Source organism: Musca vetustissima, unplaced genomic scaffold (assembly GCF_032173495.1).
Source record: "Musca vetustissima isolate MV318-11 ecotype Yass unplaced genomic scaffold, APGP_CSIRO_Mvet_v1 utg16045, whole genome shotgun sequence".
Classification (NCBI taxonomy): Eukaryota; Metazoa; Arthropoda; class Insecta; order Diptera; family Muscidae; genus Musca; species Musca vetustissima.
In genome coordinates, this window is record NW_026882574.1 from 101776 (window position 1) to 173864 (window position 72089).

Here is a 72089-nt window from a genome sequence, read left to right on the forward strand (position 1 = left end):
AAGTGTCAATATTTACATAATCGTCGGTCTTCATTGGCTGGCAAATGCAGCAGGCGGCGACGGTTATGAATACTAATTACAATTTATTTGTTTACCCACCTCTTAGACCGAACGAACGAAAAAGAAAGTGATGTGACGAAACATACAAACAGAGTGACATTGAGGGAGGGCGATCGATCGAATGCAGGTACGGACGGAGAGTTTTAGGCTAGGCGACATTGTTGAATCAAGCATGACCACTGACGTTGAGCCAACAGTTAAGTAGTTCACCCTCAAGCCTTTTCTTTCGTACCAACGCTTATGGGTGAGCCGAAGATGAAGGTGATAAACAGCTCTAATTTTAGCATGTCTTCAGCATTATTATTATTTTTTTAATGACAGATTATATGGCATAACTCATTTACATAATCATATCGTTCACATTTTTTGTTTGTTTTCAATATTCTCTCCAAAATAACGGAATTCGTTTTATTACAAACTATATTAACACAATAAAATTATAAATAAATAAATAAATTAATAGTTGAATAAGTTACTTAAATAATATTGCAGCTAAACTAAAAAATAAATTAGAAAAACACTTCGATTTCCTCAATCCGATGGAAATGTTCTATTCGAGCGTCCGGAATAAGGATATCGACTTGTAGAATTTATTTGAATCTGCGTTACAGGCCACCGTCATCGAATAAATTGTCGCCTTCCACGATGCCTTCCAGATCGACGAGGTTAAATAAACCACCGAGGCCACCCTCGTCACCACCGCCGCCGCCCAAACCTCCAAAACCGAAGAAATCACTGTCTGCATTTGGAGGCACAAAGGCACCATTAAACAAACCCTCCAAACGTTCTTCCACACCCATGGTCGTGGCCAGGCCATAGATTAAACGCATCACCACCAATCGGATAAAGTCGGGGGCTGTGGTCTCCTTGCCAGATCCCAAAATCAGCTGCCTTGGTGCGTTATATTCACTCTTAGGAGGCGAGATTAGCGGTAAACTGTTGGGTTTAGCAATGACCTTGGCATTAGCAACAAAAACCGCCAAGCACATCAGCAATGTGGTTGTAACCGTTAGTCGATGCAGCATGATGGGAAATGTGTGCTTTCAACGCTTACGACTGTCGGTATGCACGATGTGAGTTCAAGAGTATGAAGTGATTGATCGATCAATGGATTTGAATCGAAGTAATCCCAATGTTTGATGACTGCTTGCAGAATACTGACAGTTGCTTCGGGCTATTCGAATGGCGTATGCGTAACGCAGTATTTCTTTCTTCTTTAATTTTTACTAGTTCCGTCCGCAGTGCTCTCTCAACTTTGAGTGTTACAATCCAACTGATCGTTGTCTTCGTTTGGGCCCCAACCTGTAGTCTTGTGTGTGCGTCTTAGCGGATTTTTGTCTGGATGGTTGGTTAGTGAGGTAGGTTTAGTTGGCAATTACAAACTGAGGTGCGTCACTCACTCACTCACTCACTCACCCATTCATTCATTCACATTGTGTGTTGGCCAGCTAACTGCTGGCTGCAATCGTTCAGCATGTACCCATTGCCAGCTACTCTTTGTTCCCTCTTGACCGACAGCTATTGTCGTTGTGTTTGTTATTGTTTTCGTTTCGACAAGTAGTTTAACGACTTTCGTATTGTCGAATGGGAATTTCTTCGATGGCTTACGCGTTGGGAGATGAGCAAGCTGGCGAGTCAGCAGCACCTTGAGATGAAAAGATCAACGCTTAAGAAAAAAATGTGTAATTTGTTTATGCAATCTCATCTGCCCGTGTTTGGCAAGCATTTAGTTGTCGTCGGTCATTTCCAGTCGAAAATAGCCGTCGACTTGTGTTGGCAGATTAGTGATTATAGTTAAGTTAATGTTGTAACTGGAGGCTAATTTGATTATGGATGTCAAATGCGTTCATATAATTATATAGGTATGCATCTATGGTCATTACTCATATCAGCTCAACAAATATTGAAATTGTTGAAGGAGTCATTTCAATCAATCACCAGGTACTTATTCTTTTTATCATTTGTTGATTTTACTGTTTTTTTTTTTTTTTGAGAATATTAATACAAAATCAATATATGTATGTAAAGTAAATATTAAATATAAAATTAAATTTACAGAATCGAACTACTAGAATAGTAAAGTAGTAATAAATGCATTAAATTTGGTCTGTCCGAATATGTCATACAGTATGTATAAAGAGACATAAATTTAGTGGTATCTAATTAGAACCATGGTACAATTATTCAATTTTTTTCATATTATTGGCTTGATATTCCACAGTCGTATATAAAATGTGGGACTGTGTGTGTGTAATATTTTGAAGAATTAAAAAAAAGTATTCTAAAATCAATTTCAGTAGTGTTGGCAGGTTATTTGGGATACCATTTGTATTTTGTTTTTGCAAAATAGTCAGGCTTAATCCCAGTTTGTTGTTTTTATAAAAAACTACTATTTATTAGTGGGGAATGTATGGCATTGTCCGCCGAGGGGTAAGGCAGGGAAGACTATAGTTTCGCATCTCGCCACTGATCCTCATCAGTTCCCTTAGTTTTTTGTTGGGATATTCTCCCCAGAAGCTATTAATAGCTTTTTTACAAAAAACCCTTTCAAACCCAAATGTCTCTTGTGACAATTCGAAGTTCTTACGTTACCAGAGATACGACCCCAATGAGAAGTTCGTTTCGTTGGCGCCTGACTTCGTGGTCAACAAGGCATTTACAGACAACTACAATACATTTCCCACTGCTATGTGTCGTCACTTTGTGACGATTGCACATAACGTTGTTGTTGGTATTGCTAGTTAAAGCAATAAACCAAACAGTATGACCGTGCCTCGTCTACAAATCAATTTATTTGCCTATGAAATGTACAACATTGGTAAGAGGAAATTTATGATTTGTGCATGAATCAATATCTAAATCATATTTCCAAATCGACTTTGAAAAGAAAACCTGACATTCCATTCATTCTTCGCGTTTTTACTAAAATTTTAAAATATATGTCAAATAAACAGAACAACTTGTTGCATTTGTTTTTATACCCTTCACCACACTGTGGTACAGGGTATTATGTCTATGTGCATATGTTTGTAACAGGCAAAAGGATTTGAGATAGACACATGGTTCCTTTCGAGAATGTGCATAGAATCAGAATGATGTGTGCCGAGTTTCGTGTAAATCGGTTCAGATTTAGACATAGCTCCCATATATATTTTCGTCCGATTTTATGTAAATTGTGCACTAAAGACACAAAGTTTGACCGACTGACACATAAAAGTTACTACAACCTTTCGTGTGTCAAGTTTTCTTGAAATCGGTTCTGAGTTACGTATAGCTCCAATATATACTTTCGTACGATTCTATGTAAATGGGACACTAAAGACCAAACAGCGCGTGTAAAGTTTGCTTTAAATCTATTTATAAATGTTACCAAAGGTTGCATAATGGCATGCGTAGAGATTGATGGTAGTCTGTTTGCATATATATATATATATATGCATATATATATGTTTGCATATATATATATATATAGAGATCTCATATTAAGTTCGTTCAATTTCACGTCTATGTTCCTTCGAAAAGAATACAAATGCGTAATACACCCATATGTATTACGTACATATGCGTAATACACCCAAAGTGGTGAAGAGTACCCCTAAGTCGGCCCAGTCTGACTTTACTACTTCCCTTACTGGTTTCATTCTAACATTATAGCCCACAACGTAGAGGTGTATTTTTGTCTTTTTTGACAAAAGATACGCTACCTTGTATAATTTACCATAACTGGAACTACAGTTATGTCGGATATGTGAATGTCGGGGTAGCTCGTATTTTCGAATTTGTTAACATTTTCGATTCGACCAGCTTATTTACCTCTAATTCCCTGAACTGAACATTTGAACATTTTTTCTTTAGTTTGGCTACAATATGTAGAGAAGATTTTCTTTTAGGGGGTATTTTGCAAGGATTAAACAAGTACGATATTACGGACACATATGTTAAAAAAATTAGGTTAGACCTTCAAAATACAAAAAAATGGATGATACCTTTATATGATGCCAAGAGGTGTTTTTAAATCCGATATGCCTACTTACATTGACATAGTTTTAAAAATACGACTAGATACACCGATAAATGGGACCATTATCTGAAAGATCAGAAATGTGAAACTAAAAACCTGTGTTCAATGCCAAAAATCCTCGGACTATTAGCAGCGTATGTGCAATATTTTAATGCTTCATCTTTGATATTGCGATCACTATCGTGATTTAAACAAAACCGACATAGCATTTTGCTGTGATATTGCAAATAAAAAACGGATGTTTTCGAAAAACATTTTGACCTTCGAATCGGGATGATAATCATTTATTTCATGATTTGGTTTTAAAAAGAACATAAGGAGCAATACTGAAATACTGCTAGGTAATCATGGCGAAAGGATAAAGACTTCGCGAATCTTCATCGTTTCCATCCAGATTTGGGACTGAGTGTAAATTAACGTTAAAACATTTAAACTAATAGGAATTAATACATTTTAAACATACACAACTTTATTTTAACAAAGTACTATCTTTATCTTAAAAAAATAAATCAATATTGTCAACCCTTTTTAATATGGAATTCATATATCAATTTCAAATAAAATGGAAAATAAATTCCATAAAATTTTATGTACGTCGATGGGCATATTTTCAATAAATTAAACAAAATTTATTTTCAAAAGCTGAACGTAGTCTCTAAATTTAACCATGGTTGTTACTTCAAAATATTAATAAATATAAATGATTTAGCCATTTTTGCCACTGAACACATGATATGCGTACATTTTAAAGGAAGTAATTTCCTTTTAAATTTTGAAAGTTGAATCCTGTCAAAGCCAAATTTATGAAAAAATTGGAAACATATGACTGTATAATTATGCAATGCAAACAAATCCTAAAAAGAACAAAAACTTGCTAATAAGGTCGACATACATTTTCTCAAACCTCTTTAGAAAGTAAATCTACTTGTGTTATTCCTACTATTGTCTTGTCATTGTACTGAATTGCAAATAATATTCTCAAAAAAAAAACTTAATTGGATTTCTTAAGACGGAATAATGAAACGAAATATGAAAACAAAAAAACTGATAGCGTTGCCGATGCTAATGACGTCCGCTCATTTTATTTAGTATTATCAATGAAATTTAGAAGCAATTTATGGATTTTATTTTTTGTATTTTCTACCCAAAATAATATAATTTCTGAGTCAACGGCATTTATTAAAAATTGACCTCTTTGAATATTTTTGCCCTGAGAAAGATTATTTATATACTTTGTTATTGTATGGCTACTTCTTAGATGGTTCTAATTGAAAAAATATACAATTAATATTTAAATCATGTTACAATAATTAAACGTGTCATATAAATTTGTATGATGGTGTAGGATTCCATTCATTGGTGGCTTCTTATTATGCTTTGTCCGAAAACAAAGAATAATATATTAGTCAATATATTGGACATTAATTTTTTGTATTCTCAATACGGTCAAACACTGCATTTTATTGGTCCAAATATATTAACGTTGATTTAAAAAAACCGAACCTTGCATATGTGCAGGAAGTTAAATACATGTATAAGTGCTACCCAAACACGCTTTGCGTATTAAAATATATAGTTGTAATTTTTCAACATTGACGTTTTCGTTTTTTTTTTCATTTGACCACTATTAAATATAGAAACAACGGCTCTGAATGGCTTTAACATGGCGAATCCCAGGCTTATCTTGGTCCCTCTTTCATCTCAATTGTGGACACTGACCTCCCCGCGGTGCCACCTGGGGAGCTATTCCCATCACCCGATGAAATAGTGAGCTAACATGTGCCGCGAGTTCACCCATAAGAACTATAAAAAAATGGGTTGAGGCGTCGGGTTAGTTGCCCACTCTAAAACCCAACCTACTATGAAAAAGCAAAGAAAAAGAAAACCATACCCCCCTAATGTTGACGACCCCCGCAAACGTATAAAGGACCACGATCTGCGAATCTGCACTTGGAATGTGACCACGTTGTACAGAACAGGGGCAGTGTTCGCTTTGGCGGATATACTCAAGAAGTACAAAGCCGATATTATTGCCTTACAGGAAATGCGATGGAAAGGGACAGGCGTAAGTAAATCAGACGATTACGCCCTGTATTATAGCTGCCATGAAACGAGACATGAATTTGGCTGCGGATTTATGGTTAACAGGAGAATAAAAGACCTTGTCTCCAGATTCACTCCAGTAGATGAGCGAATTGCTATAATTCGTATAAAAGCAAAGTTCTTTTACATCAGTCTAATTTGCGCCCATGCTCCGACCGAAGAAAAAGATGAACAGACCAAAGACATATTTTACGAGCGCCTAGAAACAGCATATGACCGTTGCCCTGGCCACGACATTAAAATTCTGCTAGGAGATTTTAATGCAAAAATCGGAAGGGAAAATATCTTTGGCCCCACCGTCGGAAAATTCAGCCTTCATGAAGAAACATCCGACAACGGCATGAGGTTGATTGACTTCGCGGCAGCAAAAAACATGGTAGTTAGCAGCACCAGATTCAAGCATCTCGATATACACAAGGCCACCTGGCTTTCTCCTGATCAAGTAACGAGAAATCAAATTGATCATGTTGTGATAGACGGAAGGCATTCATCCAGTGTTTTAGACGTCCGATCGATCCGAGGAGCGAATATCGATTCGGACCATTACCTTGTGGCAGCCAAGGTACGCACCCGTCTTAATGTTGCAGCAAAGGTGCGATCTAATACAACACGGAAACTCGACGTCGAAAAGCTGCAAACACAACAGGTAGCCGAGGCCTACTCCGCTCAACTTACCCATCTGCTTGAAGAAAGCACTTCTTGTCCCGATAATAGTATAGAAGCACAATGGCAAAGAATTGCCCACTCCCTACAAACTGCAGCAAAAAGAACAATTGGGTACCAAAAACCACCACCAAGAAACCCATGGTACGATCAGGAGTGTCGTAATGCTACTGATGTGAAAAACGCAGCGTATAGGGCAACCCTGCAGACAGTAGCAACACGTAACGTGATGGAGAATTATCGGGAGAAAAGGAGAGAGGAGAAACGTGTTTTCAGAAAAAAGAAGAAAGAACAAGAAAAACGTGAGCGTGAGCAAATCGAGATGTACAGGAGTCAGAATGAAGTCCGGAAATTTTACCAACGAGTAAAACACCAAACCGAAGGCTTTGGTGCAGGCACATCCTCCTGTAGAGATGAAGAAGGAAACCTGGTGACAGATACAGACAGCGTGTTGAGGATCTGGAAGGAGCATTTCGAAAAGCTACTAGTATCAAATAGTGGCGATGAAGAAGATACCCCAGAACCAATAAGAGATGATGGTGTAGAGTGTATACCACCTAGCCAAGATGAGGTCATAAAAGTAATTAATCGGCTCAAGAACAACAAAGCAGCAGGAGCCGATGGGTTACCAGCCGAACTATTCAAGACTGGTGGCCAGATGCTGGTCAGGAGCATGCACCAGCTGATTAACACAATTTGGCTAGATGAATGCATGCCCAATGATTGGAACCTCAGCATCCTGTGTCCCGTGCACAAAAAAGGAGACAAGACGATATGTGCCAACTATAGAGGAATAAGTCTCCTTCCCATCGCATATAAAGTGCTATCCAGTGTGCTGTGTGAACGATTGAAGCCAATGGTCAATGACATCATCGGACCATACCAATGCGGCTTCAGACCTGGCAAATCCACCATTGACCAGATTTTCACTCTGCGCCAAATCCTGGAAAAGACCCACGAAAAACACATCGACACATACCACCTATTTGTCGACTATAAAGCCGCATTCGACAGCCCTATCCGTTCAGAGGTGTTTAAAGCCATGTCTGCGTTCGGCATTCCTGCAAAATTAATACGGCTATGCAGGATAACTTTAAGTGGCACAAGGTCAGCCGTTAAAGTAGGAAAGGACCTATCGGAGCCCTTCAATACCGAACGAGGATTCAGACAAGGTGACAGTTTGTCGTGTGATCTTTTTAATATCCTACTGGAAAAGGTCATACGAGACGCCAAGGTGAACAGAAATGGCACTCTGTACACCAAACAACATCAGTTACTCGCCTACGCCGATGACATCGATATAATAGGTCGAACATTGCGAGCGGTAACATCCACCTTTGAACAAATTGAAAAGGAGTCTGCCAAGGTAGGTCTGGCAGTAAACGGCGAGAAGACCAAGCTGATGGTATCAACGCGCAAGACGTCCAGTAGACTCGGACCAACTGTGGAACTTGAGAACTACAGCTTCGAGGTAGTTAAAGACTTTATATACCTTGGTACCGCCATAAATAAAACGAATAATATCAGTTTTGAAATTCGGAGAAGGATTGTGATGGCCAACAGATGCTACTATGGTCTAAGTAAGCAGTTTAGAAACAAGGCCACCTCTCGCCAGACCAAACTCACACTTTACAAATCGCTGATACTACCCGTGCTATTATATGGATCAGAAGCATGGGTACTTGCGCAAGCAGATGAGGCAGCGCTTGGGGTGTTTGAGAGAAAAATTCTCGGAAAGATCTACGGGCCGATCTGCGTCGACGGTGAATATCGGCGTCGAATGAACCACGAGCTCTACAATTTATACGCGGACATCGACATAGTCAGTCGTATTGAGCTGCAGCGACTACGGTGGCTAGGCCATGTTGTGCGGATGAATGAAGATGCCCCAGCTCAAAAGGCATATAAAAATGAGCCTACTGATGGTTCCCGTAGAAGGGGAAGGCCACGAATTAGATGGAAAGGCCAAGTAGAAAACAACATCTTGGAACGTGGTCTTCCAAATTGGTGGACTTGCGCACAAGACCGAAGCGCTTGGAAATCTTTTTTAAGCTCGGCTTATGGAACAACCGTTCTGTAACAAGCCAGCTAAGTAAAGTAAGTAAGAATGGCTATAAATATATAAATGGTACATGGTACAATTATACAAGGTAACTGCAAAACTACAACAAATAAAATTCAACAACAACCACATAGAAAATGGTTTTTTTTATGTAACACAACCCAATTTTTTTAAATTTTTTTTAGTTATATAGCTACTTACAAATCGACCTAGTTACTTCATATCCCAAAATGGTACAAAAAGTACACAGTTTGATTCATTTATCAATTGAAAAAAATGTTATAGGAATATCATTCCAATTCAATAGTTACTGGTAATGCTAAGAGAAATGAATCAACTACCGATGGATATAGAAAAAATCAATGTTTTTCCCTTACAAAAAAAAAACTATTGCAAAAAAAAAAAAAAAAAAAAAAAAAAAAAAAACAGCAAGTGTTGTTGTTCAACAAAAGATACAACAACCACATAGAAATTTGTTTTTGTAAGTTATACTAGTGTCGACGCCATTTGACAGAAAAATGTAAACAAACAAATTATCAACAAATTTGAAATTTTTGAAATTTATTTTGAAAATGTAATATTTTCGAATCCTCAAAATAAAATTGAAAAACATGAATGATAATTTATCAAATTTATATTTCTATCGCTTCCATATCTTTCGTATAATTGAGCCATTACCGCTAATATGTGTAACACATATGAAAATGCTGGAAATTTCGAGTTATTCCATGAGAAAAGATTTGCTTCCTTAATTCCCAATTTTCCTGTTTGGTGATTTTTAAAAACATAATTTGTCATATTCATATTGACACTAGTATTACGTTGGAATCAAATGAGCTGGGTTTTGCTGTTATCTTTTATTATTGTACCATGAAAAAAAATATATAACAATTGTTTTGTCAGTTTTGAAATTTTTTTTTTTGTAATTTTGTTAATTTTGAAACCAATTGTCGGTTTAAATTCGCTATTATTCAAAAATAACAGTCACATACAGTGAGTGTAATAAGTATTTTGCCTCAATACGAATTTGACAAAATTCCAATATATACGTCAAAAGCCAGCATACTAAAGATGTAAATTGAATTATGTGTGATGGAATATGTTTGTGGACATGTTTAGATCTTATTTCTGCAAGAATCACTGCGAAAGACCTATTGGTCTCGAAGATATTGGCTAAAATCTATTACAACCCAATAATGTTTATTACAAAAAAGTATTTTGCTTTTATTAGAAAAAATCATTAACCTCGCACGTTTGGTCTTTCTTTAACTACCATTAAGGATATCCATATATTATAAGCGATTCGGAGACGATTCCAACAAACCGCGTAATTTTTTCGAGAGTATTTTTTTACATTTAACTTCAATACATTCTCCAGCAATATTTTATGTCACATTTAGTCATTTCTCGTCCTAATATCGAAATAAGGGTGTAAAATATAGTCGTGGCGGCTTCAAAACATCCCAAAAATGTTTAGAGCTATAAAAAAGAAGGTTTTGCAAAATATAATGCGAGAACAGGACGTTCAGAACTATTAAATCTAAAACTCGACAAACAAATTATTTAAAAAAATATTGCGACCAAAAGTGTGAGGTGTAATGATTGTTTCTAATAAAATAATAAAAAGCAAAATACTTTTCTGTGATAAACATTTTTGGGTTGTTATAGATTTTAGCCGATATCATCGAGACCAATAGGTCTTTCGCAGTGATTCTTGCAGAAATAAGATCTAAACATGTCGTCAAACCTATTCCATCACACATAATTCAATTTACATCTTTAGAATGCTGGCTTTTGACATATATATTATAATTTTGTCAAATTCGTATTGAGGCAAAATACTTATTACACTCACTGTGTGTATTGAAGGAAATGCTGTCCAACTCGCTTTAATATCGTAATGATGTAACAGGCATCATAAGTTTTAAAATGGAGGTAAAATAAATATGAATCTTAGTCTTCTACGGAATTATATTATTTTACAGGTTTTTTTTTATAAATATACATCTTTTAGAAATCTCGTACATTCCGAAGGACTGTCTAGAGATATTCAATGGATAGATATAGCAGGCCCTCCAAACATGTACATCGATCTTCTATGTATGATAGCCTTCTCCAAATATCAAGGTGTATTTAATAAGGTGTAAGTGACAATCATATGGTTTCAAACCTTTTTTTATTGTTTGTAAAGTAAATTGTCAAAAATATTTGTCAACGTTTCATTTCGATTTAAAATATTGTCTTTTGTTTTCGATTATTATTTTTTATTAATAAAAGAGCAATAATAATGAATTTATAGGGACGGAATATTTGTTAATGCCCCAAGTGACGACAAGGAAGCGTAAGCTTAAATCAGTTCTAAATCCGGCCGCTGATTTGTTCCACATATTTGCCGCAAGTACAACGATTATGCTCGATTTAATACCAAAAGGAGATTGTTAAAGAAAAGGAAATAAGCCTCTGAATCCCCTGTTTCCCTCAAAATCAAGGAAATGGTGTTATATAGCTTGTATTAGAATTTGTCCATTAGTTTTCTACAAACGCCTGGCAAAATACAATTTTTTTACAATTTAAAATGAGATTCTGTTGCGTAGTCTATTGATAGATTGCATACGGGTTTGTGGTGTTTGACCGGGGATTTATGTCCTACCAAGAAGCCACTTCTTCAAAAATTATATTTTAATTTAAAATATAAGCAAAATCCCCAAGGAACCAAGGCTTACATGTGGGACACTTTTCAAAATTATTCGACCTGAAGAAATGTATAATTGTTTTTATTTACTTTTGTCAAAACCTATTTGTCAGCATGACAATTTAATTTCTATAACAACAATGTTGTTTTTGTAAAATGTTTGTTGTTGTATCTGATGCATACACCTTATTAAATACACCTTGCCAAATATATTATAGTAAAAATGTCAAATAAATATATGTATGTATACAGAATAACTTTCATACAAAAATATTTTCAAAACTGTTATAAAAGCTAATTTTATATATGTACATATGTAACTAGACATTTCACCTAACAAATGTATCTACCCACTTAGATGACTACTATTCACTACTCAAAGTACTATCATTATACCCTTCACCACAGTGTGGTACAGGGTATTATGCCTTTGTGCATATGTTTGTAACAGGCAAAAATAATCGAGATAGACCCATGGTTCCTTTTGAGAATATGCATTGAATCACTTTCTGAGCCGATTTATGCATGTCCGTCCGTCCATGTATTTTTGTAAACAAATTATAGGTCGCATTTATGATCCGATTTGGATGAAATTTCGCACAGGTCACTTAATTGGCTCAAGGACGAACCCTATTGAAAATGGGAAAAATCGGTTCAGATTTAGATATAGCTCCCATATATATTTTCGTCCGATTTAAGGTAAATGGTGTACCAAAGTCCCTATATATCTTTCGATTTGTACGAAATTCGGCATAGAGTACTGAATTAGGTCCAGAATGATGTGTGCCAAGTTTCGAGAAAATCGGGTCAGATTTAGATATAGCCCCCATATATAGTTTCGTCCGATTTAAGGTAAATGGTGCACCAAAGTCCCTATATATTTTTCGATTTGCACGAAATTTGGCATAGAGTACTGAATTAGGTCCAGAATGATGTGTGCCAAGTTTCGAGAAAATCGGGTCAGATTTAGATATAGCCCCCATATATAGTTTCGTCCGATTTAAGGTAAATGGTGCACCAAAGTCCCTATATATCTTTCGATTTGCACGAAATTTGGCACAGCGTAATGAATTAGGTCTAGAACGATGATTAGATATAGCTTCTATATCCAAATGAAAAATTTAGTGTCGGCTGCAGAATTACATGTTTATGTATCCAATTTCATTTTACTGGTCTTTTAAAAATGCGACGTCTGTTAGGATTCATCTGTTGAATATACCCAAAGTGGTGAAGGGTATCATATAGTCAGCCCCGTCCGATTTTACTACTTTCCTTACTGGTTTTTTGACTACCTAAATGGCTGGTTACTGGTAACGCAGGCAGGGGACAATTGACTTCTCCAATGACATCCCCATGTTAAATTCACCAGTCTAGGGCATGATGTGGTAACTAGTGGTAGTTACAGGTAAGTAGTAAAATTACTAGTTAATCACCAGTTCCTCGAACTACTGGGTAGTGTCAATTTGATATGTAGGAAAATGTTAACAAATAAACCTTGATACAAAATATAAATAAATTTGATTTATTTTAAAAATATAATATTTTTGAATTTTCAGAATAAAATAAAAACGTGAATGAGAATCTAGCAAATTTATAATTCTTCCAGATCTTTCCTTCAAATGAGTTTTGTCATACATATGTAGAGGTAACTTACACAAAAAATTGAATTTTTTCCTTTCAAAAGTATTTGCTGTTTAAATTTTTTCCATCAGGAAATTGAAGTAAATTGTAAACCAAATGGCAACGAACTTCTGTTGCGATTTCTTTGATTTGAAAATAATTGTTAATGGCCGATTAGTACTATTTAAAATTAATTTAATTCATTGTTGTAAAACGAATTCAGAACAAAATTAAATGCCGATACTATATTTTTCCATATTCTGCAGATTTGACAATATAGCAAAGATACATAAATCTGAAACATTTTACAAAATGGTGTTGTATTTTTTCCAGGTTCCTATATATTGTAAAGCTCAAATTACTTAATTCAAATATAATGTGAACAAAATTTTCCTGCTCAGTCGTTCTACATAAATCAGATATGTCATATCGAAATTGACAAGAGTATTACTATACAATCAAATCAGCTGGGTATTGCAGTTACCTTCTATAATTGTACCATGGTCTATAATATATAAATTATTAGAGCTGACATGGTTTTACTGGCCATTCACATAACGTTTCTAAATATTCGGTTTTTGGGTAGACACTTTTTCAACCAACTTGGATTTTGATTTATATTTTAGGTAAAAAATCTCTCTACCAAAAAGTATAAATATTGGATGCTCCCATATAAAGGCATGCTGCAGTACTAAAAAATTACCATGATATGGTATAGCCCCCATATGATGGAACCCCCTAATTTTTGTTATCAAAAGGGTTTTGGACTCGTTTTCAACCTAGTTGTCCCTCTTTCATGATTCCGTGGTGGATGCCCAAAAAACTCAAAACTGCGAATAAAAATAATTTGGCGGGTAATGTGGACCAGTATGTGTGGGTAATGTGGACCAGTAAGTTAAAAGGTACGTTGTGGATTGTTTGTGATAAATTTCAATTAATTGCAATCTTGGGTAACAATGAATGCAAAAATATATGGGTTCATATTTTGGGTACCCCATATTTGTGGGGGCTTCACTATCCAACCGAAGCAGCTGAATTTCGCATATCTAGTTTTCAGAGGATAGAATACCTCCTCGCAGAAATGTTTTTAATATGCGCCCACGTTGCACAGTGTCATGACCGCGGCCAAAAATGGTCAAAACCAAGTACCACGGAGGACAAATTTTTTGATGAGGATTGATAGAAAATACTCCAATTATAATAAATATGAAATTTTACATCGATATGTCGAGTAGTTTTGTCTCTACAAAGGTTCAAATCTGATAATTATTTATAAACTGATTTTTTACCATATTTTCGAAAAATGGGTGTGTTTTTCTGATGCTCAAATATTTGAATATTCAAATTAACGGTTATTATAAAAGTGTTTATTTTGGTTGCTGTGGATGTAAAAACTAGGATTCACTTTAGTTTGTATTTATATAGATATCATATGGTGTATACAGTCGTCCACACTTGTAGTACTTAGTTCATCAAATTTGTAAAACAAATTTTGAAATTAGTGGAGCAGAAAAAAAAAGTTTTAAAAAGGTTAGCTCTATTTTTTTTTTTAATTTGAGTGGTGAAAAGTGTGTTATTTAAGGAATAAAAAATTAGCTGCGGAGTCCTGCGGTCCTAAGAGTTATTTAACTTTTTTGGTGACCACCTCACGAAATGCTTAGAAGCGAATGGTCAAATATGTTATGTATACAATTAAATAAGTTGTTGAGGGTCAAATAGGAAGGAGAAAATGGATTCAGAACATAGTAATAATACAATATTTTACATAAAATATGCAATTAAGTGGTAAAAACGTTATTCGAAGCGGAGATATGGGAGAATTAGTTTTAAAATATAGATTTTAAATAAATTTTCAGTCAGTTTGAAGACTGATCATTTGAGACATAATCCTATAATATTAATTTAGAGGTCGCACATGAATTACCTTTGTGGAAAGTTCATACAGAAAAATATTTGTTCATGGCATGGGATACGCAATATGCAGTACAATACCTTTTGAGCGACTTTCACAAGATGCTAACAAGTCATGCCAACAAATAATTAGTAGCAGCCCGAACTTATGTTAAAGCCGAGTTAAATAAGGATTTTATTTAGTATTTTATATTACAAACCGACCTTGTAATATCCTTAAACAGCCATAAAGCAAAGGCCCGAGATTATAATGTGGATGATACTAAATCGTACATTTGGGAAGACAATATTTTATATATATATATATATATATATATATCTGATGCGTGTTTTGAAAATGTTGTGAATGATAAAAAAGTAATTTAATAGTTATTAAATGATATCAAATATTTTTTATCTCATATATATAAAAATTACGAGTTTGTTCGTGATCGCTAAACTTAAAAACTACTGCACCGATTTTTACCAAATTGTATATACAGCCTCTATGGGGCATGAAGAGTGTTTCTGTGTAGTTTGAAGTTCATCTGACAGATGGCGCAATATTTAGCATATACATAAAGTTTGGTCAAAATCGGTGTAGTAGTTCTTGAGTTACGATGAAAAACACAAAAAAACTAAATATTGCGCCACCCGTCGGACGAACTTCGAACTACGCAGACACACTCCTCACATCCCAAAGGTGCAGTAGTTTTTGAGTTTACACGTAATTTATATATATATATATATATATATATGTGTAGAGATTTGGGAAGTATATATATCTAAATTCGAATCCTACATGGAGATAATTGAGCATTAGATGCTCTAGGTGTCTAACTTCTATGTGCCTTTATCGTTCCTCAAATATATTTTTCATGATGTAAAAAATGTTTCCATTGAGTACGACTGCACCAATTTGACTCACATTTTCCTACGGTTATTTTTAATTGCTGTGGGAAGAGTTTTGCCAAAGAAAATGTTGAGAAAAACATAAAAAAGTCGGAGATTGAAGTAATCGAATGTTGTGTTACCTACACCTTTAGTAACTCGAGAACGTCTGCACCAACTTTAATGATTCCAAGGACGTATGAATCGTATGTGATCAAATTGGGAATAGTAATTACGCCATCCATACTAAATTATCTTTTGAGGTGAGAGTAATTAGATCAAAACTTGATCTTCTCCTGAAAATTGTTTGGTGGAGAAACCTAAATTGATGCAATTTTGATAAGGCAAAACAATGTTTGCCGGATCTGCTAGTATTATAATAAAAATAACAAAAATAAAACTACTATACTTAATTTAGCTGCATATAACGATTTTATAGTACAGAAAGTTAAATTTTTAGGGACTTTTGATATGGTAGGTATCTGAAATATGGTCCAACAACTAAATTACAACACCTATTACTGTATTCGCCCAAATTTGATGTAATATGGACGAAGACATGAAATTTTTCGTGGAATTTGGATGAATATAAACAATTTATAGGTCAAAAAATCGGATTTTCAAGACCCTTTGTATGGGAGGTATATCAAATCTTGGTCTGGTCTACCCAGTTTTTGGACCGTTGCTTTATAGACATGAGTAAATGTAAATTGCCAATTTTCATTGAATTTGGTTGAATATTAAAGATTTTATAGCCCAAAATAGTAAAATGTTCAAGACCCTTTGTATGGGAGGTATATGAAATCTTGGTCCGATTTACCCAGTTTTTGGTCAGTTGCTTTATAGGCCTAATTAAATGTAAATTGCCAATTTTCATTGAATTGTTTGAATATTAAAGATTTTATAGGCCAAAAAGGGTGACATTTTCAAGACCTATTATATGGGAGGTATACCAAATCTTAGTTCGACCTACCCAATTTTTTGTCAGTTGATCTTTAGGCCAAGCACATGTACCAAATTTCAGTAACTTACGATAACTCAATATTTATAAATCCTGATATTGGATTTATAAATATTGAAAATGTTTACCCTCTCTGGGGGAGGTACCAGAAGGAGTGAATCAATGGGTTTTACTTCAAACTTAATCTAGGCTTGGTAAAGGTAATAAGTTGAGCAAAGTTTGTTTAAATCGGACATTCCATTAGCCTGATATTGGATTTATAAGTATTGGAAATTTTGACTCTGTGTGGGGAGGTACCAGAAGGAGTGGACCAATGGGTCCCATCTTGTACAAAGTTTCGTTAAAATCGTATAGTCCGTTTCCATGTTATCTTTTTACTCAACACAAGGACCACTTATGTTAGTACATTTTGAAATGGTAACGATATTATTCAGTATTCCCAACATAAATGGTCCCTTGTCAATTTTACTGCTTCATGTGATGGCAAGGTGATATTGGGTATAAAATAATTTTTGGGAAATCACCTTTCTACTACCTGATATCCTTTCTACTACCTGATAACTCGCGACTTATTTTTCTCAAAATATTTGTTTTCACTGCGCATCCATTTATCTCGTCCAAATACTACATTTAAAATGATCTATTTTTTTTATTAAAGTACAACATTTATTTGATAATAAAAATTTATGCAATATAACAAATCATTAGATTTAATAAAAATTATGTACGGTTTACGGTGGATAGTGAGGGAGCATGTTGGTTTGTTGGCTCCATGCCATACCATCTTATTTATCCAGTCGAACAATGATACTTTCGGCAGGTCCAATCTGGAAGTCACTGAAATATATCTTTTCACTGCTGTCGTGCAACATCGCGACACCACTGTAGAAGTTCGATGACATGTCTAAGGTTAGTCGTTTTTGGCCAAAGTTCGAGATTGAAGCAAACGCATTGCGGCGAGGATATATTCTCTCGATGATTAGTATGTCGTCGTCACTTCGTCTAATTGCGGTGTTGGGCAAGACCGTTTCCGTCTTACAGATTGCATTTTTGTAGATCGAAGGGGAGCGATCACGTAGCTGAATCATGCGAGAGACAACCGGTAAATAATCGAAATTCGCTGCCGGTGCTTTGGGCAGCCATGGTAGGGTTTCACGATTTGTGAATTGCTGGGTAGAATTCTCAGGCCACTGCATGGTGGACAAATGATGTAGGTGTTTGGTCTCGTTGTGTTCATTGAGCTGATCTTTTGCGGCCTGCAGACCAATTTCATCGCCATAGAAAATATTTGGTGTTCCAGGTAGCATGAGTTGCATTAGGAGGGCAGTCAGTGTAAAATTAGAATTCAAACCATCGCGTGTCAGACGGGCTTGGTCCACACCGGCGATAGACCACTGAACCCATACTCCGGGATCAGCAGGAGCAATTTCAGAGGTAAGTACTCTATTGATGCGTTCTTCCAAACTTTGGGCGCCATTGAAAACATTCAAGTGTACATCCACAAGATCGACGTGTTTCAGGAGGTTGCTTCGTTGGGGTTCCTCGACTTTATGCAATACTTCTTCGTTTATAATGAGGACTCGACTTTCACCTAGGATATCCTTCCATTCTGCCATGTGGTAATCAATGTCTTCCAATTCTACAAAATTCTCCAGACCCTTTATATAGAAACCATCGACGCCGAATTTTATCCAATGCTGCAATGCTTGGGTAATTACATTCGTTGTGATCACTGGTCTAGGAGTGGTCGTTGTCACAACAACCTCTTCGGATATGTTCAATGCCGTGCTGGCCAAAACCTTCACCGCACTAGCCCCATCGGATTTTCCCAACTCTTTTAAAAAGGGATACAAGGGTAAGTCCAAAACAAGTGACATGTTGCGCAAATGTAGAGCCTGGCTCAGTTGTTGTACATCGTCTACTGCTCCCAAAACTTTGGAGACCTCTGTAAGGCTAGTTATATTCACGAAATCTTCAGGATAATGAGTTGAAGGAAATATTGAATTCAGACGTATTGCCGAAACTCCCAGTGACTTGAGGTAGTCACTGCGTTTGGCAATGCCGCGCAAATCTCCAATGCCATCGTTGTCGGAATCTTGAAAACTGGCAGGAAATATTTCATAAAAGACACTGCCACGGTACCACATTGTCCTAAAATGCAAATCAATCAGACAGTCAGTAACATGAGAAATTATAAATTTTAAATTCATACAGAGACTCACTTTGGATTACAGGTTTTTGGCAGAGTAACAATCATGGCCACCACCACGGCGCACATGGCCAGCAAACTGGACATGAAAACAAAAAACGTACATTTCCGTATAAGAGGCCAATTCCACGATACAAACGACGGTGTGTCTTTGCCAAGCGGTATGTTGCCATTGGGTCCATGACCATTTGAATCCTAAAATAACAGAATAAAAGAGATCAGGTGGTTGTAAATAATGCCAATGGAAGATTTTGAAGAGAAGAGTTGTGATTAACCATATTTTGGGATTCCAAGATATTTTTTTAATTGAATTCGTTTGTCGTCCGACCTATCTTTCAGTTGTTTGGCTATTAAACTTGATGATGCTAATTGCAGCTTTCTTCAATAGTGGACTCGATAGAAACGTTAATCGAACGCAAATGCGGTAAATGTATGTATGTGTCTGCAGAACGAACGAACGAACGAGACGCGTCTTGTATAAATATAAACATTTCACACCTCTGAAAAGCTTTGGCTAAAGTTAGAGGAATTTTACAACAATGGAATTATCACCCTACAGTTGGTTTGGATAACTATTGTTAGGGTTGTGACTGCACTCAAGGCTGTAAAAACTTGTCAAAATTCATTTTGTAAAATAAATTTGACGAAAAACATGCAGGTGGTGTTTCTCATTACAGAGGCATTTTAATATTTAAAGCGCACCTAAGTGTCTATTGAATGAAAAACAGTAATGTACAGAAAATCAAAGGTCGGATTTCAAAACTATATTCTATAGAAGAATGAAACGTTTAACATTTCTTCGGTCCTGTTGCTATGATATCGTAAAATACCCTATTTGAAAATTTTGAGTGTTTAGAGAAACTTCGGATAATGTGGACTATGCGTCTAATGTGGACCACATCTTAGAAATTGTATAAAATATGACAATGCCGCCTTGATATATGTTTTCCTAATAGGTGAAAATAAACATCTAACATGATTTTGAATACATAATTTGAAAATTTAGTTAAGCTCTTATTGAAAACTGGGATTTCAACATTTTTTTTAGCACAAGAGTCAAACAATTTGTTTTCCTCAATTATAAAGAAGTTATCTGGTTCTTTATTTTCCACAACAAGTGTACGTCTAGCTGTAATGACAATTGGTGATTTTTTACTTTTATTTACTTTTTAAGCCGAAAATTATCGGGTAATGTGGACGGCCCACTATAAAGAACGGTATAGTTTCATGGGGACTAGTTCGAAAAAATGGGCCCATATTAAAAACATTTCTGCGAGAAGGTATTTTACCCTCTAAAAACTCGATATGCTCGATTATAGCCGCTTCGGTTAGATGGTGAAGCTAGGACCTTCAAAATACCGCAAATGGGGTGATACCCTTAAATGGGAGCTTTTCCTAAATATTAACCCGTATATTTTAGCTTTCATTGTTACCAAAAATTTAAATAATTATAAATTTATCACAAGCAATCCACAATCTGATTTTTAACTAACTTGTCCACATTACCCGCATATTCTGGACCACACTGCCCGCCATATTATTTATTTTGTAGTTTTTTTTACGTTATTGCATTAACTATATATATATATAACATATCTATTATATTGTGAAAACGATGTTTTCCTATTTTTTATCAAAAAATGAAAATGGTATTCCACGTTGCCCGTAGTTCCTCTAATGTCATATTGATGGTACAATAAAGAAGTTGGTCTCGTGCAATCATATGTTCAACAAAAATGCTATACCTTAATTGTCGAAAATATAATTTCTATTTGCTACTTAGATAAGTAGGAATAGTAAAATCTAGTAGATTCTTGCAGTACGGGAACAGACCATATATGGGGAACCTAGTAGAATATTTTAAGTTTTTACGAGCTGAGTAAAAAATTCAAAATTCAAAAATTGCATTACTCAGAATATAGTCTTGGTTCATTTAAACATCTAAAAGCATTATATAACCTCCTGCCCGGTGAAGAAATAGTAAAAGTTATTCAACTTGACGACCTGTAGTTTAATTACATTTTTTTGGCTATCGTATAGTTCTAGGCAAAAAAAAAAAAAAAACAAATTAATGCTCGTACATCCTGCTGCAGAAGGACGGTAGTTGAGGAAAAAAGACAAACTTCAAAATATACTTGCTTACGAATGCATTTATTGCCTGTTGTTCTTCATTGATGACCACCTGTGAGACCATGACATCGAACTTGTCCGGTAAATACAAATTAAAAAGTATAAAAGCAGGCCTAAAACAGTCTAAATTAATAATTATTCCCTTAAAACATTATACATGAAGTTTTCAATAAACAAATGGTATTGTTTTACCAGCGGAACCTGTTGACTCGTCGAAAAATAATTTATTCCATGTGATTAATCATCCGATTTGACTGATGACATGTAATCTCACAAATAACCTACACGAAGTTTTGAGTTACCAGCAAAAAATGCACGACGCCATAATTCAAAAATTCTATCTATGCAGAACTTTTCTATCTGTCCAAAAATCTTGTCCTCTAAACAATATTTTCATTTTAAACGTAACGAGTTCTATTAGCGTATATCGCCAATAGCTGTTATTGCATTTGGAAATGGTGTAACTGTTTTTTTTAACTTCCAAATGATTCCTCATTCGATTTGCCTGATGACATGTAATCCCACAAATTCTTGTTGCACATTGTGTTATTTATCTTCTACACAATATTTTCATTTTAAACGTATTAGACGCCAATGACTGTTATTGCATTTGGAAATGGTGTAACTGGTAATGTAAACACCATTATATAAATGCGCATCATCCAAAACGGTTTCAATATTTTGTAAACAAATATATTTCTGGACTCTTAAATAATTCGCCAAGTTTCTATAGATGTTTTAACTTTTTGCATCAATGCCATAATATTTACCTGTGCGGATGTGTTATTATTTTGCAAATGTTTGTAGGAGTGCTTATTGAAGAGGGTCGCTGAGGTCTCATCCGGTACACTCATACCAATGCCAGAGCTACTGCCAGATGATGAACTTGTCTCGACCTTGCCATCCTCGTTACACAAATTCGCCGAAGTATTGCTGTCGTTATCGTTGTCGATGCACGGCGTCAATGGGTGTGAGAATGTCATCGGTGTCGTCGAGCCATTGGTATTCGAGGACAGCAGTGGACAAATGGATGCCTCCTCCTCGGGCAGAAATGTGGACACCGACGGTGATTCTATCAATGTGCGTGGCAATTCCACGTCCAGTAATGCGGGGTCTGTAGAGATGCCCATTTTGTTCATATCACTATGGACTGGGCCAAAGGTTAACACACTGACTACCTTTTAATGTTTAGATTCTTGTTCTTTGTTCTGGTGTTATTTCGTTACTGCAACGTAAGACGGAAAAACATAACCACAATCGAACCAAATGAAAAAATTATGAAAATTCTCTACAATTTCAAAAGGAGGGAAATAGCGAGGCCGCAGTTCTTACTGCGAGTGGATATAAACTGATGAGCTCTGCAAATGAGAATTCGTTGAGCTCTCTGTGTGTTGGATTCGGTGTTCTGGAGGCAATGGGAACGATGTATTGCGAGGGGTGCCCGCTGTAAGAGGGTGGGTGCTGCTAGTGTTGGTTCGATGTGTTTATTTTTATCATCCGCAACAAACAAATAAATGAATTTCGTATTGAAATGCTTGTTTATGCGTTTTTTTTTTTTTTTGTTCGATTTTGTACTTTTGTGATTCGACTGCCTGCGATTCGATGGATGGTGACGATGGTGACTATTCTGCTCTTATTGAAACTGCAAACACCAACGAGTTGAACAAACAAATTAACGTTTCAATTGATTTCAATTAAATTGAAGTTCTCAAATTAATTTTCCACCGAATGTGGATATTTGTAGTTGGAAGAGTTTTCAGTGGTTCCAAATTGAATTTGGATGACAGCGAACAATCTATACGACTGAGAAGAATATTTGGAAATGGTAAGGTTTCGTATTTGTTGTTGGATATGAGAAGGAACGTGTGTGTCTGTGCTCGCTGTAGCCAAGGGACTACGGCGAATGCGCAATGAGAATTTTTGTTTGGATTCAGTATCCACTGTCAAGTGTAACATTTTTGTGATGAATATATGGAATCCGATTTTTATTTACGAAATGCTTGAAGGGTTGTATTTGCGATATAATACAAATTAGTGAAACCCTGTTAAGAATAATTAAATTGTCAGCTGAAGATTTTACAAATTTTTATATAAAACAGAAATTGTATTATTTTTTAATGTATGTTTCGAAAATATTAAAAACTAGCACTATTCTCTGGATCGAACTGGTCTTATTTTCATAATTGAAACTTTGTTATTGTCAAATAGGTGTAAACGTCGAAAACGTCATATACCTGTACAAAATGTAATAAATGTAGTAAACGTAATATATTTCAATATTATCACCATATACAGCTATTTCCATGAATATGTATTATTTTTCCATATATCTGACTATTCCTTACTAGAACTGATAAAAAATTTGAAACATTTGGTATGTTACCGTACTGCAAGAATCTACTATTTTTTACTACGATAACCATTTTTCCTTTATGATATCGAAATAAATTGTGAAAAATAGGAGATTGTTGCAGTACGGGAAAATATCAATTTTTGAGAAGAAAATTTTAAAATTTTTATATAGATTTAAGTAAAGCAAACACAATTTCCAAATTGATTTATGAAAATAGCAAAGTTTTGAGAGGGTTTCCGACGTTCCGACGATGTATTATACGTCGGAAATGCATGTCATTTACGCCACTGTTTCTGACGGACCATCTCTGTGATGCACTCACTATAGGCGCACTAGCAGGTTTCTGAGGCAACAAAAAACTTAACAATTTTACTTTTTTAAGTATTGGCTGGACAATAATAGAAAAAACACAAATGTTGTAAATTGTATTTTAGCAAATTTTAACAAAATATTTTTTTGATTTCTACTAATTCTGGCAATTTCTGCCTATTTTGGACCAATATTTTGCGTTTGTCTGTTTTTTGGACAACCGTAGGTATCTCCCAGGAGGAAAACGCAAGTTTCCCAAACTCGAAATGGAGAAAATATATCAGATAATATATTAAAACTCAACTTTTATAAAACGTTCTAAGAAGATCTAATGCCCATACGCAATGTAAACAAAAACTATTTAGAAAGTTTCAGTCGGTGTTGTCGACCTTGCTCTCAGCCTAATTCCAGCAATTAAAAATCATACAATGGTCATCCTCGCCCTTACAAACAAAACTAAAATAAAACCAGTAAGGATAGTTCAAAAGTCGGACGGGGCCGCCTATATGATACCCTTCACCACTTTGGGTACATACAAGAGATGCTCATATGGACAATATCCTTTAGATAGAAGAGACATATCATCTTTGGATGATCATTGAAATGGAATCTAACGAAATTAAAAAAAAAACTTAAAGATTTAAAAACTGCGTGATGTTGTAGGTGTTTGAACTAAATTAAAACAACCCATAAATATACAATCAGAAATCTATGAAAAATATAATTTTAATCATCGAGCAAAATATGTATAAAATCTAAATATAAATGGACGACTTTGATCAACCTTGGCATCCACCATTTGGTACTGCAACACTATGCGCTATCCAAAATTTATCTCGACACAAAATCCAATACACGTTATTCTAGGTTCGATTTCGTGCTTTGTGCACTAATTCGTCCTAAGCGGACAAACTTTAGTTATTTGGTACATCATTTTGATGAAATCGGATGAAAATATATATGGAATCTATATTTAAACCTGAAAAGTCTTCAATCTTCGGACTAAAGTATATATGTGAGCTATATCTAAATCTGAACCGATTTCAAACTTAACCAAATCATTCTAAATTCAATACACGCTACAAAATTTCGTGAATATAGAACAAACATAGACTACTCGGTGCGCTATCGGACGAAAATATATATGGAAGCTATATCTAAATCTGAAACGATTCAAACAAAACATCGCATACATCAATCTCGACCTAATTCAGTACTCTGTGCAAAATTTTGTTTCAATCGGACCAATATTGGGAGTTTTGTGCACCATTTAGCTCAAATCGGACGAAACTATATATATGGGAGCTATATCTAAATCTGAACCGATTCCAACAAAAAATCGCATAAATCAATCTGGACTTAATTCAGTACTCTGTGCAAAATGTTATTTCAATCGGACCAATATTGGGAGTTTGGTGCACCATTCACCTAAAATCGGACGAAACTATATATGGGAGATATATCTGAACACGAACCGATTTTCTCCAATTTCAATAGTGTTCGTCCTTGGGCTAAATAAGTGACATGTACCAAATTTCATCCAAATCGGATCATAAATGCGACCTGTACTTTGTTCACAAAAATAAATGGACGGACGAACGGACATGCGTAAATCGACTCAGAAAGTAATTCTATGCATATTCTCAGAAGGAATCATGGGTCTATCTCGATTCCTTTTGCCTGTTACAAACATGTTCACAAAGACATAATACCCTATACCACAGGGTATAAAAATTAAGGGTATAAAAATTAAAAAAAAATTATCAATATAGAAACACGTTTTGGTATATTCACCATATAACGATACCCTCAATTTTAGATAGTTGGAGATTTTTTTAATATGTCCATAAAACACACACAAAATAAGCAATTTCAGTTTTTTTTCTACAAGGTTAATGATTTGTTCGCCCTTTATCACAGAAACCATTCTCGTTGTAGACTTCTGTTTTTCTTTGCGTTAGCGCCATCTATATGTCATAAGGTGCACGAATGTTAACAACAGAATGTTGAATACATTACTAAAAGCTCAATAAGAACTAAATCGTGTAGAAGACGAATGCCAATGAAATGAATGAATAACTAAATAATAAAAATGCTCATCTTCATTTCAGAGAAATAAATATCTGCAGCTTCGATTCAAAAAATTACATATTGATTCTGTGTGACTTCATTTTCGAACGACAACCGCAAATCAGTTCTTCAGAGATCGTCTAAGCGATCGGTCGTTTCCTCCTGCCGTCTCATAAAATAGTGAGTTGAACCTAAGAAGATTCGTTACAAAAATAAATAATTTAATATTAACAAAGTATTGAGAATAAGCTTGAGTTTGAGTGCACACACACAAGCACGTACATATTTTTTTTTGTTTATTCATAAGGTTTCGATATTCAAGTTTATGAACTATAATTTTGGATGACCATAGAATGAATCCGGTTAATAAGCAACAACAACGACAAGACTCGTGTGAAACAATACGAAATCCCCACCCCCCACTAGTTGACTGTTGACTATTCAAGTTAAGGTTTGATTAAGTGTGGTTGTGCAGTTAATTGTGGTTTTGCCAATCCGTCAGCCGAGTCGAAATAGAAAAACCCGTTTTATTAACAAAAAAAAAGTGTTGTGTGTGTTTGTGATTTTTGAGGCAGTTTTTTTCTTTTGATGGGGGGCTTTTTGCAATTTTCAAGATCAGTATTTTTTGCAGTTCTTCGAATAGTAATTATCGAAAATAAATAAATATTTATTTTAGTAATTTATGCAATTACCATAATATGTACGACAAGATTTCGAAAAGTTTAAATAAAATTCATTAATTGGCATATGAAAAATAAAAAAAGAAAACAAATATTAAGTGACGCATTTTTCATTGCGGAAATAGTTTATGCGGATGATATGAAGAGCATAGTTAGTACCATGGAGATTTTACCGGTTTTTTTTTACAACTAAAATAAAACTAACCTGCGATTTCTGATTTCCTTCAGTCAGTCAGAAACGCATATCGATTATAACCAAAAACAGATATCGTTTTTTTTTTAAATATATACCCCCCGTAAGACGTTTTGTACACTAGAACTTTTACCGGGTTAACCTACTTTATGAGGATTTATTTGACATTATATGCAATGGAATTGAAAATTTAAAACTACTGGATTAATGAAATCCCGTGCAAAGTAAATGTACTGCAAGAACATTGATTTCAAACAGTGTACAGTACAGACCCTCTGGGTAATGATCAGGGCAGCGGTGTATAATTTATAGTTAACCGAATATAAATACTTTTATTTCTGAGATCACAAACTGAGCTGAAAATGCCGAAAATATATTAGGTCGCAGATATCTGTCTGTGAATTTGTTCAATAATATGAAGAACATATAATTTTGGTCAATCAATTTGTAACTCATAGAAATAACTATTCTAGACCCACAAATGCATTCATGATCAGTATACACAATTCCAAGTCGAGTCTGATTTTCAGCCGAAATAGATTTGTAGATCTGGGTTTATAGGGATTTTAAGTACACATGAATTAACAAATAAATTGGATTTTTTATCCCAAGTCGGAGTAATTTTATTTAGATCCTAGCAAAAGTTTCTAACTATGTATATTTTTATATAAACAAGCCAACACTGTCGTTTCATTTTTTGAAAAACTAGACTTTTTGGTCCAATTATGACACAAAAATTGGAGCACGAACTAAAAAAAGTTACCAGCTGTCAATAAATATTGTCTAACTTATTAAAAATAATAACTGAAAGCTTATGATGGTGGAAGAAAGACCTTAGCTGGGGGTTCGAATTATTAGATAAGGTTTATGTTTAAATCAGGTTTTAAGTTTTTTTTTTTTTTGACTTGGGTTGGTTTTTCAAATAATACTCACTGCTTATCACGTGAACTACTCGAAATATTGATTTTCACTCTTCAACAATATTTTACCCCTTAAGAGGATCTACAAATTTTATTTTGTATTGTGTAATCAAACAAGACAGGAAAATTCTAAATTCCTGTTACTTTTTGAACAATTCTCGTATTGCTAACCAGAATTTCAAATAACTCTCCTTGTTACTTAACCAATATACCACATTATACACAGTTAATTGTTTTTATTTTAATTTTTTTTTTAATTTTTAATACGCAGATTTTATTAAACACGTGCTCCATTGTTATTTATTGAATTGTATGTGCATTTGTATACAAATATATTGTGAAAATGGTTTTTGTTAAGATCAGCTATAGTATTATAATATAAAATTAATAACTAAAGTGGTATTAAAATATACATTTAAAAACTTAAAAAACATTCTCAACTAAAAAATATAATAATCGATTTGACAAGTAAAGAGTCTGGGGTTTCCTGCATTTGTTTAAATTACCCATTTATACGAACAATTTCGCCATCGTCAATTTGATATAATTTTAAAAACTTCCTAATTAACAATTCCACGCAGTGGGAGAATTTTATCAAAAGACAAGTGTGAATGTAGTTTTTTAAGGTTGGTTACAATGTATGCATTTTTCAAAATTAATTGACAACGATGGATAACTTCTCAAATATTCGAATTGATTTTACATTCATAATAACTATTCTCTTGTGAGATTTATACAAATTTATTTGGAAACTACCTGTAAATATTATCAACACAGTAATTATTTATAAAAGCAATTAACAAATGAGTGTCTATATCGGAATTTTATTTACTTACTGCTTATGCCCGTGTGTGTTTATATATGACACAAAGAGAAATAAAAATATTCAAAAACTCACGTTTTAATATTAGGGTAACTGCAGTGTAATATATGAACATAGAATATGTTCTATTATATATAGTAAATATTTTTTCCTTTTACATATTTCATACAAATGTAAAATATCCGGTACCAATGTCTAATGTCCAGTATAATTGGGATGTTCTGTGCTCACTTAGCTTAAATATTAATATAATCTTTTTAAATTTATAATATATTTTCTGAATAATAAAGAATAGCTCCGTTATGCGTTCAACATTATAAAATGTAATACATATTAAAAAGGAATTTTAAAAACAACATAAATAAAGGAGTTAATCGATGAGTGTACTTTATTGACATTTTACAAGCTGTATTTAATTTCACCCAGTATTTTTTTTGCCTTCGTACTTTTGCCGTGCATAATAAAACTTTTGCACGTACAAGCTGTTTCGGCGATTTTATTTTTTTGAATTGATTCTATAAACCATTCAATGGCGATGCCTTCGTTCTGAAAAAAAAATATTTATTTAAAAATAAATTGTTTCTCAAAAGACTGTTCACGTTTCCATACATATATTATATAATCGATATCAGTAAATATTTTTGGTGAAATTTCTTTTATCTCTATATATATTTTTCTGTATATTAAAAATGAAAATAATAAACTTTCGCTGCTAAAAATAAAAAAAATCAAAATGTATCATAATCTTATAATTAATATATAAGACATGCGCATAATATGGAGAACTCGAGAGTAACTTCATTAGCATTTGTCTCAATTTTTTATTATAATCGCATTGAAGCCGCATACAATTTCCATAACATCTTGTAGATCGATGCATTTTATTTATAAAAAGTCATAATTCTTAAGTTGTCAGTAATCTTAATAATGAGACGCGCCTTTTAGTAAAAAAAAAACATACACCCACACACATCGAAGCGTATTTTACAATTGTTGTTGCTTTTTTTTTTCAAAAATTTCACTCCGTAGACATTTACCGTTCATTTCAGAACTTTCAATATATTATATTATACGAAAAATATGTGTTTTCAATTTCTACTTTACTAATTTAAAAAGTTTTGCCAGAAACACAAACTAAATTATCAATTTTTTAAAAAGAAATATTTTTGTTTATATTTTTGGGGATTTTTCCAAAATCATATTTTATAAAATAGGTCAAACTGAAGATTGCACGTTTAAATTATTTGTTCCCTTTTTCGTTTCGGCTTATCAAATATTTGAAATTGGGACAAATGTTCCAAAATAGAATATTATATGTGTGTATATAAAACGACAAATTCTGTTAAAATATGAGACAAATATGTATGTATATAAAATTACCTAAAAGAAAAAAATAAAAATAATAAAATAAAACGAAGCAAAAAGTGTTGATCACATAAATACTTCTATAATCGTATTCAATAAAATTTTATAAATGTAAATGACACCAATGATACCAATTCAGGCATGCGTCTTTTGTTTGGTGGACAGCAATGAGCAAATGAGTAAAATCACCCGAGAACATGATGCCCAGGTATATGTGCGACAATAGGACTTTCGTTACTATATTGTATATATAGTGGTGTTCACGTAATTAAAACAACATTTACTATGGCAAACATTTTGATAAATTTTACAGTTTTTTTTTTTTAAATTTTTTATCAGCAAATTTAATGAGTTAAAAAAATATTTTCAAAAAACTGCAGTAAAGTAAAAGATCACACAAGGTTTTAATTATGTGGCCACTTTAAAGGCGATGTTTTTTCATAAAAATCGTTATTTATGGAAAAATTGCATGCAATTATTTTCAATACTCACACTAAATCTCTGGATTTCCTAAATAATACAGAATTTCTAGAAGTGTAGGAATTGGTTTCCCTTTTTTTTTTGAAGTTAAGTGTCCACTGACAAGTTACTTTGCTGAATATTGGGCGAACTTGCTGCAAGAAATTGCCAATGTGCTCACACATTTGTCACGAATTACAGTATAAAATATCTTGTGGCCAAATCAAATTGGTAACATTTTCTATTTAAAAAGAAACAAATTTTCGCACATGAGTTACCGCTCTTTTGTGACTTTTATCTCAAAAGATAGTGGCCATATGGGCGCGGCCACTTAGAGGACTTTCGGAGGCAAAATAAATGTTGAATAAATCAAACGGAGTTATATTTTTTACAATTCACCCTTAACACTTTGTTTAATTTGAATGGTACCAAAAAAATGAGAACCCCGGGTTTTAAAGCCACAAAAGTGTGGTCACTCACGCGATTTCAAATATAAATGATTTTAGACATCATTGCTAATAATAAGAAAACTCTGCGAGTTGTGTGAACATAAGTAAAGCTTTAATTTATTTTAAACTTACATACTAAAATACAAAACATAGCATACTAACTTCTGTGTATGCCGGGATTGTGTGAACATATTGAACAGTAAATTTTCTTTTCGTACATAAGAAATATAAAGCCAAATTTTGATAGTTTAAAAATGCAAATATAAGCGCTTTTAAACTTTCAAATTTTTGCCTGTCTTTTTTTTGCGAAGGATTCTTCTGAGTCACATACGCGACATTTTTGATTTTGCAGTTTTTATTTCAGCAGCATTTTCATTTATAGTCATTAAAATAGTGGTGATCTTTTTTTGTACAAATAATTAAACTTTGGTTTATTTTTTTTTCGGAACTTCTCATACATAGAATTCTCTTTTCACACTGTTCGTATAAATACTCCTCCGATTTTGAACAAAAAAGATTCAGTAAATCTGAGAATAGGTTATAATCCATTATCAGACCATATTTAAAAAAAATTATCTCGGAAACGGCTGAAAAATCAGTATACGAGTTTATGGTACATATGTCCTCCAACCCAAATCATCTAAAAATATTTAAAGTGAAATTATCAGCTGTTGTAACTAAATCAGATCAGAAATTGCGACAGGAGTTCCCAGATGTGAAATCCCATATAATATTACAAAATTTTTAAATTTTATTTTCTAGAACACATATGTATGTACATTTGTAAATTTTTTAAAAGAAATAAAATAGGCAAACTTAATACTCAGCTGTGCTTACGGTCCGACCTCGGTTTAGAATGAGAAAATGTGAAATTAGGTTAGGTTAAAAAATGCTGCCAAAATATCAAATAATATGGGCCTATACCGAAATTGTGACGATATGTTGCAATGCAATGAGAAATGCAATCATAACTCCACCTTATGGTTTAGGCTATTAGGGTATTAAAACCGTTGCATAGGTCATTCGCCATAACCGGACCTACATATATTGAAAGTTGTGTACTGTTTCCCTTGAAAACCATAATTGGCAGACAATTTTGCTAAAATGTGACTAGCACTCTCATCCAACCAAAAATTGGGTTAAACCATTGCATATACCAAAACGAAAACCAGTTAATAAACATTATATTGGAAGATATTCAAAAATATATAAATAAATAAGTAATAATAAAAATATAAAAGTGTACGGTTCCATTTTTTAGGGACTATACACAAACCTGAACCAGTATTGTTTGTTTCAGTAAGGTCTTAAACACATTTGGTTCAAATGTAAAAAAGTTACATGACCATAAAAAATTGTCGGATTGTATCGTTGAATGGGGTTAATTTCCAAACTTGAACAGATTGATAAGTGTTCCGAGCTCGGCAAGTATAAGACACATAGGCAGTGCAAGTTGCTACAAGCCAAAAATGAATTTTCTTGGTACCCGACAACACTCATTTAAAACAAAATTGTTGGTCTATATTGTAACAGCATATATATATATATATATATATATTGTTTACATTCGAACATTACTCTATGTTCTTAAAATGCTAGATTGATAAGTTTAGTAGGGGCTGCGATGCGCCACGTGTTCGATTTTCAATTGTTTACTCTCAATTTCCATAATCCGGAAAATCCCACAATTATCAATTTATTTATATTTGTTTTTCTTTATGGGAATTGCATTTTTCGCGTTACAATTCCATATGCCAATAAATATGGCAATGTTGGAAACTGTATTATCCCAACGTATTCAGCATATTATTACAACAAAAAATTCAGTCATTTTGAAAACACATTGGGCACAATACCAAAACAACAAGGCTGCACTGTAATAAATTTAGTGACCTTAAATGACATGACGACTAATAGTTATTTTACAAAACAAAATTCTCTGCTGATGATAACCGCACTCACCCCAGTTTTAAATCGAAACATGCTTATCACTAATTCATTGTCAAACATTTAAATGTTGAAATTATCTGTGATTGTACGTGTAAAATTTGAAGACAAAAAAAAAACGACGACAAATTCTAATTTCATTCGATTTCTTTACAGAAAAAGTCTCGAAGTATGGCTTTTAAGGTGACCAGCTTTGTGTTGGTCTTAGTGCTGTTGGCCGTCGGCACCCAAGGACAGGGATTGTCTTTGGAGGATTTAATTAACAATGTCTTTACCCCCAAGCCAGACACATCAACATCGACTGTTTTCCAACCAACACCGGCACCTGTTACCCAAGTGACCCCAACACAAGCCAATAGAGTAGATACCAGTTCATCCAGTGGCGGCGCATACAAATCTTGTGGCCTTGACAAGGAATGTGTTCCGCGCCATCTGTGTGTGGATGGTGCCATTAGCACATCTGGTGAGGGTTTCATTGATATTCGCATTGACGATTCCGTCTGTGCGTACAATGAACTCTGCTGTGATCTGCCAAACAAGGTAAGCTAGTTGCTTGACAACCTACTCGTCCTCCTCGGCCTTGGTGTTGTACTGAATAAGTACCAATATCTTGTTTTTGTTGTTGTTTTTAGAGAGACCAACCTGTGATTCCCCCTCTACCACCTGTAGTGCATGGTGGTTGTGGTTGGCGCAACAAGGATGGTGTAGGATACAGAATTACCGGTGATAATGACAATGAATCTCAATTCGCTGAATTCCCTTGGATGGTGGCAATTCTGCGCACAGAGGATGCTGCCGGTGAAATTATCCATTTGTATGACTGTGGCGGCTCATTGATTGCCAACAATGTGGTCTTGACTGCCTCTCACTGTGTCATTAACCGCGAAGCCAATCAGTTAGTCGTACGTGGCGGTGAATGGGATACCCAGAACACAAATGAGATTTTGCCCCATGTGGACAAGCGTGTGCGTGAAATCATAAGACACGAAAAGTATAACAAGGGTGCCCTCTACAACGATGTGGCTCTGCTCATTCTTGAGGAGCCATTCGAATGGCAAGAAAACATTCGTCCCATCTGCCTGCCCGAGCCCAATGCTAACTTTGATTACAGCCGCTGCTATGCTACCGGATGGGGTAAGGATAAATTTAACCGCGATGGCCAATACCAGGTGATTTTGAAGAAAATCGATTTGCCCGTTGTGCCAAACGACAGGTGCCAAGCCAATTTGAGGCAGACTCGTTTGGGCATGTACTTTAATTTGCACGAAAGTTTCATCTGTGCTGGCGGAGAGAAGGGAAAAGATACCTGCAAGGGCGATGGCGGCTCTCCGTTGGTTTGTCCCATTCCCGGCAATAATGATCGTTACTACCAGGCTGGTATTGTGGCATGGGGTGTCGGTTGTGCAGAAGAAAATATTCCCGGTGTATATGCAAATGTACCCTATTTGCGTCCATGGATTTCGGAGAAACTTTCTGCCCGCGGTATTCCATTCGGAGATTTCACTCCCTAAGTGCATTTATATGATATGAAATTCATTTGTAATACTCGAGCGGATAATATGTCTAAAATAAATAAAAACTATATTTTTAAAAGTCCAAGTCAAATTAAAAATAAATTACGATGACTGAAAATTGTCATTCATGGTATGATTGAGCTGCATGCACATTAGAATCTTCATCTACTGGATTTACTTAATACAGTACAATCTAAATGTACTAAGATACCAAAATTACATTTGGCAATTTATACAAAAAATAACAAATTCTGTAAAATCAATCTAAATAGGGATCAAGTCGTCTAATGGAACGATACGATGCATCTTCCGATATGATCTAGATTTATTAGAATTTTGTTTTGTGCGAAGTTTGGGTCAATTTGAAATGTGGAACTTTTTTAGTGAGGTATTAGAAGGAAGGAACACATTAAATATTCCTGCTGAGTCATTCTACAAAAATCAAATATGTCATATCGGACTTGACACGAGTGTTACGCATATTAAAAGCGCCCATGTTTTGGACTCGTCCTTATAAAAAGGTCCCTCTTTTTTATAGTGGTCCGAGAGTTATGATGCGCACAAGAGTTATGATGCGCACAATCTAGCCAGACAGGAGTTTCTCAGACTAATAGACGTTACAGCATTAAGACTGAGGTTATTAAAATAGAGTTTATCTGTATAAGGCATTTTCTATGAGTATTCTGATCATAGAAAATTTATAAATATTGAATTGGAATGAGCTTTTTAAAAAATGTTTTATTGCAACTTCTAAAATAGAAACCAGTGAGCGGAGCAGTATAGTCGGACGGGGCCGACCATACGATACCCTACACAACTACCACGGATGTTAATTCCGATCCTGAGCAATATTTCGTGATATTTGCATCCTCTTGCCCGATTAGAGGTAAACAGCACCTCTTCCTCATACTGACATATTTTCCGAATATTACGAGTATTCAGTATACCTATTGTCCAGATTCCCTTCACCGTGGGTAGGTTGTGATGTTCGGCTTTCATTTGTGGTCTATAGATTGACTCGAAAATACCTCATGGATAATCAGCGCTATAGTTCCGATCTCTAGAGTGATAATGGGTTACTAAATAATATACGAATACGGAGATACCTGTAAATATTTAGGTGTAACTCCCACATCCGAGCACATACAACAATATAAATGATATTAATTTGAAGGTCAACCACTCATCTGGATATAATATCAACTTCTCGGGTATATGTCCTTCAGGGGTAAATATATACGCTATAGAATACAAATTTTGTCATTTTTCACACAGAAGTCAGGGTCCATTTGACCCGCTAAATATTGACCGCAGGCATGTTGAAAACAGGCATGCTTATTCTTTGGCCTGATCTCCTTCTCCATGTAAAATTTCATGATGTTCGTGTCATTATTGCGGCCTCAGAAGCGACGAGAAAAACCGACAAAAATTTAGTATTTGGTCCAAATTTCGTGAAGATTGGTCCATAACTGTGGCCTGTATCGTGTTTACAAATTATAATGGACAGACGGACGGACGGACGGACACACATTTTAATTGATTTTAATTGTGGTTCCTATGATATTTTAAATGTTGTCCTCCTTAGCCTCCATAGGTTGCACAATAACAGTTGTATACCAGTGAAGAATATATTGTAACTTGTATGGAATAAACCCCGCAACTACAAACAAATCTGCTCTTAAAAAGGGATGTTGTAGGCGGTGACAAAGGTCGAACCTTGATACGATACGTTGGAATTAAATTCGTAGATGGAATTTCGCTATGACATCGATATAAATACTAGAGTAACTTCGGATAATGTGGACTATGCGTCTAATGTGGACCACCCCCCATATCTATGAAAATGCTTGAAATATGTCAATGCCGCCTGATAAATGTTTTCATAATTAGTGAAAACAAACATCAAACTTGGTATTTAATAAATAAAAAATTGAAGATCTAGTAGTAGAAAATGGAGCTCTGATTGTAAAAGTGTGATTTGAGCAATTTTTAGCACAACAGTCGAATGTTTTTTGCAAAATAGTCAAACACTTTGTTGTTCTCGAATATAAAGAAGTTATGTGGTTGTTCTGTTTTCATTAACAAAAATATTCGTTTAGCTGTAATTACAATCGGTGATTTTTGATTTTTATTCATTTTTGAAGCCGATAATTATTTTTAAATGAAAATATTCAACGTCGGGTAATGTAGACCTCTATTAAAAAAGTGGGACCTTTTTATAAGGACGAGTCCAAAGCATGGGCGCATTTAATATGCGAGCAGGTATTCTATTATCTGAAATGATATCATCTCAATATGCGACATTGCAGGTGCTTTAGTTGGTTATTGAGGCAAGGACCTTCAAAATATCGCAAATGGAGAGGTACCCTTAAATGGGGGCTATTCCAAAACATGAATCCATATATTTTTGCATTCATTGTTATCCAAGAGTGCCATAAATTGAAACTTATCACAACCAATTCACAACCTTTAACTTACTGATCCTCATTACCCACACATACTGGTCCACATTACCCCGCCAAGTTATTTGTATTTGCAGTTTAGAGTTTTTTTTTTTAATTTAATGCAATAACATTTTTATAGACAAATATGTTAATATTTGATCTGGAATATAATTAGACAATAAAACTAATATATTGTGAAAACATTTGTTTTTATTTCTTACCGTTGATACGCCCACAATATCAAAAAAAATGAACCTTTTAATAGTAAAGCTAGGATCATTTCAAAATCGCTCTTCGAGCACAAAAAAAGTTCCGTTCCAGAAACTAAAATAATCTACTAATTTTAAAAGTTTTGCAACTTATACTCGAAAACCGGTCCTGAACCCACAAAACCGGTGAACCTTTCAACCAAATTTAATTTGTAAACTTTTTACTCGAGAAATTTGGTCGAGTAAAAATGGCAACCAGAAATGATTGGCCGTTGTGTTGATTTTAAAGTATTCCCATCTAATTTTGACTTTTTTACTAGATTTGCGACTCCGAACTTTTTTGTTGTCTTCTTGAATTCTACACACTTTTTGTTTTAAAAGAGCTAGGGGGTTTCTTCAAGCATAATACGCTTTCAGATTGTGGCGGTCCCGATCGTTTCAAGATTTTCAAGTTGGAAAATGTGTCATCGTGTAATCAATACGAACGTTTCATTTTTTATTTTGATGTTAGATATCATGAAATAATCGTAATAAAAAACTATTTTGAAATTACATCATAGAGTTGTTTTTATTCTATGTTTTTTTTTTATTTATTTCTGTTTCATTATTAAATTAATGTTAATGTTAATTCAATTATGTCTTATAAACTAGTTGGTGTTCTTTTTGCCAGAGATGTTTGACTCTTAGCATTTCTTATAAATAAAACATTTTCATATATAATTGTTTAAGTGTTACATATTATTATATATATTTATTTTGTATTTGCCCATGTGTATAATTTGGATGCAAAGATCGTCCACTGTTTATTTATGAACAAATATATTTCCAAATCAAAATTTATTAGAAAAAAAGAGAACAAAAATGAATTATAATGTGTATACTATTCATAAAATACATATGTACATAATTCAAAATATGTTTGCCAATAATTAAACATAGTTTCAATACATCCAATTGTAACGACAATTAGATTACGCTTAGATTTTAGTTCAATTACATCTCATAACTAAAATGTGTACATTTTTGCATAATTGTAAATATTAAATTAAAGAAATTTGTATTTAGTATTTTAATATGAGTTGCATGTTTTTTGTTTTGCTTTTTTTATTAATGAACGTTTCAATGTTTGTGGTAATCATAATTACTGAGGAATATAATTTTTATGAATTGCTTTAGTTAAACACATTCATAAATTTAAAATATATATTTTTGATATATTTATTTTATTCGGCAACGGTAATGAGATTCATCATTCATTTATACAAGCATAATAAACATTAATTAACGATTAAGAACAAAAACAACAAATAACAAAATCTATTTACACACGAACATTATGAGGTTAAACATTGATTTACAAATGTTCGGAAATCAATAAATTATGAAGAGGATTACAAATGGAAGCACAGTTAAATTTCTAACAGCATACCTAAGAATACCAAACAAATTCCAAATGAATGCAGCGACATCCGCTAGTCGCACTGCTTGACTATAGCACATTTGTCACGCTTTCAACTGGCATATTGTTTGACATTCGAAAATATGCCACATATTATATACTTATTTTAAATTTTCTTATTTTTTGCCGTAGTTGTCGTTTCTATTCTACATATGTATATGTATTTTTTTTTATTTTTTCAAAAATGACTTTTAAAATTAAGAAATATGTTAGTATGTTTAGCAGAAAGTACTTAAATATTAGACTTAAATTTGATTGTTTATAAACTATCTATCAAGGCAATATTTGATTGATATAAAATGTCTCATTTTTCGATTTAAATATATATATATATATATATATTTGAATTTTACAATTTTGTGTTAATGAATATTAATTTTCTTTTAATATACATATGTGTGTATGTATGTCAACATTGAAGCGTTTTTTGTTTGTTTATTAATGTTTTCATATTTTTATAGTAATATTGTTGCTTAGTTATTGTTTTTTTTTATTATTGCAATAAAATATAATAATATCAATAGATTTCAGTATTGAATAGGTTAAATTTTATTTCTAACATACAGACATGTAAGTAAACTTATGCATATGGAGATGATAGTGATGGTGATAATCACGATGGCGTAATGGGATCCATGAAAATCAATCCAGTAATGGATACGCATCACATTGCTTTATTCGGTTTCTCCTCCTGAAAAAAAATGTTTTTCTTCCTGCAGATAACATGGGCACTGACTGTATTGAAATTCGTTTTTCATAAACTTTCAAATCGAATGTTTAATTTATTAAAAAAAGCATGTTTAATTAGGGATTTTTTTTTATTATAACGAACACGACGACAAGTTTTTTTTTTCAAGACCATTCGAATAATTTACTATAAATTGTTACTAACACATTGATGATTACCATTCGAAAAACGTTGATATTCTGTGCGTAATAGTTGCAGAAAATAAATATCTAGAACACTATGGGTCAATAAATTCAAACATAAAAATCCGGTATTACATTTTTTAATTTAATTTGATAAATTCATTTCAAATTTAAAACAATTTGCTTAGTTTGTACACATATCTATAAATGCACTTGGAAGTAATTATGAATACCTCCAGCTTAATTAATATATTAATTTAAAAATATGTTATTTGTCATTAGAATGTTTATTACAATTGAAAACATTTTAGTTACAAATAAAATATTTTATAAATGAACTCATTTCCGAATAAACTCGTTTTTCTTTGTATCCAAGCACTATTAATTGTACATGGAATTACTTAGGGGAATTGGAATGGAGTAATTGTTCCATAAACCATATTTTGGTTGTTTTCCCAATTTGGGATGCTATTTTTCACTTGGCCTTTGAATTGTTGAAATGACCTTTCTTTAAAAAAATGATGACCATACCAAAACGATATCTTTTAAAACGCAATGATGAGATTAAAACCAAAACTTTAATTTGTCACTTGCGAAAGAACTTCAGTAAATATTTGCTGAAGCCTTTAAAGCGTTTTCCAATTTTATTCTTACAGTCCTTTTTATAACTCCCGATAGCTTTCTTCTCTTTTCTATTGCCAAATGAGTTTGTTCACTACTCTAAATTAATTTATTTCTGTAGATTATAATAAATTTAGAAAAAAACCTTAAAGCAAATTACAAAATAAAATGAAATGAAATGAAACGCAGACTTCCTCTGCAAATTCTACCGTAACAATAATTACTCTTATTTTCCATTTATTCATATTATTTTTATTTATTGATATCATAATACGTGTAACGTGGACCTTTTGTGTACAATGTTGTTGATCATTGTACAAAAAAAAGCCCCACGTTAATTTTACTTTCGGTATTGCAATTTGTTTTAAGTAAAGAAATAGAAAATTCAAATAAAGCTCAATAAAAATTTGTCTATATCCAGATTCAGATTTTGTTAATGTTTTTTGTTTTATAATATAAATACTCTTATACCAATTGCCCCTAAATGTATGCAAAGGTATACAACATTTAAAAATTGTGTAACACAGGGTGCCTCAACTATAGCAGATGAATGATAGATAATTTTTGAAAATTTAAATGTAAAATCGAACATTTTCACAATGTGAAAAATCAAATTGTTGCTAAAGCATAATAAACAATACCCTGATACAATCTGAAGGCGCGTTCAGGCTAAGTCTTCTAAATCGACTCGATTTGTTAATCGAGGTACCAAAAAGTAGTAGTAAAAAAAAACACATTTGATTTGTCAGCTGTTATTTGTTAATGTATACATACGCATTTCATGGGTATCAGTATTTCTGTGGGTATCAGAATTTCTGTGGCAATTTTTCAATCAATATTTTCAATATGTTGATGGGACTCCCCATTAGATCAAAAATGCATAAAATAATGCATAAATAATAATATTAATTATAAAACTAGCGGGCCGGCAAACGTTGTCTTGCCTAGCAATATAGTTGATGTATAATGCGAAGTGTTGTGTTTATAAGTTCAAAGACATTAACCAACGGTTAGGAGAAGATTTGATATTTCTCGCGTCAACATGTTCATATCAACATGTCCCTATTATTATTATTTTCAAGAAAATAATCTAGGGCATGAATCTTAGAATCAGAACTCTATTCCGACTGTCTTCTGATTTTCATCCTTGCATTTGTCCCAAAATTTACGTGGATTTTATAGAAAACAGTGTACATACAATGATCGCGTGTACATTCAATGATATATTCTCAATTATTTTTTGTATTCTCACAAAAAAGTTTCAATACAATATCAATCCAATTGAAAAAAAGAAAAATATTTTGAAAATGTTCAATAATTGTCAAATGAAGGTTTATTGGATTGACTCGCTACCAATTCTAGCCCAAAATATCTCAAAAATCAACTACGACGTGGTGCAATCAAAAATAGCTTGATAAAAAATTCCTGGAAATGCAACTATGCTTCATAATATTCTTTTTTTGCAAATTTTCCGTGGTTTTCGATTTTTTCTCACCTTTTAAACTTTCTAGACTAAGATCAGAAAAATCCGTTCAGCCGTTCTCGAGTTTATGTACATATACATATGTATATACAATAGCTTTTTCAAGGCAATGACAATCCAATTGAGAATATTCCATAAATGACAATTACTTAAATATGTCCAAGAAGAACTACGAAGAGATGAAATCATAAAGGTGCGATATAAAATGTGTGGAAATTCTAATATCCTTCAAAATATATTTTGCAACATTTTCGCGGATTTTTCTCAAAATTTTCTTTCATTAAAACCTTTCCACTTCAATTACAAATAACTAACAGAAATTTTAAGTCAACTCGGTCCAGCCGTTTTTTTTTTAAATAATTTTTGCAAGATTATCGCGGATTTTTCTTAAAAATTTCTTTCACAAAAACCTTCCCACTGCAATTACCGACAACTGAAAGAAACTTGGAGTCAAATCGGTCCAGCCGTTCTCAATTGATGAATTAGTATACAATTTTTGGCACCATTTTTATATATATAGATTATAAATTCTCAATTTTCCTTCAGTTGCTATATAGACAACTATTTTGAATTGTATCGTATTTTCGAGCATTTTGTATGACAAATCCAGGTAAATTGTGCCCGATTTAATTGCTAAATCCCGATAATGGACTTTATCACGATAAAGTAATAGGTCACCTGTAGGTAAATGCAACTCAAGGTTTGAATAAATTTAAAAAAGTATTAAATATGGACGTATGTGTATAGTTTACCATTTAATAATGAGGATTTGAATAATCCGACAGAGAAAACATGTTAAAACGGCATATACATTAGAACTTTTTACCGGGTTAACCTACTTTATGAGGATTTATTTGACATATATACAAAGGAAATGACGATTGAAACCCACTGGGTTAATGAAATCCGGTTAAATGTAAACGTACTATAAGTCTTATAAAATTACAACTTTTTATCGATTACTGTAAATTGTTGATTGTCCCGTTGTTCATCGTTCCCAAGAAACTCTTTAATCAATATAATCGGATTCGGAAGAGGAAATTCGTAAATTTTGATCCGAACACAATGAACGGAAGGAAACAAACATACATTTTTTATGATAATCGGTCAATATTTAGCAGATCAAATGGACCCAGATTTTTGTGTGAAAAATTCACGAAGTACGAAGAAAAAGTAGACAGTTTTTATAATGATCGGTCAATATTTAGGCGGTCAAATAATACATTTCTGTGTAAAAAAGGAAATTTTGAATCTTATGATTTAAAAGTTCAGGAGAGTGAAAATATCGAAAAATGGCCGGGCTCGAAATGATAATCGTCAATATTTAGCGGATCAAATGGACCCAGATTTGTGTGTGAAACATTGCAAAATTTGCATTCTATGTCGTATATATTTACTCCGGAAGTACATAGACCGGAGAAGTTGACAGTTTTTATAATGATCGGTCAATATTTAGGCGGTATAATAATACATTTGTGTAAAATAAAAAAAAAATTGAATCTTATGATTTAAATGTTCAGGAGAGTGCAAATATCGAAAAATCGTCAGGCTCGGAGTATAGATCTGAAGAAAGTTGGACTAGTGGTAGTTGTGTAGGGAACCATATGGTCGGCACTGTACGACTATACTGCTCCGGAATAATTGAGGCAATAAAATGAGAGAATAGTTATTATTTAAAAAGCATTTTTTTCAATATCAAAAACAAAGTTGAGCATAACGTTTACAGTGGCTTTATGTGTATTCCCCACATTTTAGGCGATATTTTTTAAGTCGCTTATTATGAAATGTCAAATTAAAAAGGAATGCTATTGTCCAAAATGTATGCGTTATTTACAACAACTAATTGTATTACAAAAACAACATTATTGTTATAGAAAATAAATTGTCAATGCCTGAAATTGAATTTTAGATCATAGATTTTTTTCTGAAAATATATATAAAAACCTTAAGCAAATCCCCTAAATAAACAAACTTTTGTATTATCGCGATAAAATGGCACAATTTAAAATGCATCTCTTATTTTTTCTAGTACGCTTTGGGACCAATTTCGAATGAGCGCATTGAAAATATTAGTTCCGTTCCAGAACCTAAAATAATTTACTAATTTTACAAGTTTTGCAACTTTTTACTCGAAAACCGTTCCTGAACACACAAAACTGGTAAAACATTGAATCAAATTTAAGAGAGCACAAAACAAAATGGCGTTCTCTTTGTAAACTTTTTACTCGAGAAATTTGGCCGAGTAAAAATGGTAAACAGGAATGCCTACTTCAGATTGGCTGTTATGTTGATTTTGAAGTATTGCCATCTAATTTTGGCATATTTACTAGATTTGTGTTCGCTTTTCAAATTATTTTGTACTCTGAGAGCGATTTTGAAATGTTCCCCTTTTACTAGCTTCACTATTAAAAAAGTACTGGAACAGAACAATTATTTGAAGTGAAGACCCTAAAAAAGTAAACAACAGACTGATCACTCCTTATATAAATGTACCTCGTCAGAGACCTATTCTTGTTTTGTCCTTCTCCTTTATTCATTACGCAAACGTTACTTCTGACAGAATTACCAAAAATCTTGAAACTTTTTGGCTAATATAATTCGAAAAGATTTTCTACCACTCTCGTGGATAAAATAAGGATATAATGTAAATATTCGATTGTTCTAGGATGACCCAAAATGCCTTAAATGAATTTGACATGTTATGAGTGATGTTTTAATTGTATTTTATTATAATTCTTGTTGTTGTTTTTTGTTATTTAAGGGTTTCTTTTAATAAATAAATTTCATAAAATTGATTTGTTTTCTTTTTTTTTTGGTTTTGTTTTTCAAATTTAACCTAAGCTCTAATTGCGAATTTCACAACCATATGGCTTTAATGTATAATACAACTTGGATAATTACACTTTTGTTTTACTTCGTTTGATGAATTGATGATTGTTGGATGATTAAATTTCATAATAAAAATATTAGTAGCAATTAAAATTATAGAAAAGAAAACAATCCAAAGTTTAACAATATAAACGACTAGAAAACTCTTCTTTCCAAATATACAAGTTATGACTAAATATTTTCATTTTCATTGTTTTTGTAATTGCATTTATCTATTTTACAATTAGTTCTTATTGTTTACGGCTATTTCTTATTGCAGATAATTATTAATAAATGGTAATCTAATGAATTTATATACTTATTTTACAATTAATGGAGGACGATGATGGAGGACGAGACTATATGGATGACTTCATCAGTGGGAAATAATGAAAGGGAAATTTAGTGGATTTATTTACGCGAAAGTAAGATATGGGATGTTTTAACAATGTGGTATAAATCACTTTGTAAAGTATTCGACATATATGTGGTTATTTTAATTACCGTTAAAATCGCTTATAACGACTTATCCAAGGGTCCCGAGAAAAGTTCTGACATTTATTTGATATCGCTTATAACGACATCGAGCTTATAGCGACAAATTTCGCTGGTCCCTTGACCGTCTTTATAAGCGATTTCGACTGTAAAGCATAAAGCTTATTAAAACATCCACACTAAAAATGTCGAGTATGCATTTGATGGAATTAACGAATGATGACATGAGTACGAGAATAAAACACACATTTATACACAAATGATATGTCAATGGGCTAATAACAACGGTACGACAATGAATTTTGTTTCTCTTTTCCTTTTTACTAATAATAAATACCTATTATTATTTTTTTTTAATATTTAATTTGAACTAACTGTAAATGTAGAATATCATAGGTTAGTATATAGTATATATATAAATTGATTTATTATATATAAATGTATATATATATAGGTATATGCATATATTTAGTTATAGAATTCTTAGCATTTGGTATCAAGTAAAAATCGTTTTTAAAATCGCGTTGTATCTGTTTTAAGAATATCGAAATATTGCAACATTGTTTCTGTGTGTTTTCCTTGTCTGTGGCTGTGTCTGTGTGTGAGTATGTCTGTGAGTAGTTGTTGTCAGACGGTTTCATTTATAGCAGTTTCAATCGCAAGAGACATCTCCTGCTGGGCCCCATTCTCGGCGTAGGGAGAGTGAGAGTGGGGTATTTACGTTGTATCGAATTTGTATATCCGTTTTCAATAAATGTATAAATAGTAGAATGATAAATTTTGTAAATTCTTAATCGACATGTGATCTTAGGTAGAGTGATTTTATTTTTGTTATAATATGCAATTGTATATAGAGAATAGTAATTATTGGTATTGATGTCTGGAGATTGTAACAATATAACAATTAGGCCGTGTATTTATGAGATGAGATATTTCGAAATAATAAAACTTTTACAACTGTTCTAAATGATTTGTGTAATGCTTATGTATTTACAGTTTTTGCTTTTCATTTTTATTCGTCTTTTCTGTAATGAAGCCAGTGTGTTTTCAAACATATTGAAATTATGGAGCATTTGACGTTTAACCTAAATCGGCAATTTGCACATTTTCCCCGAGCAATAAACACATTTGATGAAAACGTTAAACACATAAGAATATGCCTTCATTTATTCCCACACTTTATGATAAAATTTCTTGGTCAACGATTTTCGTTGTGAAGCATAATCAGATGTGATAATTAGTTAGTTAAACAAAGTCGTTGATAATTATATTTCATAGGAGTTAAATTAGGAATTGGCTTGTCTGTCAGGTGTGTCATTCGGTAAACAAATCCAAACAACATCAAAATGGTAGAAAATCACTTAGGGGTCAAATGTAAAAATTTAATAAAAAAAATCACAATAAAAAACCTCCATAAATATGCCTCAACACGAATTCATAACTTATCCAAGTAATATTTGCTTCTGTGGGTGTGTGTGTGTTAATAATAATTGTAATAATAATAGTATAAATGGTATAGCTAGCTATTGAAATATTGATTTCATTAAATGTTGAGCAATTCATTGATATATGTATATGTATGTTTGTGTTTAAATATAAATTTTTTGTTTTCAAGAAGAATTTTTTATTGTTTTTTTTTACATCTCAGAGGGAGCAGATGAATATTGTAGATTGTATGAATGGAAGTATGACTAATGGGGGGTGACAAGGCTTTTCATTTGATTTTTGTCATTATTTGTTCTTTAGCGTATTGAAACGCTTACTCGGCCGGAACAATTTGATCCAGATTTGGTTTGGTATCGTCTGGATCTAAGCTCAAACATTCCGAAAAATAATGTTCCATCGAAGAATATACATGTTCGAGTACACCTTCCAATTCGTGATCTTCATCGGCGTATGTCTGTAAAAGAAAAACAATTAATGAATAATTTGAATGAAAATTACGTTGAAACAACAAAAAAAGTTTGTCATTTATGATTTTTCAACTTAAAAATAATGCATTAATACGACGGGTACATTTTATTGTATTTGTATTTTGTTAATGCAGCGAGTTTACATTTTTCAATTCCATTGCATTCCATTCCCGGAAAAAAAGTTGAAATGTTTTCGATATGTTAAAAATATTATATAATATTGACATGTGTCAAAACATATTTACACAGAATTGTGAAATATTAGTAATTTGAAGATAATTATTTAAAATTTCTTATTGAAAGCGCGTACTAAAATTTTCACCTTTATATAGTTTGTAGAACGCCAAATACGTCAATAAAAAACGGCGAAATAATTTTTAGAGGAAATATCTTTCAAAAAAGGCAATGAGAGATTTGTGCACGTTCATTTTGGTTTTGAAAAAACAAAAAATACAGTAAATATCCCGATAATTCGTTACCAATACTAACGCATCAATTGAGAACGGCTGGACCGATTTGACTCAACATTTCTTTCAGTTGTCGGTAATTACAGTGGGAAGGTTTTTATGAAATAAAATTTTAAGAAAAATCCGCGAAAATCTTGCAAAAATTATTTTAAAGAAACGGATGGACCGATTTGACTTAAAGTTTCTGTTAGTAGTCTTCAATTGAAGTGGAAAGGTTTTAATGAAAGACCATTTTGAGAAAAATCCGCGAAAATGTTGTATAATATATTTTGAAAGATATTTGCATTTCCACACATTTCATATCGAACCTTTATGGTTTCATCTCTTTGTAGTTCTTTTTGGACATATTTTGGGTGAAAATGGGCGGCGTAGATCTTTAAATAATTGTCAATTATGGAAAATCGAAATATGTTATTTTTCTACAATTAATTGGATTGTCATTGCCTTGAAAAAACTATTGTATATGAAAATAAATTTACATTTTCATTAGAGTCAAATTTAATAATAAGAACTCGAAAAGAGATATTAAGATTAATCGTTATCATTATTTGCTCACGGTTTCCAAAAAAATAGATTTGTTTAGTTTGAAAATATATGTTACTAGCGGGACCCGTGGCGCTTCGCTGCCCCTGCTGAAGTTATCAAATTAAAATTTAGATATCATCAATTAGTAAGCATCATATATATATATACTAAATTTAATTTTGAAATTAGGTATACCCTGGTATTTTTATATGCTCGCATTAACACTACAAAAAAGTGTGAAATGTCCTGTTGTAGTAGTTGTATAGTAGTTATTAAGTAATTCGCTGTTTTCTGTAATGGTGGTAATTTGTGTTTTCTTGAAACACAATTTTTTCGCAAAGTAACAACAATTCAAAAATTATAATGTCAATACTTTTCATCAATTTTACACAATCGATCACATTCATCTGTTACCTCCTCCATAAAATGGTATTAAAAAAAAATAGGCCGACCGGACATGTATGAAAGAAAACAGAATTGAACGTGCAAAGAAAAACAATAACTACACAGAGTAACGAGACTATCGATGGACGGGATCGACGGTGTGATGCCTAATGCAATTATATCTGGATAGTGTTCTTAAGAAGTTAGAAGTTTTTTAATCACCAAAATACTGCCACCTCGGATGACAAATAGGGCTAGGGTCATACAAAAACATAAAATGGGTAGGGATTACTTGTACGAGGGCTATGACAAAAAATGGATCCATATTAAAAATTATCTCCTAAGACAGCTCTTATTTTCTAGAAATAAAATGAGGCTGGAGCCGCAAAGCCCTAAAAATAACTGGCATTTGTATGGGGGCTATGTCAAGACCGAAACATGTATAGACGATTTTTGGAGAAGAGGTAATTTAACTTCCAGTTGGAAAATTTGTTGCATCCCTGGGTGTTTCTTCCTCCAATATACTGTCGGAACCCATGGTTTTTTTTACAAAAAAAACCAGATGATAAAACGATTTATAACTAAAATCCACACTACTCACTTCAATGTTTTTGTTTTTTTTTTTTTTTTGCATTTCAAAATATATCCGCATCGGATGATGAGTATTTGTATCCATGTTACTCAACCATATTTTCAAGCCGCTACCTTAAGATATACCCATAGAAAATGTTCTACATAAATGCATTCTTTCAAATAGATGTACTTTTGATGCTATTACTCCTCAGTTTTATCTAACCTATGTTACTTCCATGGGATCGTTTGACTTACTATGAATATTTAAGTAAAATCTGTTTAGTGGTTTTTGAGTCCACAAACAATATTTTTTCTCTTTCCTACGTATGGATTTAAATGCAATGTAGCCATGTTGTGTGAATGATGCGTATTTACACTCACGTTACTCAGGAATAGTTTGAAGTCGGTATCTGTAACCTTACTTAAGATATACACAATTTACATGTTCATAATATTTGAGGTATGATTACGATGCTATAACACCGCATCCTCGGGAAATCATTGAAGTTTATATAGCATATGTTATTCCCAGGGCATGTTATGACCTTCTGTGAAAATCTCAGTAAAATCTTTTCACATTTTTAGAGTAAAAAGAGTAAAAAGTGCAATTCCCGTTTCTCATTTTTCTATGGATGGTGTGTATTCACACCTTCGTTCTTAAGATAAATGCATATTACATGTTCAGAAATGTTGAGGTATGTTTACTATTGATGCTATAAATCCTCATCCACGCGGAATTTTAAAAGTTTATATAGCCTATGTTACTTTCAGGGCATGCCCCGACATACAGTGTAAATCTGATTAAGATCTGTTCAGCGGGTTTGGCGTCTATCGGTAACATACAAACAAACAAACAATTTTTTTCTATTTTATATCTATATATATAAAAATGGTGCCAAAAATTGTATACTAATTCATCAATTGAGAACGGCTGGACCGATTTGACTCAAAGTTTCTTTCAGTTGTCGGTAATTGCAGTGGGAAGGTTTTTGTGAAAGAAATTTTTAAGAAAAATCCGCGATAATCTTGCAAAAATTATTAAAAAAAAAAAACGGCTGGACCGAGTTGACTTAAAATTTCTGTTAGTTATTTGTAATTGAAGTGGAAAGGTTTTAATGAAAGAAAATTTTGAGAAAAATCCGCGAAAATGTTGCAAAATATATTTTGAAGGATATTAGAATTTCCACACATTTTATATCGCACCTTTATGATTTCATCTCTTCGTAGTTCTTCTTGGACATATTTTGGGCGAAAATTGGCAGCGTATAATATCTTTAAGTAATTGTCATTTATGGAATATTCTCAATTGGATTGTCATTGCCTTGAAAAAGCTATTGTATATACATATGTATATGTACATAAACTCGAGAACGGCTGAACGGATTTTTCTGATCTTAGTCTAGAAAGTTTAAAAGGTGAGAAAAAATCGAAAACCACGGAAAATTTGCAAAAAAGAATATTATGAAGCATAGTTGCATTTCCAGGAATTTTTTATCAAGCTATTTTGATTGCACCACGTCGTAGTTGATTTTTGAGATATTTTGGGCTAGAATTGGTAGCGAGTCAATCCAATAAACCTTCATTTGTCAATTATTGAAAATTTTCAAAATATTTTTCTTTTTTTCAATTGGATTGATATTGTATTGAAACTTTTTTGTGAGAATACAAAAAATAATTGAGAAGTATATCATTGAATGTAAACGCGATCATTGTATGTACACAGTTTTCTATAAAATCCACGTAAATTTTGGGACAACTGCAAGGATGAAAATCAGAAGACAGTCGGAATAGAGTTCTGATTCTAAGATTCATGCCCTAGATTATTTTCTTGAAAATAATAATAATAGGGACATGTTGATATGAACATGTTGACGCGAGAAATATCAAATCTTCTCCTAACCGTTGGTTAATGTCTTTGAACTTATAAACACAACACTTCGCATTATACATCAACTATATTGCTAGGCAAGACAACGTTTGCCGGCCCGCTAGTACATATATAGATGTAGATAGTTTTTTCAAGGCAATTGTAGAAAATTAACATATTTTTAGAATTTTCCATAATTGAAGATACGCTGCCCATTTTCGCCCAAAATATTTGAAAAAGAACTACGAAGAGATAAAACCATAAAGTGTCGATATAAAATGTGTGGAAATACTAATATCTTTCAAAATATATTTTGCAATATTTTCGCGGATTTTTCTCAAAATGTTCTTTCATAAAAACCTTTCCACGTCAATTACAGACTACTAACAGAAATTTTAAGTCAAATTGGTCCAACCGTTTCTTTAAAATAATTTTTGCAAAATTTCCGCGGATTTTTCTCAAAAATTTCTTTCATAAAAACCTTCCCACTGTAATTACCGACAACTGAAAGAAATTTTAATTCAAATCGGTCCAGCAGTTCTCAATTGATGCGTTAGTATACATTTTTCTTGCTCCATTTTTATATATATAGATGGTATGTGAAGCAATTTGCATGGCATGTATAAGTTATGAAAATTTTCTCAAATAAAACCCAGTAAGACATGGTAAAGTAAAGATTAAGCGTTTCCATTATGTGGAGCCTATGCCAAAAACTATACCGGCAATTATGAGGCAAGTTTTTTACCCTATGCGGAATACCGAATTAAAGGCAATAAAATGGATATTTTTTGCTTAAAAGCGCACAATAATGGAACAAATTGTTTTGAACTTATAAATACAGCACATATCCCATGTGTCCTTAATAGGAAACAACATCAGGAATATTTTTGAGAAAATTGCCAATACATAGACATATGTTTTTATGTTTTAGTAAAAAACGAAAACGTCTATCAAAGTATCCAATACAGTTCAATGATGTTAGTAATTCGCTATATAAAATTACAAATACGTCAACAAAATACGAAGGTATTATTGAAAATTTTCTTATGTTCGGGAAGAATACGTTTAAATTCGAATCCTACATGGAGGCAATTTCGCATTATATGCTGTTTGTGTCTAACTTATTTGTTCTCAACTGTATTTTTAAAGGTGTGAATAATGTTTGCATGGTATATTGAATGTACCGATTTCACTCACGTTTTCCTTCGGCTGTTTGTAATTGCATTGGGCATTTTTTTACGAAGAAGATGTTGAGAAAAACATCAAAAATCGGGAAGTTGGAATAATCGAATGTTGTGTTAGTTACATCGTTTATAACTCAAGAACGTCTACACCGATTTTGACGATTCAAAGGACTTATAAATCGTATGTGTTCAGGAAAATATGTAAACTAATTGTGAGATTCCGCCAAAACAAATATATTAAGTAATATGTATAATCGCTCAATTTTTTATCGAGCTTTAATGTTTAAAAAACTGTTGTTTTTTCAAATAATTGTTTTTATTGTTATTGTTATTTACATCAAAACTTCTAATTTCATAAAATACTAGCTGGGCCCGTGGCGCTTCGCTGCCCCTACTAAAGTAATTAACATAGGATAGTTCACGTAGAAAACTATTTTATTTTGTATAAATGCTACTATTTATTAATAGGATTGATTGATATAGGTATTATAGTAGCCCCAATTACTGTTCGACTACATATATTTCGAAGTGTAATGTATCAGTACTAATTCCGTAGCAGCTGGTTATTTGAAGCTTGAGCTTGACTTGTCTCAATATGATTATACACTAATATATTTTCTACAATATTCACATGTTTTGCATTAATCGTTCAAAGACCAATAAAATCCTTCATTCCCATTACCACCTACCTTTATGTCGGTATTCTCATCTGATTTCCCATTATATGGCTGGGATCCTTTCACATTGTAATATTTTTAACGAACTTAGACTTAGTTTTCTTCTTAATTCATCATTGTATAATGTTCTTAACTGAAATAAATAGTTTTAGTAATATCCGTTTGATCAACTAAACTTAATTTCTCAAGTAATGTACACATTTTGTTTTCAGGTCAGCTATGATGATAACCCACCACAGATTTCAGATTATTATAACTTTTAATCCATCATCCGCATTTCGCTTCTGGATACCTCCCAATTATTGCTGATGCATACTTTTATTGAATTCATGTTCGTTTTCTCCAATGGTAGTAAAATTATTACTGATAATAGGACAAAAAATTACTGATAATAGGACAAAAAATTATGAGTCGAAAATTTCTGATTTGACCATATTTTACTAAGATTGGATGTGTACTTAAATGAGTATCATACATACTTTTATGAACATATTTATTGAAGATATTCAGATATATGCATAGACAATTAATATTAGTTCAGAGGTATGATTACGGTTGATGCTATAACTCTTCGTCATCGCGGAATTTTGAAAGTTTATTTTGCATATTTTACTTCCATGGGATGGCATTTCTGACTGCGAAAATTTCTACAAAGTCTTTTCAGCGATTTTTGTGTCCATGTATAGATATATTAAATTCAATTGTGAGTAAATTCCGTCCATTGTATCGCCCCAATCATATGCATGATGCGTATTTGTAACCAAATTACTCAATCAAATTTTAAAGTGGGAATTTGTAACGCCCTTTAGGATATAAACATAGAATACCTATGTCATTTCAGATTTGTGATTACTTTTGATGCTATAACTCCGCCTATGATTTGTCTATCAGGTAGCATGAGGTGCTGTAAAATTCGCACTAAAATCTGTTGAGCGGGTTTTGACTAATCAAACAAAAAATTTTATTTTCGCTGTATGCAAATTATTTAAGTGCAATTAATTGTAGAAAATTAAAATATTTTGAGAATTTTCTATAATTGACAATTACTTAAAGATATACGCTGCCAATTTTCGCCCAAAATATGTCCAAAAAGAAATATGAAGAAATGAAACCATAAGGGTTCGATATAAAATGTGTGGAAATTCTAATATCTTTCAAAATATAGTATTCAACATTTTCGCGGATTTTTCTCAAAATCTTCTTTTATTAAAACCTTCCCACTTCAATTACAGACTACTAACAAAAATTGTAAGTCAAATCGGTCCAACCGTTTCTTTAAAATAATTTTTGCAAGATTTCCGCGGATTTTTCTCAAAATTTTCTTTCATAATTACCGACAACTGAAAGAAATTTTGAGTCAAATCGGTCCAGCCGTTCTCAATTGATGCGTTAGTATACATTTTTCTTGCTCCATTTTTATATATATAGATGTGTATGTTCTAATACTAATAATGCGATCATTAACATCGACGAAAATAATGGTAATTATAGCATTATTAGTATTCCCGTCAGATATTCGAAGTTTTGTCCTATTTTCTTTAGTCAAAAAAAGTGTTTTATTTTTTCGACAATGTTTCTTTTTTTGGCCGACAACTTGAAGTTTGGATGTGGACCTATGTAACCTTAAACAACTACTTATTCAAAATTTAAATTAAAATCAAGTTGTTAAAAAATGTGAGGATATAACAAATCCGATTACAACATTTTACGATTTAGAGTTAAGAGTTAAGGCATTTACAATTTAAAGAAGGTATACCGCGTCAACATTGGCCAAATTTTCCCCCCTTAACTGTCAAAAACTATTTATAGAATATATAGCAAACATATACAAATCTACAACGGCAATCTGAAAACTAATAACTGAGCGGAAACCACTAAATTTCTATGACAAATCTAAATTTTTTGAGTTATATACGGATTTCAATATAAAAATCATGAACAAAATGATATTTTAATTAAGAATCCTTCAAGAAGGGACAAATAAGATAATGTAGAAACGTTGGAGCAATAAGAAAATATGATCTTCTATTGAAAAAAAAAACATTTGGAGAAATAAGTTCCAATTCGCCTACCACATTTTGTTATATTAATTTCTGCTGTGTTATTTGCGGACTTTCGATTAATTTCCAGATAAATTCATCGAATATTCGTAGTGTTTGGATCACAGAGTATAAAATACGGACATGATTTTAAATTCAAAAAATTTACTTTACCTGATATCTGTATAAAACATTGGCATCGGTTAATGACTTGGCCAGCTGTACCCCATGTATATATGGTGCTGTAGAATCGGCTAAGCCGTGTATCAGAAAAAACGAATGCGATTTGATGAGACGCGCCCTTTGGGTAGCATCGGCTTCCACATATCCCTTGTAATTTTCTGCTGGAAGACCCAATATTCGTTCTGTAAATGCTGAATCTATAGATGAGGAGGGTGGTATGAGGAGGTTATTATATTACGATATTGTGTCTACAAAATATTGTTGGCAATCAGTACTTACTGTAATACAGCCAATCGGCAATTGGTGATATCGCTATGCCACATTTGAAGACATCCTGTTGTGTACCTAGGACCATAGATGTTACGTAGCCACCATAACCCCAGCCCCAAATGCCAACACGCGTTTCGTCTAAAAAACTTATCGTGTCGAGGAGGTAACTGTAAATTGGAAATAAATTTGGGGTGTTATATGGCCGTTGCATAGGAAGGTCATGAGATGACAACTTACCGTATGACAGAAATTTGATCTTGTACTTCCACACCACCTAGACGGCGATAAAGAGACTTCTTGCTCTGGCCCTTGGCGCCTCGCACATCCAGGCGTATATAAATTACATCATTGCGCGATGACATATAAGTTCCCCAGTCAACTCTGAATCTTTCAGACACTGACTCTGATCCAGGTCTACCATTTCTGTAACGAAAAGGTTGAAGGGTTAAATGTGATTCAAAACCCCCTAAAATTAGTAAACAATGTCCTTACACTTCCACAACTACGGGAAAGGCAGCATCTCTCAGCTCTTCACGCCAACTGGGTGGCAACAATAGTTGCACTTGCGCCCTGCTGCCATGTGGCAGGGATATTTCAAATGATCTTTGTGTGGGCAAGGCCAACTTTTTTAAACGTTCTGTATAGAAGAGTCTGGTGTCGTAAAGGACCTTCACCAGACTATGTGTCTTGGAAGCATGAACGCCCGATACGGGCAAACCGGGACCCTGGCAGTCCAGGATGTAATAGGCAATTCCCTCAGCCGTGGCCAGGGATGATTTTGGTGCCAGGAAGGCATCAAAATGTGAGCAATTCGAGTAATAATACCGACTGCTCCAAAGTGCTTCTCCCAAATCGCAAGTGATACAATTGGGTTCCATTCTAAAAAGATCCGAAAGCATTGTCATAAAAGAATCAAACAATAACAAGTCACCATAAGTCATTGAGTCCAACTTACTTTCGATTGTCATCGTTGACGGGATCTCTGACGGTATATAAATGTCGCTGTCCTGGCTTCTTGTCTTTTGTCCCCAAATAGTATACAAGATGATTGGCGGTATCCCAGCAAAGAATTTTCAATACCTGCAAGAACATGCGCATGAGATCACCCAAGACATAAAAGCGTAAAGATTCGGCAACATGCATTAGGAAAAATATTTTGTCGAATATCATTTAGGGGGGCTTGTCATTACAGAGATATGAAATATATCATTAAGAGAGAAAATGGCGTTTAAAAATTTGAAGGAAATCCAAAATCTGAACTCAGAAAAATATCTCATATGTTATTTGAATTTACATTGAATTAATTTAAATAATTTAAAATGTTCAAAAGCTCTATGTATTGACAAGTTTTGACGCTCTCATGATCCATCTTGATACATTTATGTCTGTCTTATAGACATCTCTTGATCGTTAAACTAAATACCTCATAGCGTCCATGAGATATTACTGATATCCTCTGTTGTGATATGGTCACATGTTTGATGTGAGTAAAGTGCTCAGTTCCTGATTCCTGAACACTGGCCAATATCAAGAAACTATTTCCATCTGGAGAAAAGACAGGATGAGGAAGTATATCCAGCCATTCGTCCTCAGGTGCACGTTCTGTATGAATCTGAAATTAAAAAAAATTACCGGACATTAAATGACGTTGTTTAGTAAGAAACTGATCGCAAATACCTCTGAACATTCCCAGTTCTCATCGGCAAAACATGTAGATATTACGCTATAATTTTGTGATCGCATCATGTAAACTACCGATACTTGACGATTGCTGTCAGTCACCCAGCCGGCTGATGTCAAGTAGTAATCGCTGTGAAAAGAGTTATAGGGAATGTCAAAATTTTATATATTGTGCATTAAAATATGGTATGGAAGACATCAATTGTTCGAAATATTCTCCACAGTCGCGATAAATAAAGAAAAACTATAGCAATGGGACTTTTTGTGGAACTCTGAAATTTCAATAATGAGCATTTCCAAATATTATTTCAGTTTCAACAAATGACACAAATTAAAATAGTGGCCACTAAAAATATTCCAACCGATATTGAGCAATTGCGTCGACTTTTCGATTTTCTAACAAAAGTCAATTTTACGATCCTTCCATTTTGTAAAACCTGTTCCAAATCGATTTTCAACCATCGCCGACTTATGTTAAATCGAATACAAATTTTATTTATTATATATGATTTGTTGTCAACAGATAAAATCAAGTTTTGGAATGAGTCATTTTTGGGTTTGTTGGGCTTTGTTATAATAAACCAAGTATTTATGAAGAAAGTCAAAAAAAAAAGATCTTGAAAAGTCGACTTTGCGACTTCCTCAAAGATCAAAAGTAGTGTTCCGCAGCCTGTGATTTTTGTATGCCAATGTGTGGAACACATTTTATTAAATAAATTCTTAGATTCACTCTCTGATTAGAATGAGCCAATTAATATAGACAGAATCCCATTGTTGATATATAAAATCCACAAAACATTAGGGTGATTTTAAATTTAGATCATCGAAGTGAAGAATTTATTTATATTTCTATTTAACTGACAAAAACACAAAAGCAGAATTCTCACAGTTAAATAAGAGTAACTTTATAACGACTACTTACTGTTCGTCCAACGATGGAGGCGGCTTCAGCTGAATATGTTGGATATCTGTAATATTTGTTATATTTACTATCCACAGCTTCACTTCGGGATTGGGTGTACCCGGCGTTGGATAACGGACATTTTTCGTTTCCGGAAATGAACTTCCCGCAGAAACACCACTGCCAGTTATGACTGCACCCGAAGCTAGCCAAGGATACGTCATCATACCGACATTGGTGTCATTGAAGGAGGCATACATGAAAAAAGTTCCATCTTGAGAGGGCCAAATGGCTTGGGGCTCATTAAATATTTCCTCTGTACAAGAAAGAGAAAAAAACACCATATCAATTAGAATCTATCTGGTTGATGTTTGTTTGATCGCACTTACCTTGATACAGCCAATCGGGTACACCGTTGTAAAAGACATTTTGGTAGCCATTAAAGGTGATTCGAATATCCTCCTCGTCGGACGGTGATTGTCTTATGTAAATGTCATTGTCGGCAACTATTATCAGTGAGGTGGTATTCCCCAGCCAGGTTGCATACTGTAGGCGTGTCCTCTGGACTTTGGGTGAGTCTTTTAATTTCACAGGCATGTGATGATCGTTATCAACATCGTATATTGTATAAAATGCATTAAATGATTTTTTGAAAATCTACAAAGCAAAAATGCAAAAACAACAACAGTAACAGTAACAAAATTCATTACAATGTTTCGTGATTTGGAATCGGGGGAGGATATTTACCTTCTTAACATTATGTCTGAATAGTACATATCGCAGATCGTTCGAGCATTCATAGCCCTGGACATTAAGTTGTCTGAGAGTGTGATTAGTTGCCAACGTACTGACCCTATTTGTGGCAGTGTCCAATACTGAGAGGCCACCATCATCTGATTGGAAAACGTATTTCTTGGAGGTAACCCATGAGGGCTGCAGACGAGTGGGTGTCAAGTCTCCCTGCAGATACTCGTCGAGTATCATGCGTCTTCCCGACCAATAAAGTAATTCATCTACATAACTATGGACAGACAAAGAGTGTGGTGGGTAATTACAAAGTCATAATCGTGAGAACATTTGAATCTACATACCCTAATAAATATATGGCTGTTATAATGCCGGCTATAACAAAACTTATCACTAACAGCGAAAATATTATCGATCGCCAATTGTGACCCTCATCTAGGTCTAAGTCTTGATCTTTTTGCTTCGGATCTTGTATCTGAAGCGTTTCGTCGGGTGGCAGACGCCAAGATCCGCCACCACTTTTATCGGATGTCATGTTCGCGTGCATTGGGGCTTCTTAGTTGTCGTTGGATCGCAAATAGCAGGAATCTTTTCGGATTCCTTCCAACTCTTGTCTACTTTGCTATTTTTCTTCGGCGTCCTATTCACTCACTGCTTTGTCTCTCCGTCGGTGTATCGGCGAATACTCACGTTGACCACATTGTAAAGTATTTTGTAATTTTTGCGAATGTCCAACATGGATATTTATATTTAGCTCAATGTATATTTCGCTGTTTTAAACTAATCGTTCCATCCACCCCAATACTGACGTACTTATGGCGTAGAAATGAATGAGATTCTTCTGTCCAAAATTATGTCCTGCAAAATAATTGAAGAAAAAAGAAATATATTGTAAATATGATGCTTTTGTATAATTATTCAATGTTTCATTGTGGTTTAAGTGAAAATTATTCCAAACTTTTAAATCTAAATAGTCTAATTGAATATACTTTCTTCTTTTTATACTCTAGGTGGGATTATGACGTTGTATATTAGTTTGTAACATGCCAAAGGGTAGCAGCAAATAATTTTAATGCTTTCTATGGCGACGAAGTTTTTGACGACTTATTTGATTGACACCAAAGCGAACCCTATTGAAATTGATGAGACTCGATTCAGATTTATATGTATATGGTTTAATACCTTCGTTCGATTAAATGATAACGGAACATCAATAGGTATGTTACTCAATAATTTGTACAAGTTGTTGCTGGATGTTGTTCGTTTACGCAAAGTTGTGTTACTGAGTATTGACAGTTGTGTTACTGGTAAAATTTATTTATTTTACCAGTAACCAGTAACAACTGTATTTCATAGAATAGCATTCGAAATTCATAGAATTCCATTTGAAATCCGAAAACTTGCCTTTGAAATTCCAAGTATTGCATTTGAAATTCATAAAATTCCACTTGAAAATAATAAAATTCCATTTGAAATTTAAATAATTCTATTTGAAATTCTTAACATTTGATTTGAAATAGATAACATTCCATTTGTTTTCATAACATTTAATTTTAAATTCGAAAAATATTATTGGTCACACACAAGAAATATGTATGAATTTGAAATGAATTGTTATGAATTGCAACTGAAATTTTATGAATTACAAGTGAAATGTTATGAATTTCAAATTGGATTCTTTGAATATCAAATGGATTTTTTTGAATTTCAAATGAATCTCTACGAAATTCAAATGGGAATATTCGAAATACAAATAATTTTTTTTTAAATTTCATACGAAAAGTTTAAAATTACAAATGAAACGTTGTGAATTACAAATTACATACTCGAATTACAAGTGAAATGTTATGAATTGCAAATAAAGTTTTCGAATTACAAATGAAATTAGTAATTCACAACATTTCATTTGTAATTTTAAACTTTTCGTATTAAATTAAAAAAATACATTTGAAATTTAAAAAAATTCATTCGTAATTCGAATGTTTCAATTTGAATTTCGTAGAGTTTCATTTGAAATTCAAAGATATCCATTTGAAATTCAAAGAATCCAATTTGAAATTCATAACATTTCACTTGTAATTCATAAAATTTCAGTTGTAATTCATAACAATTCATTTCAAATTCATACATATTCCTTTTGTGTTACCAATAATATTTTTCGAATTTAAAATTAAATGTTATGAAAAACAAATGGAATGTTATGTATTTCAAATCAAATTTTAAGAATTTCAAATGGAATTATTTAATTTTCAAATGGAAATTTATTAATTTCAAGTGGAATTTTATGAATTTCAAACGCAAATATTTGGAATTTCAAATGGAAGTTTATGAATTTCAAATGGAATTCTATAAATTTCGAAAGGTATTCTAGGAATTACAAATTAAATTCTCGAATTACAGCTGATATGTTGTGAATTGGAAATGGAATTCTCGAATTGCAAATTATATGTTGTGAATTACAAATGGAATTCTCGAATTACATTTGATATGTTTTGAATAACATGTGAAAAAGGTGTAGAAGATTATTGCAGTACGGGAACAGACCAATAAATTAATAAATAAAAGGTGTCCTGAGTAAGAAACTGGTACAAGTGGAAAATATCGATTTTTGGTGGACACAAAATGGCTAATTGAGGCATGATTGGTAAAATATGCAAAATGTTTCAGATTAGCGAGCAATGTTATGCGGAGGTCTGGAGATTTAAATAGAGATTTTATTATTTTTATTGGGAGGTACCAAAAAGTGTTGCGTCGTCGACATTGGTCTAGGTTTGGTAAAATATTACAATTTGAAAAATTTGAATAAAATCCTATATTGATTAATTGGATTAACAAAATTAAAAAATGTTGACACTGGGTGGGAAGTACCGGAAGGAGTATACCGACGGATCACACCTTCGATGTGTTTGAATTCCGATGAAATTGGATATTACGTTTGCTTCATATAAGATGTGGGTGACGTAGGGGATGATATATACCAAGCAACGGCTCTGATTGGCCCTCTTTCATCTAAATTTGGGACACAGACCTCCCCGCGGTGTCACCTGGGGTAGCTACTTTCATCAGCCGTTAAAATAGTGTGCTGATATGTGCCGCGAGTTCACACATAGGGACTATAAAAACTATGAAAAAGCAACGAAAAAGAAAACCAAATCCCATAATGTTGACGACCCTCGCAAACGTATAAAAGACCACGATCTGCGAATCTGCACTTGGAATGTACGCACGTTGAACAGAACAGGCGCAATTTTCGCTTTGGCGGATGTTTTCAAGAAGTACAATGCCGAGACGTGAGTAAATTAGATGATAAGGCCCTGTGTTATAGCTGCAATGAAACGAGACATGAGTTTGGCTGCGGATTTGTGGTTAATAGGAGAATAAAAGACCTCGCATCCAGATTCACTCCAGTAGATGAGCCAATTGCTATAATGCGTAGAAGAGTGAAGTTATTCTACATATGTCTTGCCTATGCCCCTACAGAAGACAAAGATGAAAAGACCAAAGACATATTTTACGAAGGCCTAGAAACATCATATGATCGTTGCCCTGGCCATGAAATAACTTTCTGCTAAGAGATTTTAATCCAAAAATCGGAAGGGAAAATCTTTTTGACGGCAGCAAAAACATGGTAGTTAGCAGCACCAGATTCAAGCATCTCGATATACACAAGGCCACCGATCAAACAACGAGAAATCAAACTGATCAAGTGTTGTAGATGTTTGATCGATCCGAGGAGCGCAAATGAAATTCTCGAATTGCAAATTATATGCTGTGAATTACAAATGAAATTCTCGAATTGCAAATTAAAATGTTTCGAATAACATTTGAAAAAGGTGTAGATTTAGCACTTTTCAAACTTGTTTAGCATCAATAAAGTGATCTAGCATTTTTTTTTAGCATTTTTATATCCACTTCGGTGGGAAAAAGGCACTAAAACCTTAAAAGTACGCATATAGGATTGAACCTTTATATGGTACCTATGTAGGAACCTCGAATATGCGGCTGATACTTTCAAAATACCGAAAATAGGTTGGTACTGTTGTGATATTAGTGAGGACTATGTGCGAACCTTGAACTAAATTGATAATTTTCTGTATTTATCCATTACAATCAAAAGTATTGAATTATAGTCAACTCGGTCGATAACGCACGCGAAATGCCGAATCTGGGGTCTACCCCGAAACATGGGTCAATACTGATAATTCTTTATAGGAAGACTTTCTACCAAATGAGGTCCCAAAATATAAAATTGGATCCGCTACGTTTGAAAAATGTGCATTAAGTCACCAAAATACAGAATAATAAAGGAATTGCTCTATCGAAGCTATCCCGAAACATGGTCCCATATTGATAATATCACTGTGCGACACGAACATTTTTCAGGGGTTCTAATGTACCAATTCTGTTTAGTTGGAGTCCCTGGACCACGAAAATACCTTTGATTTTTCTGGGTCACTTCGAAAATTAATTTTATAACGGTAAATATAGAGAAAAACGTGGTTTCATGGATTTTCCATTTGAAACTTGAATAACTTATATATACTTTATAACGGATATATATTATTCTTTTTTTATTTCGTTATAAAGTACAATTTTTCCTTTCAAACAAGATATATATTTGGTACATCGGTTATAAAATTAATTTGAGTTACAGCGGTTGAAATGTGAAAAAATACGCATAAAATGACAAAATTTTTTTTTATTTTGTACGATGAAATTATGATATTAAGCCATATAAGTTTTATTATATTACGGGGAAGAAAATTAAGTTAGCTTTCGAAAATGATGTAGTATCAATGTGTGTGCAAAATCTCAAAACTCTGTCTTCAAAATTGCGAACGGTGCCATTATTTAAGCAGACAGACGGTCATGGCTAAATTGACATAGAACTTTACTCTAATTAAAAATTAATGGGGTCTCAGGTGAATATTTCGATATGTTGCATACACATTTAATATACACTCACACCACCTTGTGATGGCGCACTACACTACACTCTAACTCTATTCAAAATATCCATTAACATCCTCTTAAATCGTATTCTACCATGTTAAGCTTTTTTCTATTATTTTCGCGAGCAACGATAGTTTTCATATATTTTAGCTGTGTAACAATTACTTATTTAAAAATATACACAATGTCCAGGGAAAACTACATTCCTAATTATGTCTTTAAGGCGAGAAATAACTTGATATGGACAATTCGCATCACTTGAGATAATTTGAAGTTGAGAACATAAACCGGAAATCAAAAAAAAAAAAAATCAGAGATTAAAGGTGCGTGACATTTTTCATTTTTGGCTAAAACCAATAGCATTGTTAATGAAACAAAATTTTTGGAAAAATCAGTCAAGCCATTTCGAGTATTTATAGAATTATATATATACAGCATTTTTCGCTTATAGTCCATTACGCTTAAAAGCCAAAAACGGATGTAAGCGAAAACAGTACGATTTACTGACAAGTTTTTTTCCAGTTTCATACAAATTTTTTGTTCTTAAGTCCACTTCGTCTATAGTCATTTTCCTTTACAGGCCACATTTTCTGTGCATGGAAAAGTAAAATTGCATAGAAAAAAATTTCATATAGTCCAACCTGTATTATATATATTTGAAATTGTCACAATATAATTATATTTCTGGCAACATTAACAAATGTAAGAAATTTCTAAATTCATAGAAGTTGAAAAAATGAGTAGACGTGTTATATTTCTATGAAGAAAATGGAAAGAAATGTAGACAACTGTTGAAGACAACTGTTGAAGTTAATAGCATAGTTACTTTATAAGAAATTTTAGATTCCGTTCAGATTATAAATTGAACTCATTTATTGAAAAAATATAATCGTTTGTTTTAGATTCCATAAAAAATAAGCAAAATAAGATTGTAGAATTCTTTTAACAATTCGCAATTCACATATGATTTAAACATCCACAGAATTAAAATCTTTTTAATTTTTTTTTCATTACAATAAGCTTTAAAATCATTGGAATTAAAATAAAGAATAAATAAATATATGAATTTGTTTTTAATAAACTTTAATTTCAGTTCAAGAAATAGTAAATAGTAGTCCTAATTCGCTTAGAGTCCACAATATTTGTGCAACTACAGTTTTGGACTATAAACGAAAACTACTGTATATACATTAGATTCGATATATTAGATTGGCTACTTTCAAACCCAATTGTTTCGAAGTAAATTCAAACTTAAATATGTAAATGGCATGCGGCAATCTGGCATGGTGTGCTATTGTTTGATGGTGTAATTTTTATGACTTTATTTTACTGCTATGACCGTGCAACTTCTTGAAAGTGTGTGTATCATCAGTAAGTCAGAGTTCATACCCGACTTAAGTTATTCACGAAATGCAACAACAAACACAAACGCTGAAGCTTTGAAAAAAAAAAATATCGTTGTATTGGCGGTAAAAGTGTCAGAGGTCGAATGCCGGTTCCATTTTCCTTTCGCCTTTGTCCTTTGGCCATGCCTCATTTCTTTTGCCGTTTTATTATCTGAATAAAACATCTACAACTTGAATAAAACAGCACAACTACAACAAACAAACGACTGAATGACTACGACAACAATAGCAAAAACAACAATGACGACAACTGGCACAGTATAGTATACAGATTTTCAATGTCGTTTCATAATCTTGTTCGAGCAATTAAGTCATATCGTGGGATAGCCATATCGTATGTCCTTAGGTGTGGTTTACCATTTCGCATTGATCTAATATTTTGCGAACGTTACATAATATTATTTTTTAATTGAATTTAAACGAAGATTTAATCAATATTTATGATCTGTTAGGAAAATGTCAGAACGGATAGAAACATATTCGTCCGGGAGATGTGGACCTATATTGAAATAAAAATTGGAAAATTGAAAAATAAATTGTCATAAGTAAAAATACTTTTGGTGCTGACAAACTATCAGCTTTTACTTTGCGATACAAGGAAACGGAATATAGACCTAGAATCACGTGTTTGAAGATTTCCGTTTCTTCCAAATTTGCATTGCTCTATGACATACGGGGTCCAAAGTTTCGATCTTTTACCGATTGTATCGATTATCAAGTAATGCGGATAGACAGCGAGATATCTATCGCAAATGAAGTTCCGATTTAATTCAGATATTTATCTATCGCACTGAATGTATTGCAGTGTTACTTAGCCCAAACCATCGACTATACACTGGTTGTATAACACCGTGGTAAGGCCCATCCTATCCTATGGCTCTCCTGTGTGGTGGAACTGTCTCCGCCACAAGTCGACATCCAGTAAATTAAATAAGGTACAGAGAGCCGCCTCGATTTTAGTTACAGGAGCCAGGAGGAGTACGCCACAAGCAGCTCTGAACTCACTGCTGAATTTTAGGCCTCTGGGCCTCAGTATTAAGTGTCAGACGGCGCATAGCGCCCTTTGGGTGCATGAACAAAACCTCTGGCGAAGTTGTACCTTTGGGTATGGTCGTATATTGTACGAGCCAGGTATGACATTGGACCAACGCGTAAAACTAAGCAACTATATATCACCAGTCCTGAGATTTGACGATGTAGATGTCGTTATTCCAAGTAGAGACGACTGGAACCGAAGTAACCCTCCTCTGGACGGTTTGGCCTTCTATACAGAATATGGAATGTGCCCCTGTAGGCGTCTACTGTGAAAGGCTAGGCCTTGAGTTAACCTACAAGCTGGATTGCAACTTTAGTGTTTTCCAAGCTGAAATCTTCACGATTTGGAAGGCAGCGGAATTGATAAAAAGTCTGGATGAAGAGGTCGTTGAAACGGTGATTATCTTCGTGGATAGTCGAGCGGCTCTTGAAGCCATAAAATATTGTTATATCAAATCTGAGACCGTTCTCAAGTGTAGAACAGCTTTGGAAGAACTTACTTACAGCTATCGGCTTTGTTGGGTACCAGGACGCTGTGACATCTTGGGTAATGAAAGAGCAGACGAACTAGCTAGATGGGGATCTCAATCCACAGATCAAGCAACTGATGACTCAATCAAATCACCCATATGTCATCTTTACCGGAACTTTGACTAGTTCTTCGACGAAAGAGCCTATGAACTTTGGCACAACGAACCTAGGTACAACGTGTCAAGATCCATTTGGCCGACTCTGTCTACCAAAAGGACGCAATCACTGTTGAACCTGAGCAAAGCTGAAATAAGAGTAATGACAGGAATAATTACTGGCCATTGCAATATCAGGGCCTTTACTAGTACATGGGATGCAATTGATTACTGTAGACTCTGCGTTGACGAGGAGGAGACGAAGACAATTGATCATCTTCTGTGTCCAGCCCTGGCTTACATGCGGCACAGACTAGTGGATGCTCTTTTTCCACCGAGTCTTAGCTTCTTCTTCTCAACATCCGAACCTGCTCTAATCTACAGCATAATTAGAAACCTAAAGTGGTTGGGAAAGTGCAACCTTGACACGTAATATATCTTCTGTCTGATCTCTATAGCCATCGACATTTTTCCAAACTTACCTTCTTATATCTCTCGTTATTTTCCCAATCTTCTCTCTCCTTATCAAATTTCTTCTCGTGGATGATCACAACGGACCTGACGGTGGTGCAGCCACATAAGTGACTGCACATCCCCAATCCTAACCTAACCTACTTAGCTCATTTGAAAGTAGTTCCATTCCATTTATACAAAACAAACACATAACCAAAAAAAAAATATTAAAAAACTTCTATATGAGTATGTGTGTATTTCAATGGAATTCAATTGTTGGGAGCGTGAGTAACGGTGGTAGAGACAGATTACCATAAATTCAGAGCGGAAATGAAATCGCACAGAAAGGCCCTTGAAATGTTTCCATACATTCTTGAAACAAACATGTGGACACACACCAACCGTTAGTTCCCAACACCGTGATGTCTGTTGTGCCGGTGGAAATTGTTTTTTGTTTCTTTTCTTTTCCAGTAACAACCGCCTGCTGGACTACTCAGGATGTGCAACGTCATTAACATGGCAAAAAGAAGAAAAAGAAAACACTCGCACACACACTCACTCACACCAAGAACAACTTAAACCAGCAAAACTCAATTAAAAAGTAGCCACATAACATGGCTGACATGGTTGGTTCGTGTTTCGTTTCGTTTCGTTTTGCTTTGCTTTTTGGAAATTGGGTTTGTTGTCAGCTGATTTGGGTCTGTGAGTCTCACATTCATTCGTTTACCAACTCACTGGCCGGTCTATTTGATTGTTCGTCACTCAAACCATGTTTCCGGAATCCATGAAGAATACTGTCCCTAAAATGTTGCCAAAAGCCATTTCCACCTAACCAACCTATGTTACACCATCAGTAGTACACATACCACTTCCGATTTGAGTGTGGCTAGTGGCCTGAGACATGAATGAATGATTTGCTCGCCATTCGTTCGTCTCACAGACGTTGTTCTAATTAAAGAAAACTTACGCCAGCGGCTGAGGCCAGACAATTCCCTCCAACAGAAATGCTTTCACTTCGAATAATGTTCACAAATTTAAAGCTGGCAATTAGCAGTTGAAAAATGTAAACACACACACACCCACACCCACACCTACATACCTATATGTGAATGTACAATGAAATAATTGGTTATATAATAAAGGCGAATATAGGGAAAAGGTTAATCGCTACGTAGATTTACGTGACGTCCTGCAAATTTATGGCGGAAACGCAAAAAAATAATTGCTAAGATTTTTACTATTTTTTGTTGTTGTGGTTGTTATTTTTAATCCGTCTCCCGTTTAGAGGGCATTCATAAAATACAAGTGCAAACTTTGCAATTTGAAAGGATTATTTCAGTATATAAACAGAAATATTTTAAAGTTATTTGTTCTCTAGGTCACAAGTTAGTCCAATACAACCCTGGTAATGGAAACGTAAATCAGTTTTCGGCGAAATTGGGTAATTTTCACACTAAAATGGATAACAAAGTAAAAGGTGCTCAAGAAAGACAAGTTTTAAAAATAACCTATTAACTATCATAATTCATAATTAATATATGGAAGCAGTATCTTATCCGATATCAAAGAAACTTAACATACTTTATCATAGGCTCAATTCCAAATTGTATGACAAATTTCGTCTCAATAATCGGATGAAAATATATATGAGAGTATATCTAAATCTGAACCGATTTCTAAAAAACTAAACACACGTTAGTCTAAACTCAGGACAAGCCTTGGGAGTTTGGTGCAACATTTACATAAAATTGAACGAACATGAATATGGGTCCTATATCTAAATCTTAACAGATTTTCAGCAATTTTCTTGGATCAAATAAATGACCAAATGTCTCGTTGTGATGGGCATAAACTTCACGGCTTTGGTTACGGAGCACTTAAACCCAAACGTGAATAAAAACAAGTAAAAGAAACCAGTAAGGGAAGCAGTAAGGTCGGACTGGGCCGACTATATGATACCCTTCACCACTTTGGGTATATTCTACATATGTATCCTAACAATTTCATGTCAATGTCCGTCACGTCATTCTAATCTCAATTTCATACGTTGTGCAAATTAACACACATCATTCTAGACTCAATTCAGTAAGCTTTGGCATATTTCGTGCAAATCTATAGGTATATAGAGACTTTGGTACACCATTTACATTAAATCGGACAAAAATATATATGGGAGCTACATCTAAATTTAAACCGATTTTTACGAAACTTAGCACATATCATTCTAGTTTCAATTCAGTACGCTGTGCCAAATTTTGCAAATCAAAGTATATATAGGGATTTTGGTACGCCATTTAAATTAAATCGGACGAAAATATACATAGGATCTTTATCTAAATCTGAACCGAGTTCCACAATACTTATCACACATCATTCTAAATTAATATAGGGATTTTGGTGCACCATTTACATTAAATCGGACGAAAATGTATATGGGTGCTATATCTAATTCTGAACTGATATTCTCGAAACTTAACACACATTATTCTAAACTTTATTTAGTACAAAATTATATATGGGAGCTATATCTAAATCCGAACCGATTTATCATAATGGATCATAAATGTGACCATTATGATAAATGTGATGTTTACAATTTAACATGGACAGACAGACGGACGGACGGCCGGTCATACATAAATCGACTCAGAAAGTGATTCTATGTATATGTTCAAAAGGAACCATGTGTCTATTTCGTTTCCTTTTGCCTGTTACAAACATATGCACAAAGATATAATACCCTGTACCACACTGTGTTGAAGGGTATACAAAACGTTAAGTTCGGCTAGATCCCTCCACCATAGTTATACTGACATTTGCGTGAGGTAAGCAAAAAACGGCCGGGATCTTTATATAGGAGATATAACAACTAAGTGAAGCTGTATAAACTATGTTTTCCAATGATGCCGTGGAAACTACTGACGACCAGAAATACTAAAGAGCAATCACTTTTGATGGTATGAGGGATATACCACAAGTTGGGCCTGAACTGACGACTTTTATAAACGAATGTTGTAAACCACAATGCACACACAATACTAATTTCAGAAACTTATAATGACGATTTTTCCTAAAATTTCAAAACCCCAAAGCATGGTGCCAAATTAGAACCCAACATATGAAATTACAGGCAATTCGATAGGAAAACTTGTCAATATACTATATCCAGATATTTGAGGAGCACCGTTGTATGGGGACTACCCCAAAAATTGGGCCAATAATCATAATTTTAGCAGGCAGATTTCGTACCGAATGGTAATCCAAAATACCAAATTACCACCACTTCGGTTGAAAAACTAGCCTTAGCTCCCCAAAATGTCGAATTTGTTGGGGTACCGTTATATGCAGCCTACCCGATAAAGTTCATCAATGTTTATTATTTATAAAAGGAGACTACAAAATATTATTTTCAAGCTAATGCGTCCAAAATCCTTAAAATACGCCAACTTTGGAGGTTCCCTTAAATGGGGGCTACCCCAAACCGTGTACCGAAATAGACCATCTTCAAACTGCCTGTAGACAAAAGACATCCCTATTCAAAATTGCAGCGCTCTATCTCAACCCCGCCAGAAGATAGCGCGATTACCCTGATCAGCAATATATATAGCTTATGGAGTCGGATATAAATATTTCGATGAGTTACAAACGGGATGAGGGTATAAAAATACATATTTGTTAAAAACACCACCAAGCAGAGGCATTCATTTTTAATTAAAAAAAGAACAATTTTTTGAATCATGTTTGCAATATTTGAAAATACTGTACATTTCATTAACGTTCGCAAAAATATTTGTATTTTGCGCCGCACATTAAAAATGTTCAAACTAATAATTAATTGTAAATAATCTACAAACAATACTGTTGAAATGTACAATGCGACAAATATGGCGCAGCAAATACAAATAAATCCTTGGATTTTATTCGGTGTGCTTGAATAATAAACATCTGTATATATATCGTTAGCTAAAATGCAAAAAGGCGTAACTAACAAAAGTATAATTGTGTAGGAGAAGCAAAAAACTGTTTTGAATGAAAACTATAAACATGTCATGTGAAATGAAAAGGTATGCCCGGCAGGGTGATATTGCTTATGACGAATAATAGACTATATTTTTTTTTTAACAAATTTAGTTATTTAGTTTAATGGCAGTCATAACAATTAGGTAAAAATTTCAATTTTTTGTTAGTTACACCTTTTTGCATTTATCAAATAAACCCACTTGTAGTTGCGTCTTTTTGTTTTTTGTTAATAGAAGCTCCTTTTTTGACCGCAGACGTGTAAAACTTTGTCAGCACATGTTTATTGTTTATTGACATTCACAATATTCATTCAAAAGTCAATATTCAATTTTTTGTTAGTTACGCCTTTTCGCATTTTAGCTGACGATATATATATATATATATACGTGTGTGCATACTGTTAACGATTCATCGAATAAAATGCATATTCTAATATTTGCATATATATCAGGAGATATCATTGAGATGAAATTAATTTAAAGTTCGCAGTATTTTATCGAACAAAACGAAATGTTATTACAGATCTAATTTATATCATATTTTGATGAGTTTGTACCTAAGATTAGATAAAATCTCTATGAGGTTCACTACAGTTACTAGAGCATATCAGTTACAATCTAACGAATCGTTATAGCACTTTGATATTATAACATTTTTACCATAACTGACTGCCATGCTTGGTTCATTCAGCTTATCTAGTCTGTATCCGGCTTGTAAAAGCACTTTTGTGGCAATCGACTAATTAGCGACAATCCATTGTTGCTACACCATTGCTATTATCGGCATTGGCATTCGGTCGTGTTATTCTTAAACATGTCACCCCACCCCACATCACTCACTTAATCACTCATCAAATCACTTGGATTGGGTGACACGTTTAACAAGGACACATTGGATTTATTGCCCTCCACAAACTTATACGTCCGTACATGCCGATAGTTGGTCGGTCTGTAAGCAAAATCAATAACCCGTTAATGGCATCGTGATCAAGTGGCACCTAACACACCACTCTCATGACCTATGCAGTTTTGTTTGCCATGTGTCAGAATTTCCTAATTCGTTTGAATTTCTTTAAATCAATTGTAATTGTTATTTTCGTACACCGACCGGGGACATAGGCATGATAGAATGTAGAATAATTGCCGGTTAGTTTGAATGCAATTTACGATACTTCATCCGTATAATGGCAAAGATCTTAGAAAACAGAATGACATTCCAAGGACTCAGTGGGTGGAAATAATAAAAATTATATAAAAATGTAAAAACGTCTGGGCCGAACTTCTTTCGGAGCACCTTTGGCAATGGCGTTTTTGATTTCGATTATTTGAAATCTCTAGCTAATAAGCTTTTTGT

General features: G+C 33.5%; 4 protein-coding genes across 4 annotated transcripts; 1 reads left to right on the plus strand and 3 right to left on the minus strand.

Moving 5' to 3' along the window:
- Positions 1-665: 665 nt before the first annotated feature.
- On the minus strand, positions 666-1085 carry LOC133329064 (uncharacterized). Its single transcript, XM_061537562.1, has one exon. The coding sequence runs from the start codon at positions 1083-1085 to the stop codon at positions 666-668; it is 420 nt and encodes a 139-aa protein (XP_061393546.1).
- Positions 1086-17748: 16663 nt separating this feature from the next.
- LOC133329058 (amino acid transporter heavy chain SLC3A1-like) lies at positions 17749-22452 on the minus strand. Its single transcript, XM_061537555.1, has 3 exons — positions 22073-22452; positions 19186-19367; positions 17749-19114 (listed from the first exon to the last, which is right to left on the minus strand). Exons 1-3 carry the CDS (start codon positions 22439-22441, stop codon positions 17749-17751), a joined length of 1917 nt encoding a protein of 638 aa, XP_061393539.1. The 5' UTR covers positions 22442-22452.
- Positions 22453-30130: 7678 nt separating this feature from the next.
- LOC133329065 (phenoloxidase-activating factor 2) lies at positions 30131-34384 on the plus strand. Its single transcript, XM_061537563.1, has 3 exons — positions 30131-30223; positions 33027-33410; positions 33503-34384. Exons 1-3 carry the CDS (start codon positions 30131-30133, stop codon positions 34379-34381), a joined length of 1356 nt encoding a protein of 451 aa, XP_061393547.1. The 3' UTR covers positions 34382-34384.
- A 12153-nt stretch (positions 34385-46537) lies between these two features.
- On the minus strand, positions 46538-58850 carry LOC133329061 (prolyl endopeptidase FAP). The gene is made up of 12 exons (XM_061537559.1): positions 58588-58850; positions 58244-58517; positions 57886-58153; positions 57518-57812; positions 56593-56725; positions 56339-56527; positions 55871-55995; positions 55408-55794; positions 55153-55338; positions 54925-55082; positions 54637-54842; positions 46538-46733 (listed from the first exon to the last, which is right to left on the minus strand). Exons 1-12 carry the CDS (start codon positions 58788-58790, stop codon positions 46593-46595), a joined length of 2565 nt encoding a protein of 854 aa, XP_061393543.1. The 5' UTR covers positions 58791-58850; the 3' UTR covers positions 46538-46592.
- Positions 58851-72089: the final 13239 nt, after the last annotated feature.

Bases quoted from the DNA above. Each gene is read 5' to 3' on its own strand.
- LOC133329058 (XM_061537555.1), bottom strand. From the start codon at position 22,441: ATGAACAAAATGGGCATCTCTACAGACCCCGCATTACTGGACGTGGAA. The intron at 19,368-22,072 runs GTAAATATTATG...CTGTTATTTTAG, and splicing joins ATAATAACACATCCGCACAG to GATTCAAATGGTCATGGACC. The intron at 19,115-19,185 runs GTGAGTCTCTGT...TTTGCATTTTAG, and splicing joins CCAAAAACCTGTAATCCAAA to GACAATGTGGTACCGTGGCA.
- LOC133329061 (XM_061537559.1), bottom strand. From the start codon at position 58,790: ATGCACGCGAACATGACATCCGATAAAAGTGGTGGCGGATCTTGGCGT. The intron at 57,813-57,885 runs GTAAGTGCGATC...TTTCTTGTACAG, and splicing joins ACCCGATTGGCTGTATCAAG to AGGAAATATTTAATGAGCCC. The intron at 56,726-57,517 runs GTAAGTAGTCGT...CTCTTTTCACAG, and splicing joins CCTCCATCGTTGGACGAACA to CGATTACTACTTGACATCAG.
- LOC133329064 (XM_061537562.1), bottom strand. From the start codon at position 1,085: ATGCTGCATCGACTAACGGTTACAACCACATTGCTGATGTGCTTGGCG.
- LOC133329065 (XM_061537563.1), top strand. From the start codon at position 30,131: ATGACACCAATGATACCAATTCAGGCATGCGTCTTTTGTTTGGTGGAC. The intron at 30,224-33,026 runs GTATATGTGCGA...ATTTCTTTACAG, and splicing joins CCCGAGAACATGATGCCCAG to AAAAAGTCTCGAAGTATGGC. The intron at 33,411-33,502 runs GTAAGCTAGTTG...TGTTGTTTTTAG, and splicing joins GCTGTGATCTGCCAAACAAG to AGAGACCAACCTGTGATTCC.